Below are 61,019 nucleotides of genomic sequence, written 5' to 3'. Positions count from 1 at the left end.
GTACTTAAAATCTGGATACAGCACTTCCTAAAAGCAGTCTAGGTGGGAGCACTAATGCAATAGTGGAGACTTCTGATTTCCTGTAGAGTTTAAATGTTTTATTTGTGTAACCAAATGTGCCACCTTGTACCCATTACTACTGGCTCCAGGGCTGCACTGCACTCGCCATAGTACGTCAGTCGTTCATAACTCTGTGCTCATGCTTTATAGTGTCACGCTGGACATGTTACTGTTCTCCAGTATTTCACGATACTGACTGAAGAATAATAAAAAGCTTTTTTCTGCTAACCTGAGTAATTCCACTTGATCTGCTCCAGCGCCTGCCCATGGAAATAAAATACCTTCTCACATCTGACCGATGAGAACTTTGGAAGGGATATTATACCAAAAAAGTCTTTAAAAAGGAAAAATGGTAAAGTTATTACCTGAGACCCTGTTTCAGAGTATTTAGGAAATGATATACTGCCTTTACAAATCACAAAATCTTTCTTTTATTAACAAATGAATCACAAAATGACTTGGAGAGTAGTCCAGTTTTACTGAACATATGACAGGTCTGAAGCCTGGTCTCTTTGAATCTAGCAAAAAAGAAAAATTGAACGAAGTTGTCTTTATAAAAGTAAAATGAATAGTAATAATCCACCCTGAAATCCGGATTGTCTGCCTTTAGCATGGCCAGCTAAACAGTTTGTGACACTTCAGGTAGAAGTGAAATCAAAGATAATTGTTTCTGGGTAAATATAGAGATGCCATTGTACCCTTGATGTGTGTTGTGCATGTCTAACAGGTGTAGGAACCGTAACAGAGTGGAGCAGGGCTTAGGTTTCTGTCTCTTTATATACACATATATAAAAAAAATTCATCTTTCACTGTCAAGAAACCAAATACATTCTCATCTTAGCTGAAAGTTATAACCTTAGTCCCGCCACGCATTTTCCTCTTATTTTTGTTTGCTATGTGCATTTGTTTACCAATGGAAGTGTTGATCATGGGGTCCTCAGCTTTTATATGATATATCTGAATGTTATTGAGCATTGTTATTTAATTCTTGTCTCCACTGTATGTATATATTCAAAATAAGAAGAGGTGCATATATGAATCATTAAGATCCAACTATGGTACTGTATCACCGACAACGTGATGAGAATTGAGATACTTTTGTTCAATAAAATTTTTTGAAGAATACTAAATTATGTGTGATTACTTTGAAAGGTTAATGCCAGCATGGTGTAGCCGTTCTGCTCTGAGAGAGAGAGGCTTTCTCATTTTCTAATGCGATCAAATTAACGGTGATATGAGACTCCTGTTAAATTCCTTCTCTGCTGATTTCATTGCTGTCTGATTAATTATCAGACAGCAATGAAATCAAGGCCCTGAGGTTTCAGAGCATTTGCAAATAATTTCCCCACCGTGCTTCATAGCTTGGCTGAGTTCAACTTTTGTCTCAGTATTGTCCTGGAATTGTTTTGGTGTTTAAATTATATGAAAGCAGCTTTAAGCAAGATGTGGAGAAGATGAAGATTTTAAAGATGTTTTTTCTATCATCCTTGGGTCTTAAAACCACTTCAGGATTGTACTTTATGCTCCTCTGTGTTCTTTTTAACACGTCTGCTTTTAATAAACCTGACTGCACCGGTCTGAAAAATGAAAATCACTTCAGGATTATTCTAATTCTTTAAAAAAAAAAAAAAAAAATGAGCGTTTCCTTTTTTATTTCACACATTTCTTTAAGGGAATCTAACGGGGTTTACCACTGTATACAAGCCCATTCAGCCATTTAAAGTCCCCCCCAGGCCTCTTGAATCCTGTCTGGCAAATAGCTAACCCCTACAAACGTCAGCTGGTGTAACCAGAATCGTTCTGATGATTGAGGTCACCCTCGCAGGGTGTTTGTGTCTGAGTCAGTCACAATTAAACCGCCATCTGCCTCAGCTTTGACAGGACCAAGCTGCCAGTTGGGATTTCATATCTTTATGTGAGAGTGATGACTACAGCATGTCAACGTACCTTAAACTGCACTGGGGTTTAAATGGATTGGCTCTCTAGTCTCACATTTTTAATGGAGATCGAGTACACCGTCTTTTGGGCCAGCTGTTATTTACAAAGCAGTGTCCAAGTGGAAAGATGAGACAGAGCTGTAAAAGTTATTTTATTATTATTAATAATAATAATGACTGAAAACGTCGGAAAAAATGTGGGCCGCAGTATGCAGAATTCCCCACATGGTGGCAGTATTGGGCTTATTCGATTGTCACCTGAACTGTTCACCTGAGCAGCAGGATTATGTGTTTGGTTGTTCTGGCAACTCACACTGCCTGGAGTCTTTAATCTGAATGAATTAAACTAAAGCTGAATGTCAGCAATTTCATTGATTTTCATTCAGCCTCTTTCAAAATTCGTCTTCAATAATAATGCAGGGTTAACTGGCCAAAGAATAAACTGGTGAACAGGGGAGCACACGTGAATGGTTATCTAAAATTAGTGTACTTGATTTAAAAGGAAAGTGAGCTCAAAGCAACCAAAGGCTCAGCAGAGAGAGGCATCATTACTGACTGACTGCTGTAGTTTAGAGTAATTCAAATCGAATTGTCACAGTCACTTATTTTGGTATTGTTCTTATTTTGTAGTGTTCGTAGCAGCTGAGTCGACTCCCCGTCTCTAGTGGAAAAACAGAAACATTAAATTAATGAAGACGTTTGTGTTTCTTAGCTCCACAGCATGTTTATACCCCACTGACACAAAGACAATCAGAGTTGTTGTTTGAAAGCAGAGTTGTGGCCATCAGTGTGCGGCACCGACAACTGAGAGAAGGGGCCACAACACAAACGGGGGATCACTAAATATGTGATTAAACAATATTTCAATATTGAGGTACAGCTTATCCAGCAGAGAGCACAAATGCATTTCTCCATTTCCTGATTTATTGTTTTCTTATTCGTCTCACATGTTTCAGTTCATCAAACCAACTCTAATATTTGACAAAGCTAAGCTGAGAAGATACAAAATGCAGTTTTTAGATCATGATTTATTATTAAGGGGAAATGCTTATCCAAACTTACCTGGCGCTGTGAAAAAGTAATTGCCTCCTAAACCTTTTAACTGATTGTGCCACCCTTGGCTGAAAGCATTTTGGATAACTGGAGTCTTTCCTGTCACTGTTGAGGAATTTTGGCCCACAGAATTGTTTGAATTCAGCTATGCTGGAGGGTTTTGAAGCGTGGCCTGTATGACGTCATCCCAAAGCATCTCAATGTAAATCCAGACTTTGACCAGGCCTCTGCACAAACTTTATTTTGTGTTTTGAGCCATTCAGAAGTGGACTTGGTGGTGTGTCCTGGATCATCGTCCCAATGTAGAACCCAAGTCCAGCAACGCAGCCTCAGACCATCACACAACCACCATCATGCTTGATTGTTGGCGTGATCTTTTATTATTTGCTATGTTAGTTTTACAGCAAATGTAATGAGACTCAAACCTTCCGAAAAGTTCTGCTTTTGTATCGGCAGTCCACAAAGTATTTTCCTAAAAGTCATCAAGATGGGTTTTTTTGGCAAATGTGAGACAAGCCTTTGTGTTCCTCTTGGCCAGCAGTGGTTTTCTCCTTGAACTCTCTCATGGATGCCATTTTTACCCAGTCTCTTTCTTATTGTTGAATCATGAAATCTGTCCTTAACTGCGACATGAGAGACCTGCAGCTCCTTAGATGTTGTTTTAGGGTCTTTTGTGACCTCCTGGATGAGTCATTGATGTGCTTTTGGAGTCATTTTGATAGACCAGTCCCCTGTGGGAAGGTTCACCACTGTTCCCACTTTCCTCCATTTATAGATAATGGCTCTCACTGTGGCTCTCAAAGCCTTAGTGATGACTGTGTAATGCTTTCCAGATTAATCGGTGTCAGTGACTTTGTCAGCTTTTTCTTTAGTTTGTGCTATGTGTTGATTTTTAAGATCGTTTAGCCTCCTTCACTTTGTCAGGTTTCATTTAAGTGATATGTTGTGCCAATGAAACTGAACTCAGCTTTGTGAAAAAATGTTGTTAATCACCTCAATGACATCAATCAATTCATAATTTAACAAGGGGTAATTACTTTTTCACACAGGCGAGATGGGTATGAAAGCTGTTCTCCTTTAAGAACTGAAATCATTTAAAAATTGCGTTTTGTGTTTACTCAGGTTGTCTTTGACACAGGCGCAAAAATTTAAGCGATCCAGAAGGACACAAATGCTTTTTCATAGCACTGCGTTCACACCAATCCTATCTACCCTGCCCTCCCCTTCCTCATGATCTTTGATGTCAAAGTCTATAATCTGCCTCATGCTTATCCACACCTCTCTTGATGTTGTTTTGCTTTAATTTATTTGCCAGCTCGTCTGTGGGAGTCCTTGCACTCCCCGTGTCTCACCTTAAGGTCAAACTGTACCCTTTTCAGCTTGTTCTTGTCACCAAACCTCTCCTCTTATTTATTTATTTATTTATTTATTTATTTATTTATCCATCCATCAGCAGATACTTGTCTGTAGGTCATTTTCTTTTAGAAAAACAGCCATCCTGGTTGTGACAGTGGTATCCTCTTAAAAACTGTCACGCACTCAATAATGTTATTTATATCACCCCCATGTGGCCTGCACAACTAAATCTGTTGTTTCAAAATAGGCCACCTGGTCGACCTCTTCAAGATGAAGCCGAAGTTTAATTTAACATTGGTAGACAAATGATCCAGTGATCTGCTTTCCCACATAGTGCTGTCAACATGCTGGGGGAGGAAACCAAAACAACACATGGCGTTTTATACTGTAAAGTAAATACACTAGAATATAGAAAGAAACCTCCATAATCATATGACACCCATGAGCAAGCACTTGGCGACAGTAGGAAGTAAAAATTTCCCTTTAACAGGAAGAAACCTCCAGCAGAACCAGGCTCAGGGTGGAATGGCTGCCCGCCATGAGCAGATGTGGAGAGTGGTGATGCATAAACACAGAGAGAGTGAAAAGAGATGAGTGAAGAAGAAACCCTCAATTCATTATGGAAAGCCTCAAAGCAGTCAGAGTATATCAGTGTAAAATAAGATTTATCAAATCGTAAAAGTGGAGAGGATGTCTGTTTAACAGAGAAAGAAGTACTCTGTTGGGATTATATGCTACTGTGAGATCTTTAAAATATGACAGGGTCTGATTATTCAAGACTTTTTATGTGAGGAGAAGGATTTTAAATTCAATTCTGGATTTAAAGGGAGCCAATGAAGAGAAGCCAGTGTGGGAGAAATGTTCTCTCTTTCTAGTCCCTGTCGGTACGCTCGCTGCAGGGGTTTGGATCAGCTGAAGGCTTCTCAGTGAAAATGCTTTAACTGGTTTTTCAACATCAATCTGAGACGGGATATTTACAGTTTTAAAGATATCGTGCATATTAATGAAGGTAATCTCATGTATGTGTTTATTATTCACAGTGAAGGAAACATCCTGGTCAAAACCAACCAAGATTTCTCACAGTGTTACTGAAGGTCAAGATAATGTCATGCAGAGTTCAATAACCTCAGTTTTGTCTGAATATATTAGTTTAAAATGAGAGATAATCAATGCATTTATCATCATAAAGACGTACAAGTAGGTTAACTTAACTGGCTGTATTATCTGGCCTCATATGTAAATATAGTTGAACAACTAAGTATCAATATCGTTCAGTTCAGTATTTAGCCCAAACAATTGTGTTAAATTAAAATATACCTCAGGCATGTATTATTAAAATTGAACTTTTTTGTGTTGACTGTTACATTCAGATTTTGTTTTACAACCTGTAGCACGTTTAAACAACAGAAGCTGACCCAAAGTGCTTTAAAGCTGGGCACATTTATATCCCAGCTCTCCAAAAACAATAAAAACCCAGTTTCAAAATACATGAAAAACTAAAATGTGTATTTTCTAATGACTCATTATTGAGGAAAGTAAAAGTCACATGATTTAGCATTAAAATGTGTTGAGAATTTGCAGTTTAACGATGATCCATTGGCTCATCAGCCCTGCACATAACTGTGATTATAAACATTCCTTTCAGTCAAATTCAGCCTATTTAAACCCCCCAAAATGTCAAAAAGTTTTCACGTAAACAGAAACCTTAAAATACAAACAAAAAGTTTTTTAAAGAGATAAGCTATGGTGTTTTGCCAGGAGAGCAAGCAGTGTGAACCAACTCAATCTGTCCAGATTCCAACAAGGAGAAAGATTTCTCTTATCAAAAACTAGAGCTCAAAATGTTTGCTTTGTTCGGATCCTGGATAAGCCCCACAGTTGTTACCACCTGGTTAAAAACTGGAAACAAAAATGCGAAGTGACACAAGGGTATGTTGGTGCGGTAAAAGTTTGCAGTTCCCATGGAGTGATAGTGTGGAGTAATGAATGCTGGGTAACACAAAAAGACAAATGAGACGGCTGTAGGAGAAAAAAAATAGGTCTTTTACACTTGTGGAAGCACAGATGTTGCAGGTAGGAAAACAGATTAATCCAGTGTTAAAAATAATAAATATAAGAAATATTTAAAAAGAGGATGCGTGATGCTGTCAGAGTTTCAAAATTAAGAAAAACCTGCTTGGAGTCAATTTTTACAATTCAGAAATGAAAAATGATACATAGAATCTGTTCAACACTTTTTCCTGTGTCCCCAAAGAAAAGGCTTCAGAATCATTTCTATAGACCAGGGTGTTCACAACACAACAAACAAAGTAGTGGGCAAAGATCACACCAAGAGCTGAGACTGTCAGAGGTGAGAAAGAACCCAAGGGCAACCCACAAAACACCTGTTACAGTGGATAAAAACATGCAACATGACTCATCTGTTTCTCCCCTCTGTATTTTTGTAGGGTCTTTACCATATAAAGCACCTTGAGGCGACTGTTGTTGTGATTTGGTGCTATATAAATAAAATGTAATCGAACTGAATCTGGTTGGATTCTCATTATATTGTCATATAAAAGTTGCTGAGCAATTATATCATCCTGCAGCAGCAACTATGTCACTATTTGTGGGGAAATTTCTGTTTAAAAAATCTCAGATTTTGTCGTTACTTTGAATATAATTAGGTTACAAGCCGCCATCTAGCTGGCTTATTTCTGTGTAGAGTTCGCATGTTTGCCTCGTGTCTGCATGCTTCCTCTCACAGTCCAAAGACGTGCAGTTAGCGAGATTAGGGAAGCTGGAGTGATGGATGGATGGCAGCAGGTTCACAGTTTCTGTCTTTTATCACAGTTAATCGAGACAGCATCCCAATCAGATTACATGCAATTGCCAGCTCGGCTGCATTCAGCTCCTGTCGTTGATTTTGTGTCATCTTGATTCACCAAAGTCGTTTTAAAGATGCCGACTGACTTCAAGTCTTCAAACTCGTCTTTGCTTTTAAAATAATTGCTTGGAAGACAATGAGACTGCAAACTCGTTGCACGTTTTCACAATAATTTTATAATCCAACCAAGTGTGACTGCAGAAAAAAGCTTTATTAAAGGTTGCTCATAATAAACCTTCAGTTTCTAACAGAAATTTAATTAAGCTTGTGGTAATTACAATTTACTGCTCCGCTCGCTGTCATTTTTTTAAATTTAGTGGTGTTTCCGTGGTTAAACAAAGGTTAGATAAAACCATTATTCATTCAGGCTTTCATCCTTTGGGGATTAACTGAGCCTGTTTAAAAAGTAAAACTACATGCCTGAGGTACCTTTAAAGATTTAAGTCTTCAGCTGGAGCCGGGGGCAGAAAGGAGAGGTGCAGGGAAGTCAGAAAGTTTCGAGAGCTATTGTTTGTTTTGGTCTTTTCACCGGATTTGCTCTCAGTAAGTCAATAACATTCACTCATCCTCTAAAGATCACTTGAAGTTTTGTGCAGCGTCTTCTCTATCAGAGCGCTGCTCCTCTGATCCACGGCGTGGATTCAGTCATGAATGAATGAAGCAGATTTCACAGGGGAGAAGAAGACTTGAGGGTGCAAAACCTGCCAACTGACTTTATGCCCTTTGGCTCAATGCTGGTGTAGACTGTCTGAATAGCAGGTGTGAAAACCACCTGGTGTGTGTGTGTATGTCTTTTTTTAATGTGCTTTCATTCCTCTCCTCTCGCTGCTTTTCTCACTTCTTTTTGACTTGAAAGAAAATCAAGGCCACAGATGTCACACTTAACTGCTGATGGTTGTGACAGTCTGGTTATATTACAGTCATTCATTCTTTAATCGGCTCCATCAGATATTAGAACATCCTCATCCAAATCTATAATTGCTAATGTTTTCTTGACAGTCCCGTTTACACAGGAATCTTTTACCCATCTGACATTAGAGGATTTTGGCAAAGGACCATGAGAGGTAAGAAGGGAGGCAAAATGTGAAAAGCAAACATGTCCGCCTTTTTCTCACCTTTAAACCGAGATGCAGTCATCGTGCTCAGATCAGTCTGAGGAAGAAGGACAGAGGACAGGACTAAAGCTGAATTCTCTGCTGGTCAGGTAAGACAACATGGATCCACACACGACAACATTTCTCTTCTTTATAGACACGCGCAGTCGGCTGTGATGTGAATATTTCTTAAACAATATGCAATAATCCCGTGGAAATTGTACCTGCTTTTGAGATGGCATTCATGAGACGTCTTTTGTGTTTTGTCTCTCAGCATGCATGCTCCGTACGTGTCAGTGCTGCTCTTTCTTCTGCTGCTGAGCTTCCTGCCTCCTGCAGGTGTGTCTGCAGCTCGTATAATGCATTACACATCAGTGGACCTGCTATTGTGACTCGTAGATATTCTGAGATGAGAGACGAGGTGTGAAATGTGCGCTCACACTGCCGTCTGCTTTCAGAGGGGAGCGAGGCGGCTGGCAGGAGGGAGGAGAGGGAGAAGCGAAGCGTGCCGTACTGGGGCCTGTGGTCATCTGACTTTTTCGGATGGTTGGAGGAGCTGCGAGCCCAGGCGGCCGATAATGGGATGCTGGACTTGGCTCGCACCTTCTGGGCTCACTTCCCCATCAGCAGCGAGCTGGGCTATGACCGTCCCGAGCCTGAGACTGAGGCTGAGGAGTGAGATGAAGGGTACAGATGGAAAACTGAAAGATGTTAGTACAGGAAGAAGTTACCTGTATTACCTGTTTAGATGTTTACTGGAAAAAATCATCACATATGATGATAATCATTGTTATTAGAGTTTCTTACATGCTTTAAACATTGCAAAAAAACCAAAACAATGTCAATATGCATTTTATCTAAACATGTTTACAGCAGGGAGATATAATGTGGAATTATATAAGTAGATATAAACTTGGAGCATCGTACTTTAGCTTCTTTACTCTGTCTGTATTACACTGGCACATGGTCGAGGTTATCCCACCTCTTGCTCACTGACACCTGGGATACGCTGCAGTCATTAAAAATAAAGCACAAAGAGTGAAATAAATTTAGAGCAAATTGCAGCAGCACAGCTTTGTTTGTGCTTCCTTCTCTTCCCATTTGTGCCGTGGAGTAAATCACTCAAACTGTATGTAAAGTACCTGAAAACCAAATCACTCCAATAACATCACATTATCAGTCACAGGAACTATTTTAGTGCTAAATGAGCACTTTTACTTTTTGCTGGTTTGAGTATATTTTGTACGTGCTGACAGTTTAGCTCAGTAGATGCAAAAACACAGTGAGAGGTGGAGACTGCTGACTGTGCAGTTGCTTCACTCCAACAGAGCACTTCTGGGGTGTCGTGGAACAGGAGACTCACACTGTGGAAGTGTAAGGATGTGACGCTGTCATGAGATCAAAGTCTCCGAGGAAAGTTTCCAGCACCTTGCTCTGTGTTTTGAATCTGTGCCATGAAGAATCATGAAGGCAAAATGGATGCAAGTCCTGCGAAAACCTAAATATGCTCCATAATTCAGTAGCTTGCAGAACCAGCTTTAGCAACAGTAATTTGAAGTAACTATTTCCTCTGTGAGTTTATCAGTCTCTCACATTGCTGAGGAATTTTGGCCCAGTTTTCTTTAAAAGGTTCATTGAGGTTTGCAGGCATTCATTTATCCACAGCTCTGCTAAGTCCTACCGCAGCACATCAGTCATGTAGAGGTCTGTGCTTTGGCTTGGCCATTGAAACATGTTGATCCTTTTCTTTTTCTGCCATTCTTTTGTAGATTTGCTCCTGTTTCATGGTTGAGTCAATGACTGCAAGGTGCCCAGGTCCTGTGCCTGCAAAACATGTAACAATCACCACAGTAACCACCGCTGTGGTACCAAATTCAGCAGGTGGCTGCATTTGCCATACTTGTTCAATCTGTTTCTAATCGCACCGTCTGAACTTCACTCTAGCTGAGACCTGTAGAGTCTGACACGTCGCTCTCTCTTCTCTTCTTTAAGATCATTGCTCACGTTTTTCCTCTTTGGTGTTGTGTTCATGCACACCTGAAGGCTCACAACCAACAAACTGCCAGAACCTCTGCTTTTACAGAGGCACTCACGCTCACTGATGGTACATGAATCAAGCGCATTTGACAGGCAGCACCTGGCTGATATTTACCACTCATAATTCCCATGGAAATAGGAAGGGTTTACTTATTTTTTTCAACAGCAGATCTTCATTTTAGCTTTGTTGTTTTTTTTTTAGATAAATAGTGATGTGATGTAATATGGCACGCTTTGTGGTTGATCTGAGGTTGTATCTAGAGAGAGAGAGAGAATCTTACGAATGTATATATAAAATTAAAAAATAAGGAAAAGCATTATAGCACTTTCAGAGGGTCAAAGAAAGGGAAAGCGTTCTCTGAAATAAGGTGTGTTTTGTATAAAAGGGCCTTTCAGTTTAGTCTGATATTTACTTTGGCACCTCTTTTTTTTTTTTTTTTCCAGTGACCGGTTTGTGTTACCTTTCAGAGACATTTTGGATGTCTGTGTCAGCCTCGGGTCATAACACACAGACTGTCAAATCAAGTGTGAGAAGGGGTGAGGAGGGAGCAAAGACAAGTGCGGAGGGCAAGAGTGAAGGACCGACAAGAGGAAATTGTGTTTCAGTCCAAAGTTCAGTGTATTTTTCAGATCTTATGATGCTCCTGCTCCTAATTTCCTGAACTACCAGCAGGCACTTTGGCATATACAGTATGAGAGGATTACCTCTTTGACTTTATCTTTTCCCAGTTATGCTCTGATGCAGAGATGCTCATTTCAAGGTTCTGTGAGCAAATGCAAGTTTTGTGTCAAGTTTTTTTTGAAAGCTTTGTGTCTGAATTGGAGTCCCTGTGCCAGTCATATCCCAAACCTTTGCTGTTCTTTAACTGGGCAGGATCAAACAGATGCCAGATGAAGGTTTCGTGGCTGTGAAGTTCTTCATTCTGTCAGAAACATAATTTCAGCCCTTCATCTTTTTCCACTTTTCTGTTTTTCCTCCCTTGTTCCAGTGTGTCAGAGTTACAGTGGTCCACAGAGCAAAATATAACACAAAGGCTCTAAAATAGGTTTCAAACATAAGGCCCAAGGGCCTGAATCAAGTCGAATCCGGCCCACTGGACTTGTGAGGGAGTGCATAGATTTACATTTTTTGTGCATTTTGTGCATTTTCATAGGTTTTAGAGCTTTTCCTATTGTAATTAACTAACAAATTAACAATTAAATGACAGATTGCACGATTAATAAATCTGCAGTTCACACAAAACACTTTCATAATTACAGGACAGTCTGTGCAACAACTATGTAAACATTTTCTGCAGGATTCTCTCCTTCTCAGACCTTCATATCTCACAGTCTTACTGCCTTTACTGTGAACATTTTATGTGCAGAGTTTAAAACTGTAACTGTTTCACATTGTTCTCAGAGACGAGGTGCTTTCAGACAAAACTATTTTGAAGCTCAGGTACAGAAAGAACTTCACAAGCATCTTTATTTGGTTTTGTTTTCCTTCCTGCCCAAGGACTCGGTGCATGAAGTGATTAAGACAGACTCCTGTGCAATCATTTCTATAGACAAGCCTCAATTGAGAGTGGAGGCATTTCTCTTTCACTGAGGTTCACAGCGTCCAGCTATTCACCCGGCCGGTCGAGATCAGAAGGAACAACTTCTTGCTCTTTTTTTTTTTTTTTTTTTGTTGGTCTGATCAGCAAGGAGCTGAATTGTGTCTGTGTCTGAAGAGCACACAGCTGCAGCAGTGCTTGTTTTATAAAGCCATTTCTGTAAGAGCTTGAGTGAAGAAAATACAAAAAACCCTTTCTGAACATATTCATACTCACGCTTTTCCTCCGTTTTAATAATTTTTTGACCTTCCGTATCTCGCCTCTTTCTGTCTTTTGTTTACTCGAGTCTTATCCGTTCTTTTCAAACCTCACGGCGAAAGCTGCACAGTCATCAGCCAGCTTCTGGTTTCCTGCATTCCAGCTCTACCCTTGAGAGACGCGAAGGCTGTTTGTTGTTCCAAACCAAACACAGTCCCACACACGTTCATTATATGACAAACCGAAGCCAAGTCAAATTTGAATTTCTAAATGAGTCTTCTAAAAGTGTTTGTTTGTTTTCATTCTGGTGACAAACACAGTGACAACTGCCACGAGTTACTTATCTGAGACTTTTTAATTTCTATTAATCACACTCTTCTCCTTACACGTGAAAGCTTGAATGCATAGGAGATGAACTGCTCCATTGTAAACACTTATTCTAACTGCTGTGATGACTATCACCGGCTTCTATTAGTAAATAAGTGTTAATCATTAGCTGCACACTGTGCTGCCATTCAGGGTTACTGCAGACCAGCAGTATGAATGCAGACCTCTGTGAACAGGCTGGCAGGTCACCTCCCACTGCAAACAAGCTTTGACGTCATTTTACTTTCATACATGCAGTTTTCTGGGCTGCACATCCTTACAATACACAGTTTACATGCACTCATGGTCATGGATGTCATGGCAATTTTAGACTTTAAATGATGTCTGTGAGCTGTTTTCAAGCTTTTTCCAAGGACTAGAAAGAAAAAAGAATTTGGTGCATAAGTTTTGGATTTTCTATAATTCACACGCTCCCTTGTGTAAATCTAAAATTCTCCTTCTTACATTTGCACTGAGTTCTTCAGACTTTCCTGTTTTTCGAGTTTTGATCAATGAGTCCTTTTTATGCTGGCAAAGACAAACTACCAGTTGTAGTCAGTCATGACCACAAACAAAAAGTTAATAGGCCTTGGACCTGGAGAACCCTCAGCACCATTTATTAAAAGATTTGAGCTCACATATACACAAGCCTTGACCCTGTGTTCAGTTAGAAAATTATACCACATAACATGCTCACTCAGTTCTTATTTCTTAAAGTCATTAAAGATGTCTGCTGTACAATCATTCCACCCTGGAAAATGAACCGTTCAAAGAAGTAATTAAAAGCCCCCAAACTACCATGACTTTCATGCCAGTGATGAGTTGACACAAGCATCTGACCACAACTGTAAATCTGCTGTGTGGAGCACGGAGGCAGCAGCAGAAACAGTAATGTGCATGTTCAGTCAGCCGCGTGACAAACAAACACAAAAGCTAGAAAACCTGTATTACAACCACTCCAGGTAATTCACACAACAACAGATGAACTAAAGCCCCTGAGGTAGGCGAATAACAACAGTGACTCCAGCAGCTGAAGGTTTTTAAAGACTCCATATTTTTATTCTTGGACTTTACAGAGAAGCTTTGCGGGATCCAGACTACAAATCCATCATATTTGCCTTATACTGAGGCTTGGCACAGCCAACTTTAGCTTTAGGTAACAGTCTCCTGATTGGCTACTTTTTTCAATCTGAAGTTTTGAATAACAGGTGAGCGGGGCTTCTGTACTCAGACTTCTGTATACCATGTTCTCAATGAACCCAAAAAACTCATTAATATCAAAGCTGAATGTTTTTGGAAGTAGTTTTTAGTTTGTTTTTAGTTTTAGCTATTTTAGGGGGATATCTGTGTGTGCAGGTGACTATTACTGTGCATAATTATTAGGCAACTTAACAAAAAACAAATATATACCCATTTCAATTATTGATTTTTACCAGTGACACCAATATAACATCTCCACATTCACAAATATACATTTCTGACATTCAAAACAAAACAAAAACAAATCAGCGACCAATATAGCCACCTTTCTTTGCAAGGACACTCAAAAGCCTGCCATCCATGGATTCTGTCAGTGTTTTGATCTGTTCACCATCAACATTGTGTGCAGCAGCAACCACAGCCTCCCAGACACTGTTCAGAGAGGTGTACTGTTTTCCCTCCTTGTAAATCTCACATTTGATGATGGACCACAGGTTCTCAATGGGGTTCAGATCAGGTGAACAAGGAGGCCATGTCATTAGTTTTTCTTCTTTTATACCCTTTCTTGCCAGCCACACTGTGGAGTACTTGGACGCGTGTGATGGAGCATTGTCCTGCATGAAAATCATGTTTTTCTTGAAGGATGCAGACTTCTTCCTGTACCACTGCTTGAAGAAGGTGTCTTCCAGAAACTGGCAGTAGGACTGGGAGTTGAGCTTGACTCCATCCTCAACCCGAAAAGGCCCCACAAGCTCATCTTTGATGATACCAGCCCAAACCAGTACTCCACCTCCACCTTGCTGGCGTCTGAGTCGGACTGGAGCTCTCTGCCCTTTACCAATCCAGCCACGGGCCCATCCATCTGGCCCATCAAGACTCACTCTCATTTCATCAGTCCATAAAACCTTAGAAAAACCAGTCTTGAGATATTTCTTGGCCCAGTCTTGACGTTTCAGCTTGTGTGTCTTGTTCAGTGGTGGTCGTCTTTCAGCCGTTCTTACCTTGGCCATGTCTCTGAGTATTGCACACCTTGTGCTTTTGGGCACTCCAGTGATGTTGCAGCTCTGAAATATGGCCAAACTGGTGGCAAGTGGCATCTTGGCAGCTGCACGCTTGACTTTTCTCACTTCATGGGCAGTTATTTTGCGCCTTGGTTTTTCCACACGCTTCTTGCGACCCTGTTGACTATTTTGAATGAAACGCTTGATTGTTCGATGATCACGCTTCAGAAGCTTTGCAATTTTGAGACTGCTGCATCCCTCTGCAAGATATCTCACTATTTTTGACTTTTCTGAGCCTGTCAAGTCCTTCTTTTGACCCATTTTGCCAAAGGAAAGGACGTTGCCTAATAATTATGCACACCTGATATAGGGTGTTGATGTCATTAGACCACACCCCTTCTCATTACAGAGATGCACATCACCTAATATGCTTCATTGGTAGTAGGCTTTCGAGCCTATACAGCTTGGAGTAAGACAACATGCATGAAGAGGATGATGTGGACAAAATACTCATTTGCCTAATAATTCTGCACTCCCTGTAGAATTAAATAGAATTCATTAACATGCAAATATGTTTCACATCAAAAAGGTTTTATAGAGTAAGATACCGCTTGGCTGAAAGGTGCCAGTATATGTGTAAACTGATTAGATGTAATGTGGCTGTATTGAAAGTCTCCACTTTCAGCTGGTGAATTTAAAATATGGAAGAGGGAAGATAATTCAAGCTGCAGCCACTCAGTCATTTCACCTTCTCTTCACTTGAATGTTGCTTTTTATACATTCTTGAGACTCACAGCGTCACTCTGTCCTTCAGGTAGTTGCAAAAGATTAGAAGGTTTACACAAGAGCAAAGAGATTCTCACTGCTGGTCACAGACTTGTTGCCGAAATAAAACTCAAGCAGCTCTCTCCACTTTCTGGGTTCCTGCTCAGGTATTTTAGTGCATTTTTGAAGGGAAATTGCTGCTAGAAATATGCATTAAAAATGCAGAAAGATTTAAAGCTGCACAGTTTGAATCCCTTTAGAAAGTGTAGCAACATTTCTTGTTAAATAAAAACATATCGGTGCAGCTGAAGTTAACCAACTTCACTTTGCAAAGGCTCAAAATCTGGAATGTTTTTTTCCACAGAATAAACCCACATGACAAACTGCATTCCCACAAACCCCGCTGCTCACACACTGAGCTGGAGATGGAAAAGTATCTGGTACACACATGAAAATTCACTTAAGGGGGAGAAAAAAACCCTCCCAGGTGCAGTCGTGTTTCTGAAGGCAAGGAGGCGAAACCATTCCACAGGCCAGTTTCCACTTGGAAAGTCGGGGTTTCCGCCCATTCTTATGGTTGTGCAAATGCTTTTGCACAGTTGCTGCCTTTAAGGAGATCTGGAAAGAGTGAGTGGGTACAACATGGCATCCCAGCATTTCTATTTGAGGGTAATGGGGTTGGCTGTACTGCTGACATTATTAGCTCTTAGAGGTAAGCAAAATCTTTTGTTTTTCTTTGGCTTCTTCTAAGTTTACATCTTTTACTGACTCGAGTGTTTCCAATACCATTAGGTCTTATTTCTGCAGCTGCTTTTTTTTCTTTTTAACTGCACTGGCACTAGTTAAAAAGATGCATTTCTTTACATTTGTTAAGAAAAAAAGGATCATTTTACTATATTCCACAAACTTAAAGTGCAATTGATCCCTTCTGAAATGCATTTTAGAAACCTGCAAAGTCGTCTTTGTTTTCAGTTCATTCTATTTTGTAAGAAGGTTCCACATAGACAGGATTTAAAGTCACTTTAAATGAAAAATCCATCTGAGCAAACTCACATGTGCTTCACATCTGCTTCAATAATCTTCTGTTGAAAAGCCTACAAACACATGCCTCATAAAGAGCTTTTCTTTAAATAAAACAAGAGTGAAACAATCCCTGCATCTTTGAATCTGAAAAGGATCTTTTTTAAAATTAAAGTTTGTTTAAGTCTGAAGAATAAGACAAAGTTAACTAATACGCAGTGATCTAACAAGATATCCAACACTTAAATGGCCCTAACTATGATATGAAACAGTAATGTGAAGGTAAATAGCTGAGGAAAACACTATTAAAGTCATTCTGAAAAAAAGGGAATGTGCTTCTGCTTATTTATGGTTTTCCTCAAACTTCATGGTCTGAAGCACCAGCCTGCAAACCATGTGGTTTCTACAGCAAACGATGTTTCCGGACATGCATCACGCATAGTTTTAGGACTGATGGGTTTTAGCATCCTGCTGTACAGCCACCATGCCCTGGTATCACACAATCAGACTTTTAAAAACTGATCAACGTATTCAACAGATAGCTTTGCTTACAGAGGCTCATGCAAGCAGCTCTGTGAGGTTGCTAGGTACAGTGCAATGCTAATTTTTTCATGCTAAAATACACTTCATTCACAGATCACACGGTTGCTGCAGATTTGTCAGGTGTGCATCCATGACAGGAATCGCCTGTTCCGGCACACCCCAAAGGTGCTCTGTTGGATTAAGGTCTGGTGACTGTGGAGGTCATTTGAGTACAGTGAACTCATTGCCATGTTCAAGAAACCAGTTCGAGATGATTTGTGTGTTATTCCATAGCCATCATAAGATGGTAAACTGTGGTCACACACATGGACATTGTCAGCAAGGCATATTTTAATCAGACCACCCCAGTGTCACAGCAGAAATAGAGACTCGTGAGACCAGGAAACATTTTTTCAGTCTTCCACTGTCTAGTCTTGATGAGCCTGTACAAACTGTAGCCTCAGTTTCCTGTTCTTAGCTGACAGGAGTGGTATTTGAAGTAAGCTTTTACTGCTGTACACCATCTGCTTCAAGGTTCAACAGCATTCAGAGACGCTCTCAGTCATGCCTTTGTTGTAATTGGTTATTTTAGTTACCATTATATTCCTACCAAGTTGAAGCAGTTTGCCCATTCCTCTCTGAGAATGAATCACAGTTTATCATGTTAGCATGATAACATCTGCAAGGCAAAAAGGTTAAACCAAGGATGAAGTTGCTGTCAGGACTCTTGTAGGTACTCAAACAACCAAAGCTGGATTTTGATCATTTGATTAGTTGCTGGAACTACAGAGTAGGTCAGTAAATGAGCCAGTAGGATAAATCATCTAGGGACCTTGAACGTCAGCAGATTGATGCACTATTAAAGATGTCAGGAAGTGGACACATTTCTAATGATGATGGTTAGAGAAAAGAATAATTACACCACTGCAGAGCTGTGGAAATAATGACTAATAATGACTAATAGTACATTATGAAGGCCAAGCTGCTGCAGTACTGAGAACATTCTGAATAAATCTACTTCTCTCCAACTTTATCTCGAATTATGCCACTGAAATGCCTGTACGGCTGTATTTCTGTGCATCTTCCGGTGTTGAGCTCAGTTTTCTGTTTAAATGTTCCGAAACAAACAAAAGACTAAGTTACAGAAACATCACCCAAATGCACGGGGCTCAATACAGTGCAGTAAAACGTCATCTGACTAGATTGGTTTGGTGAACTCTTGGACACGAGTGCTCCAAACATTGGGTCAACAGTGTGCCAGAAGAGATCTAGGAAGTGACCGCAGCACATTTATTTACATGCAAATTTGCCAGAAGCTGCCTTCTTTGGCAACTTGCCGGCTGAGTAAGCACAAGTGAAGGGTGTAAAACTACTGATGCCAACCAGAAAAACTGCTGCACTGCAAACAACATAAAGAAATGCGGACAGATGCTCACCAGCCACTTTGTCAGGCACGCATGTTCAACTGCTTGCTAACTCAAATATCTAATCAGCCAATCACATTGCAGCAACTCAGTATATTTAGACAAGTAGATGCGGTCAAGACGATCTGCTGAAGTTCAAACTGTGCATCACAATGAGGAAGAAAGTGATGTGAGTGACTTTGAATGCAGAGCAGTTGTTAGTGACTGATAGTCTGGTCTAAGTGTTACTGCTGATCGGCATCTGTACGATTTACAGAGAATGAACAAAGAAAAGATACATTATCTAGTTACCAGCAGTTCTCTGCATGAAAATGTCTCGTTGAGGTCAGCAGCCAGAGAATGGCCAGACTGCTTCAAGCTGCTAGGAAAGCAACAGCAACAAGTAACCACTTAAAATAACCATGCTCTTCTGTATGTTTGAGTTCACTGCACTCAAATGGTCTCTACACTCACCAGATCTCAATTTAATAGAGAATCTTTGGGATGTGGTGGAGCGGGATCATGGCTATGTAGCTGGCAAATTTGCAGCAACTGTGTCATTCGGTCATGTCAAAAAATTAGGAATGTTTTTGAATCTGTGTCATTAAGAATGAAGGCTGTTATGAAGGCAAAGTTTGGTGTAGCTAACAAATCATCCAGTGAGTGTGTATAAATGAATAGTATTTATAATTTTGTGAAGATGGCATCAGAAAGAAACAGACACCTTAAGCTGACTGGTTAAAATGTGTGGCTGTTTTAAAGATTAATTATATCTGAGTTAGTTGTTTTTATTATTTATCACCAGTCTAACATACCTGCCACGAAGAAAAGCATTTGTACTGCAGCTCATTATGTCTCTGTTGACTCTCCTTTACAGTATCCAGCGACGGCCACTTACACAAGATCTTGAAGCGAGATGGTAACATCCTTAAACACGTACCTAACATTGTCTTTGTGCGGCTGATAGAAAACTCAACAACATTAAGTATTTTTCAAAATACCATGCCTTTCTTACCCCCCACCCCCTGTTGTGCCTCCATCCAGTGGCAGGAACTGGTACTGCAGCATCACGGTCCTCAGTTGCAGTTCCTTCTTCCAAAGCCAAAGAGTTCCTGGCAAAACTGAGCAGAACCAAGAGGAACCTTTGGGATCGCAGCAGACCGGACGTACAGCAGTGGATCATGCAGTTTATGTACATGGGATATGATGAGCAGGTGAGTTATGTTTCTTCTGAGAGAGGTCAACTTTAAGACTAACTTTATGTTATAGTAAAATACCATTACAACTATTCAGTAATGTCGGATTAGGCGAGTAAAACCAAGAGGAACACTTAAAAATAACTGTATGAGAGTAACACAAACACATACACAGAGAGTACAAAAAGTTGAGACCTTTCATTCATCTCATTTGTTTTTAAGACAAACATTTTCGGTTAAACACTGGTCTGATGGCTGAACGATGCTTGAAACATTCCTCAAAAGGCCAAATCATGAACAGATAAGTACAGGTGCAGGGCTGAACACGCGACAACATGAATTTCCTCTCTCTCACGCACAAGCAGAAACCCACTTACAGCGCCAGATTCAGCTTTCTTCCAGGTCAGCGGCTCTCGTGTAGAACTCACCGGGGACCCTAAGGAGCGAAGGGAACGCAGAAAAAGGAGAGCCGAGTGCACAAAGTAGCTCCCCGCTGCCATTTCTGACAGCTGACAGCATGTGTTTCACCCCGCTACAGCAGTATTTCTCCAACAGCGCCATGTTGACACCTTGTGCTAATGCCATTTGCTGTTGCTTCCTTTAAAAGGCCAAAGCTGTCATAGCATCGGCCTTTTCAGCGTTTGCCTTTCATGCAGGTCTGTTTGCCACAGCTATGCCTGCTGGCAGTCTTGGTGGTCATCTTATCAGCACCCTGTGCGTCTGCTGGCTTCAGACTTCTATTGAGTTTATTAACAAGTGACATCCGTGGTGTTTTTGTCTCACCAGAGGCTGGAGGCCGACATGGCGTACTGGAGGGACCACGCGCGTGCCAACGACCCCGGCCGTCAGCACCACTATGATGAAAACGCTCCCATTGCCCCGCAAGATCCTTCTTCTTACAGACACGGCGCTAATGTTAACTACGACTACTATTAACCACAGACACGCACACATCTGGGTGCATATCAGTCCCATCAGAGTGTGGTACATTAAGCAGCATTCATTCCCAGGAGACATACCCTCACTCCAACTTTAAATTAGGTGTACTAAAAGGAATCATTTGCATTATGAGCAGATTTATGCACTCACTGCATTGAGAATACAAGCACCAAAGGTTTTGGATCTTTCAGTTAGTCGCCTTCTATCTCTTTAGTCTCACACCTGTTCAAGTACTTCACAGGTATTCTGTCTTTTGTGTAGTGTAGCCCCTTGAAAATCATCCTTTGACCCCCTTCTTTATATATTTCTCATGATAATTTTCTCTCTTTCTACATACTAATTCTAAAATAATTTTTATTCATAGACATCCACCTGCCCGACAACTACAGCTGGTTTCCTCTCTGCCTTTACCTGTAAATAAAGACGTAGCTCTGTACTTCTTTGGCTCTGCCATGTTTTTTTTCTTAAATCTGACTCAACAGTAGGTGAGTGTCTTTAACCATCAACATCAAACGCAAAGTATTGGAAATATTTTATTAAAATAGCATCTTCACCCGAAATAATTAATCAACAAACACGGAAGATGTTGTGAAAAGCAAATCTGTAACAGTCTTTCTAGGTTTATCCCAGCCCTGCGGTGCGCTGCATGGACAGCCAACAGGGTGCCGGCACGCCACTGATCGAAGGACAAAACATCCAGTGAAAAAAACCAAATTCAGATAGCTTGTTTCTACAGACAAAACACAAAGTAAACACAAAGCACAGATGCACAGTGCAAGCTGTTTGCAGAATTCTCATGTCGGCGATTTAAATAGCAAAAGCATAAATTCACAAAAGAAAGTAGATTGAGGCAAGTTTCTTGCCTTCAGTTTGTTGCCTCTGATTCTGGCTCGTCTGTCACACAAGCTGCAGTAAGGCGGCCTTACTGACACTAAAATCGTAGGTCCAGTGCAGGCCAACAGTCTGTAAAATACGTTTTAAGAGTAGGATGTCTCTGCTTGTCAAAAAAAAAAAAAGACTCCATTTCCCAGAGTGCAGCAATCAGCAGTGTATTTCACAAAGCTGCACTTTAAGGAGTCTTAAGATCTTTGTGTTGAGGTGGAACAGTAAGGCTCAGTTGTGTCTGGGTCTTCCTTTCTTCATGCGGGCAGCTTTAGGTTTGGGGATGTACTGGTTGTTAGCCTGGTGCTCCAGCTCTCTGCTGAAGTACTGAATTGTTTTGTTTAAGCCTTCCTCCAGGGGCACCTGTCAACACAAGACAACACATCAAACGCTGACATACTACCAGGAGGAACAGGAGGTATTCGACACCTCGGAGTCGAATACCTTCCCTTAACCGATCATTTAGCATCTCACATCACTGACAGTCCGGCTAATACAGCCCCCTGTCATATATATTCACAGCCTGCACTTCTCTTTCCGAGTTAAGGTGTTGAATTCATAGGAATAATTGTAAATATTATGAAGTCACGGTGTGACTGGTCTTTGATGTTTTGGATGAATTCATTTATTTTTCCCTCAGGAGGTTAAAGAGGTAACAGTGAGATTGATACTGGATGATATTGAATGTAGCTATCATCTATAAGCTCTTTTTTTCCTGTTTCAAACTGTGCTGCCTTTAACTTTAATATTCCCTCCCTTCACCCCCAACCGGTTGCGACAGATGGCCGCCTCTCCCTGAGCCCAATTCTGCTGGAGGTTTCTTCCCGTTAAAGAGTTTTTCCTTCCCATTGTTACCTAGGTATGTGCTCATAGGGGGTTTTCTCTGATTTTTATGTATTATTGTGGGTCTTTACCTTACAATATCAAACACCTGGAGGTAGCTGTTGTTGTGTTTTGGCGATATATAAATAAAACTGAATTGAACTGAACATGCTAACTGAGACCTGTTAACTCTAGAGTCTGAAATGTGCCAAACTGATGGGAGGAATAGCTGCTTGGCTAAGCTCATCACTGATTTTTTCCCCGTGGCATAACTCCCCAAACTTCTGCTTTTATAAAGATTAGCAGCATCCAGCTGGTATTTACCCTGCTAATTCCTATCGACACAGTACTTTGTTTTCACAGGACTGCAAAGAGTTTCTTTTACACTTAATCGCAAGTCTATGTATAACAGTCTCATGTGTAAATAAACTTTAAATTATGTAACATTTTTAACACTCAGCTCAGTCACTATTAAAAACTTCAGGACATCAAGTATACTGATGGTGGAAGACAGCATGTGTGCACTACAAATATCTCAGAATAATCTCGGCGTGCGTCACACGTACCACCGGTTCCCAGCCAAGCATCATCTTGGCTTTGCGGATGTCGGGTCTTCTCCTCTGTGGGTCATCCTGGGCCTCAGGAAGAAACTGGATCTGGCTTCGGCTCACTGCGTGTGTGTACATGGTAGTGTTTTAAAGGACAGCAGGGAGGAGGATGTTATTATTCTTCACAGAGCCAACTGAAGGGACTGTTTTACTTTTAGGGAACTACATTCAGTGCCAGGTTTGGCCCTGGCTGTTTACTATGAAAGTAAGTCAGAGACTGCAATATGATGTCACACTATAGTGACTGGTAATGTAAGACACTATACCAGTAAAACATACCAACCAAACAAACAAACATGCATCTCTTTGCAGAGACCACAAAGACAAAAAAAGAAATTCCACCTTAAATAACCCTTGACACCCCCGAGGTTACGCCTGGTTTTGATAGTGCTGGACCAATCACAACTATTCATTCAATACAGAGTGTGTTTCACATGATGACAAACATTTCACACTGTGGTCTGTTTTTCCATCACTCAGAGATTTGGTGGCTGCAACTGAGTTTACACTTTTCCAATATCATCAAAAAACTAAAATGAAACTTCTAGACTTATTTGTTTACCACTGCAAAACAATGAAACACCTCCTTCTTGGTGTTTCTGCAGTGCAGGATTTAAATTTAAAGTGTGTACTTAAGGAGTCATCCCTCCTCCTATGTGAGAACTCGATAACACAACCGTCTTTTTCACTCTGCTGGGCACCACAATTTACAAAATTTAATTTAAAATCCATAAACAGTTTACTGAGGTAATAAAGCAGACATCAACACTCCTTTTCACATTTTTTTAATATATCTATTTTCAACATATAGATAGATTTTTTTGGTGCCAACAAAGGAAATGCCCCCTGTTGGTCACAGGAAAGAGTGCAGGTTTAGGGCACTTCCACCTCACTATTCAGACCCCAAAGGTTCATCTTTTATCATACACTCTGTGGGCATAAGATGCTGCCAGACTTCCCAAGACACACTTTTAAACAAACCTTCCTTGCACGTATACACACGTTTAAAAAAAGAAAAGAAACCAGCAGGTATAACTCTCATGACTTATCGTTGTCTTAGAACTGCTCTGCAGACTGGAGCCTCTACTACCACAAATAAGTAACACTGAATGTTTCTCCCACTGAAAAACGCTACGTCCAGATGAACACTGAGTAACACTGATCAACACATGATATACACAACACTGTATCATCTGACATATTGTCACTTCTTTTGGTTATTTTGTCACATGAGGTCACTTTTTGCAGCCCATTTAAAGCTTGTGAACCTTCACCTGTCACCAATCCACTGGAATACACCTTACATCCATCAACTTATCACATTCTTGGATTCTGGTTATGACCGAGCAATCTTTCATGGTTCTCTGCCTCAGGCATGTTCTCATTAGCATACTTCATGCTGAGGCCCGCTGACATCCCCATTGCAGCTGACGCTATTTTGGTTGCATTTATGGTTAGCTGTGATTTGCTCCAAACAAGAAAGTGATCCTGCTTTTAAATGTCCTGCCGACTTCCTCCCTGTGAGGGCGACCTTATACCACCAGGATAAAACGATGACGAGGCATGAGCTGGTACAGGCCGCACAAGACTTACCAACAAGACTTTTAATGAGGCGAGCAAACTCCAATATAGTGTGCTCTTCTGGGTTTCCCTGAAAAACAAATTAATCCATTACATCAGAGTCAGCAAGTGTCAGACACACAGAATCAATTTGCCTTTCAATTTATGAAACGCTGCCACATATTATGAACTCACCAGATTGACTGGACTGCTGATGTTGCTGTTCATCAGCAAGACAAGGCCATTCACCAGATCACTGGAAAACACAGACAGGAGCACGCTCTATTTTTAATATGAAGGACACTTTATGAACATGCACAGATTTCTTTAATCAGAACACCGTGTATACTCCACGTGGCATCTATGCAAGTGTATCAGCATACCCTGACTGACACTTGTTTCACTCTCACTCTCCCTAACACACACACACACACACACACACACACACACACACACACACACACGTGCACACTGAGATAAGACTGTCCAACTCTGGAAAAGTTAATTTAGAATTTAGCAGGTTAACAATCTGATATCAAAAATAAACACAGGGACAGTTAAGGGAACTTAATTGTGATTTTTGTTTCTATTACATTTAATAATATGTTATATTTAATTAACTCTGATGGAGCAGCTGTGTGATGGCCGTATTCAGGATGTACCCTGCCTCTTAAACAGCTGAGCTGGATAAGCAGTTAAGAAAATCTACGATGAAATAGACAAAGCAGCATGTTTGAACCTCACCCCAGATCTCAACTTATTCTAACGAGATACACAAAGTTTATTTGTCCACTTCCCGAACTGAGGCACAATTCATACCAACAGCCAAAGAGGAGTCCTAGACCTGCGCCGGCAGAAACTTGATGTGAACTTCTTCACACCAATGAATCTTTTAGTGCTGCTCCCCAAATTGTTCATTATTTATTACATTATTTATAAATAATTCTGCAAATTTTCTTTATAACTTCAACCATATTTATTACGGCTTTTCACCCAATGTTTCTTCCTTTGAAAAATCTAAAACTTGAGTTCATTCCTTTTCTCATCATATTACTTTATTTATTGACACAGTTACCGTTTACATAAACACTTTATGGTACATTTGCTGTTAATTTCCAAGGATTTACTTTCACTTAGAAATCCAACTATTTGTTTTCCTTTTGATCACTCACAAAGAAACTTCAATGCAAAATTGAATGCATGAATGAATGCTGTTTGTAAATTCTGTAAAAACTTTTAATAAAACATTTTAGAACTGAAATCATGAAATTCTCCAGTGTGCATCTTTAATTGCTTGGTGTGAAAGTTTAGATCTGATTAGCTTTAGGTGTTAGTTATGAAATACATTTTTTTCTGGAGGGTCAACTTCAAGAAAAGCTACCCAAAGACTGTTTACACAACACGAAAGTCATACAGGGCATCAGGTAAATGCTACGATCAGATACGAGAGCTTCAAATGCTCTGTGCTTCTGATCCCTGTTGCTCAGTCTGACGAAATGAAACCAGTAAATACTCTTTGAACTTACACCACGCTTCTTTACTTTATATTAAAATCTACAAAAGTGTAAAACTCTACCCACAAACATATCTTTCATACAGTTTAATGCCACCATGAACAAAAGCCTCACTCTGGTTTACATTGGCATATGTGTGTGTACAGAGACTGCTTAATATTTCATATTAAAAGTTATTTGTCATTATTAGTATTTTTTTGTTATAGTATTTGAAACAGGTGACACACAATACTGTGCAAAAGTCTTGAGCCACACCTCATTTCATTTATAAAGAAATGTTCAGTAAAGAATAACCAAATATAAATGGAAATAGAGTAGATAAGGTAAAAAAACAAAAAAAACAAAACAGGGTTTTTACATTACTAACAAGTCATAATATTTGGTATTAACTAATTAATTTAACATAGTCTAAACTCTCTTTGATGGCTTTCTTTAATTTCTTTATGTAGTCTTCAGGAATAGTTCTCCAGGCAGCTTCAAGGACATTCAAAGCTCTTCTTTGAATGTTGGCTGCCTTTTGCTCTGTTCTCCGCTTCAATAATGTCGAGGTTGGATCTTTGGGGAGGCTAATCCACGACTGACAGCCTTGGGCTACCCTGGCGAGATTTGAAAACGGGGTTTTCGTCTGAAAATGCTTTTACTGCATTATCAGTGTGTTTCGAGTCATGCTGAAAAATGAAGGTGTTGCCAATCAGCAGCTTTTTAGGTGGTATGAATGGTGTCTCAAAATCTGACTGTACTTCTCAGACTTCAAACACCACTGGCTGAAATGAGTCTCCACTGTGTTTTACAGATGGCTGTACACACTCACTGTTGACCTCTTCCAAACATACACAAGATTTACAGTGGCAACGATCGTGTGTCAGGCCTCTGCTAGACTTTTTCTGGTCTCTTAAAAACTTGACTTTCAGATACTGTTCGTTTGTTGTAGATAGTTTACTTTAGGCCTGCCACTTGACATATTTCGACAAGCAGTGTATTCGTAATATATTTGAGGAAACTGAATAAGTTTTCAGCTAAAAGCTCTTGTAAAAATACTATTTTATGAATGTCAAACTATGTTATCTTTATTATTATTTTTCGTAGACTCAACTAAAGAAATGCAAATTATGTGACCATAACAAAGTGCTTCAATATGCAATTTAAAATTATTTTTCTGCTAAGACACAGGATCATCCTTTGAATCAGGTGCCTTGTTATACATGATTGATTCATAGGTCAGTGCTGAGCGTCTTACTAAATAAAGCTGAAAATACAAGAACTGGACTGAAAACGAGTGAAAAAGCAACAAATGTCTAAAAAAAAAAACTTTGTATGATCTTCAGAAAGCCTTGAGAGCTATTGCTCAAGATTACTTCAAAAAATGGAAGGAAAGTTTGGCTCTTTGGAAGCAAAATAAAAATAAAAGGGGGTGTGGCTTAAGAGTTGTTTAAGATAATGAGACAATGGAGATCGATGAGAAAAATTGTGCATTTCAGGGATGAATATAATGGGTTTAATTTAGTAAACTTACCTTACATACTGAAAGGCTCTTGTCTGGGAGCCGGTACCGTAAACCTAGAAGAAGAAATAAAATAAACAGGCTATCCTTGAGTGATGAGCAAGCTGACATTGTAAAATGTCAAAGTCAAGGCCAAGGTTAGCATGTGTTACCCTGTGTAAATACCCTCAGAAGCAGAGTCCCCTTTGGACCTCTGGATGCATGTTATTCCCCTGCTCCCATTCCTTACATTTCTCTCTACTGCATCCATATTTGGTTTCAATGTAATGCTTTTAAACCACTTTTACGATGTCAAAGAAATTATGTTAAATAGGTCAGGATCTAGATTTGAAATAATAAAACCCCATCCTTTAATTTTCAGTTAAAGAAAATTATATGTAATATGAATATTAAACCATCTTCCATGTGGGACTAATCCAATGTGCTTTAAAATGATCCCGATGTGCCTCGATACTTGCAGCACATACAAATGAGGTGAAAGCCGAGCAAGTAAAAAACTTAAAATGCATACAGTGAGAGGTTCTCCTTGAAGAGCCTGAAGGATGAAGTTACTGACAACCCGTCCGTCGTTCATGTGCATACGGGAGCCGAACGTGTTGAAGATTCTTGCCACTCTCACCTCTACACCCTCCTGTAAGCAAAGGAGAACCGAGAACTTGTTAACTCTGAGGTGTCTGAATACTTTTTAAGGATCTCAATACTCAATCCTCACATACATAATCACCTCCACTTGTCAAAAATCAGTAAATAATCGAGGCCAAGTAGAGGATAGATACTCTGCTTGATCCCAGAGTGAGAAAGTTCTTCCTTATTTTAAATCCATGGACCTTCTTAAGTCACTCTCATGCACCACCACAAACTACTTCAGATGCTACGTGGAATCGTCTTTGGTCGTGTAATATGAATAAAAACATGAAAATTATGGAAATTGCTCTCTTGAAAATGTGGAACATGAAATTCAACAGGCACATCCTGCAAATATATTCAGTGTGGTGAGGATCAAGGACACAATGAGGACAACATGATGAAGAGGTCTCGAAAGGGCTGTGCGTGTGTGCTCATGTAACCCCGTCCCGTAAATAATGGTAAACTTCTACACACTCAGCAGGGTTACTTTTCCTCCACTACTCTCAGTCCATGCACCTCACCGAAGATGTTGGTGAAAACAGTCTAAGAGGAAATTAGTACACTTACGACAATAGACAATAAATAAGAACCATGAACAGAGTTGACAGGACTCTCAGGAATATGCCATTTTTAAGAAACGGTAGCCCTGGATATCTGTGATTCTATGTTCTGATCATGAGCCAGACTGACTAAATTTAAATTACTTGCAGCTACATTACCTGTGGGATACCTTTAGGAACACCACCCATAATATAACTTCTTGGATAAAAAGAAGAAAAAAATAAATATGAATAAATAAATATGAATCAAAGCACAGGATGCAATTCTAAAAACATAATAATTAGAGATTTATAAATATGTACCAATACGTGCCGAATTGCAGATGAAACACTGAATACTTGCCCCGTAGGATAAATCATTAGTGCCAGGATGAGGCTGTTCCACCATTAAACAGAGTGAAAAATGACTCCAGTGTACAGACGAAGAAGACTGACAAGTTCAGACAAAATACCTGGAACCTCTAAACTCTGACGTTGAAAAACCTGCAAATTAGCATTAAGCTAATGCGGTCTTAGACACACTGTGACTGCATAACTGCAAATATTGAAAGATCACTTAACCAGTGAACACAAAAGTCTTAATGTAAGCATTGGTATGCATGTAAGCTACAACTATATACATATACATCTATATAATCACCCTCTTCTATATAAATAAAAGAGTGTGATCAAAAAGTTCTGGGAATGGGGCCTATAAAAATGAAAAACACCTGATTTTAATTTGCCTAATCTCTGCAGATGAAAGAAAACATCAACTTGGGTTTCAAACTGACCTACATTTAGTAATGGATCATGACTGGTGTTAAGAGCTGGATCTCCAAGCTAAATCAAAGACACTTGAAAAGGTCAGAGTGTTCAAACCTAAAGGCGGTTCAAGCCCAGTGTCAAGCTGTTAATGCAGAGTTTTGTTTGGCCCCCTGAGGTGTCAGAGTAAGAAAATTCACAGAACTGTGCTGAGTGCCAGTGAGCCTGGAGACTATTTTCGGCACACCAACATAATTTTCTCTCTCAACCTGGACTGATCCAGATGAGACTCCATGCAAATTTGCCCACTTCATGAAAAAAGAAAATTTGATTAAGGGATTGCCATTTTTACACACCACAGGAGACCCAGCTTCAGGGGACATAGCTACATTTTTAGAGTGAACATAAAAAATATTTAAAAAAAAAAAAAAAAAATCAGACGCACTGAAAAGAGCCTGAGGTGCATGACAACATGATGCTAAACAGGAAACCCGCCAAATCTAAATTCGGCACAGTTTTCCATGTTTAAAAGGTCCATTTCCAGAACCTTTTAATCCCCCACTCCTCATGTTTCATTCATATTTCATGCTGAACATTTTCTACAGGTTGTACACACTGCTTAGCCAGTCACTCAAAACTGGCAGGTTTCTACCTTCAAAAATATTTCAAGTGAAGCTCCAGCTGAATAATTTTATTCACTTTCATATGTTGAAGCATAAATCTGATAATATTGGGGAGGAGGACATATTGCACTCCATCATTTCTAACAGTCTCCAACTTTTCAGCATGATTTCAGATACTAATGAAGAAACAGGAAGTTGTGCTCCACTACAGGCTGTACAGTAGTATACAGTACTGTGCAAAAGTCTTGAGTCACACCTCATTTCTTTATATTTTGCTTCCAGGAAGTCAGAGTTTTGTTTCTTTTTTTTTTTTTAATTGGTCTTGAGGTTTTGCAAAGTTTTTCTTTGGACACTGGCTGCTTTTTCACTCAATTTCAGTCCAGTTCTTGCACCTGACCATTTTCAGAGGAATTTCGTCTGTTAACCCTTAACCAAGGCATGAAGCAGTGTTGTCTATACACAACAGAGTACTCAGCAAAGAAAAAAATCAAATTGTATGTTTAGCCACTTTGTTACTAACAGCATGTTGCCTAAACCACACAAGGTGTTTCCTAAAGAACTATTAGCTGAAAACTTATCTCAACATGGTGTGCAGTGTGCCCTTAAAAATTTGATGAAACTGGACAAATTGAGGACAAAAGAAGAAGTGACACGCCCCAAATATAGCTGCAATGGATTAAAAGAAATTCATGTCCTAATAAACTGGGGAAAAATTTGCATCTGTCCCTTCAGTTAATCTGTAAAGCTGTAAAGACACCAAGGATAACTGAGAGAAAATGCTGAGATTACACAAGAACTGGACTAAAAATCTGTGTTTCTGTGACAAATCCAGATTTTTAGGTTTTTATTCAAATCACTGTCAATATGTACCAGAGGTCGTGAGGAGCGAGGTACAACAGTGACACTTCCTTAGACTTCCAACAGTGAGTATCTAACATGGTGGAGACTCTGTCATTCTGCAATTCATCCAGTGGAGTTTAAGTTTTTATCACACCTGATGGAAGTATGAACGCAGGAAAGTTTGGATTTTAATCCAATATCATCTGGAAAGCTTCTGATTGGCTGGGGTTGTTTTTTTAAGCATCACAACGATCCCAAACACCCTGCTGCTGGAGTAAAAACATAGTTGGATAGAAAAATCAGCCAGTGGAGCACAATCATAGTCTGACCTCCCCAGAACCCAGACTCCAACATTACTGAAGTAGTGTGGGATCATTTTGGCAGAGAACTGAACCAAAGCCAGAGAACTGAACCAAAGCCAGCCAACATCCAAAAAAGAGTGTTGAATGTCCTTAAAAAAAACTATTCTTCTAGAACATTCGAACTATTCCTGAAGACTACTTAAAGAAATTATCAGAAAATCTGCCTAAGAGAGTGTGTTAAAGAATAAATGTGGTCACACCAAATATTGACTTCCGTGTACTCCCTGCTGTTGAAAATCTGTGATGACACTTTAGCTTCTTTTTCTCCTCACAGGTATTACAATGTAACACAGTTATGCATATGATCATTAATATAACAACCAAGTAAAGAGACATTTTAAGCATAATTTCATATTGTCCAATCAAATAACTTGATTGGAAAAAACTGTTCTGTAATTTTTGTACACACGCACCCTTTAATATTTCTTTATGGCGACAGGCAGGTAAGACATGCCTTTTCATCTGCTGCATAACCCACATTCATCACTTTTTAAATGTTAATGAGTTTTGATTACATGACCGGGCAATAGATGTTATGTGCGATATTCTCGTCCCGCAGCATAAACAGCTGACATTTGATTCTGAAAGCCAGCCGTTTCCAAGAATTCTCTCAGTAAGTGCGAAAAAAAAATAATGAGGCTCTGAGGGGGGCGCGGGTGACGAGGCAGATAAATAAATAACACCTGCCTGAAGGAAAGGCAAGAGAAGTCAATCATATCTGATCATCAAAGGCTGTTGTCAATCAAGTCAATACCAATCCGTCTTAACATAACTGAAATCATGAAGACCTTTGCTGAATTTTTCATCATAAAACACAAGTCTCAACAAAAGGTCGACATGCCTGATGGGAAGCTATCGCCTTAAAAACAGCCTCATAGCAAGACATGAAAAAAATATATTGCTAGAAACCTGTTTATCTTAGAAACCCTTTCACCACTTGCATGGATAGTTATTTCTAGTCCTCTCATCCAGAAAGTATTAAGTGTCTGTTTAAGTAGAAACATTCAATTATTGTACAGATTTTCATTTGTATTTAAATGTTTTTTAGACAATTGTAGGGTTTATTTTATAATAATTATCAAGAATAGATAATGTTATTGCACAGTAAATGTTAAATGATGAGGATACCTGCTTCATGTAGGCATAACACATAGTTTCCGCTACACGCTTCCCTTCATCGTAGCACGCTCGAGGACCAATCGGGTTCACGTGACCCCAGTAATCCTCATTTTGGGGGTGTACCTCTGGATCTGAAACAAAATTATTTCAGGAACAGATCAAGCAGTTTTCACATAATTTCAGCTCAGCTTTCTCCACACAGAAAAAATTGCTTGTTCACTGGTGCACACACAGACACGTCCATGTCTGCCTAGAAGATACAGCTGGATTTTACCACTTAGATGATAAGATGAAACATTTGCAATAAATAATTAAGGCCTGTAAGAACAGGCTGAATGACATACCTTCATTAGCATTCAGGGTAAAGCTCTCATTTGCCATTTCTGAATCTCACAGTAAACATGGTACAATACTTCAGCCTCACAATAAGCACAAATTTTAAGAAATCATTTGGATTTTTTAAACCTCTTCATCAATTATGACTCTCAAAATCTGATTAACTGTAGTTGCCGTGTGTGAATGAATATAACAGCGCACACATAAGCTAACACCCAGGTTTGTTCAATCTTGAGCTCTTGCTGTGATTGAAACCCAAACTGCGTTTTAGTGAAAGATGCAGGATGGATCATAGGAATGAGCAGTAAATAACATCAGGTGTGCGAAAGGCTCACAATGGCAGTGGAAAACAAAACCGGCTTCAGAAATCTTTCTTACCTCCATAAACCTCAGAGGTAGAAGCCAGCAGGAGTCTTGCGCCCACACGCTTGGCCAGGCCTAGGACACAAACAAAACAACAGTGTTATGGTAGGTTGAGCAGGTAACACTCTGAACCTCTGGGCAACCACTTTAGATCGTGAGGTGGCTGCACAAGTGATCTGGTGGGAGGCAACCTGTCTTCAAACAATGACAATACAACTGGAGAGTGTCTGGAATCATTCTCATAGAGCAGTACATTGGTCCTTTTTGTTATATTGGTATCCACGTATCATTTAATTTTCTGAGTTTGGGGATGACAAAGTTTCTTAGCCTTTTTAAAAATAATAATAATAGAATAGATTTCCATAACAATAACAAAGATGACTCTTGACTTGTTCAACAATGGTTTCTATTATATAAATGTTTCATGGTGGCTCCTTCAAAAATGACAGGACTATTAAGGATATACCTGCTATTCTGACTCAGTACTTATTATCTGACCAGCAGGAAAATGAAAAGGAAAAGTTATTTGGTTCTCTCAGAGCTGTACCACTGATGGAGTTTCAAAATGCATTTTACATCTGAAAGCTTAATCACTATTGTTAGCACACAAAAAAAGCCTCACCAGACTTCTCATGAAGGATCGAATAGGTCGCAGAATCATATATCCTTAAGTAATGAACCTAAGTTTGAATATTCTGACAGCACCCAGACAAAATAATATGACAGGCATTTTTTTCTGGAGCAGCTGGATAAAAAGCTGACAATTTAATGAGTGAGACTAATGGATCCTATTTCTTTCCCTTTACTTCTTCAGTCTGACTTGACAACAAAGACATTTTTTATACAGGTTTAACTGAAGACTGAAGAATATTTTACAATATTTTATTGTTAAACGGATGGAGAAATAAAAGAAAAAAAGGCTGCATCAATTCTGATTTACAGGCGATGCAATTAGTGAATCTTTTTAACCCTATCCTTGAGTTATCCTTGAGTACTGAGTTTACTTACCAAGCATGTTAAGTGTGCCAATGGTGTTGGTCTTCAGTGTTTTGATGGGATTGTACATGTAGTTAGGAGGAGAGGCTGGAGATGCCAGGTGATAGATCTGGTCCACTGTGAAGAGCAGGGGAAACAATAATCAATAAATCAATCCTGTTTTCATAAAATCTGTATATGAGGATTTTTTCCTTACTTTTAAAGCCTTTATTGATAATCAATTTAGGAAGCTTAGGCTTTAAAAGAGCAGGAGAGGAGACTAAACTCAAAAAGCAAAAAACTCCTACATCACTTTGTCCTTGAGTTATCGCATTCACAAACTTGGGTGTCTGTGGGTGACTACAATAGCCCTTTAACCTTTTACGGCTGAGAGGTAAAAAGCTGTAATAATGCAGCAGATTCAAGCTGAAGGGCTTAAGAGTAACAGATATATGTGCTATATCATATTAGAACAATGGACTACAAACAACTATCTATACTTTGGGAGCTGCAGGTAAGTCTGAACTCCAAATACAACAAGTTTTAGCTCTGAAGAAATGCTTGGTTTAAAACAGTACTACTGCAAACCAGAACAGTTGTTCTTTGAGGCTTTCAAGGTTGAGTTGCAAATCTATATGTGTCAAACATTTTAAATGGAAGAAAACTGATTTTTAAAAGCGTTTAGAACAATATAAATAACATACGTAATCAGAAATTAGTAGGTCATGTTATTTGAGTTATTTCTATTATTTTTACCCCAAACTGCAAACGGCCAATGGGTAAACCAATATGTGGGATACTTCCATATTCACTGAGTCCCCCATGGCTTTCCCGGGAATCTTTGATTATACAAAGGCTTTGAGAATAAACCCCAGAGTCAGAGTCCTAAAAGCTGCACATTGGTTTTAAATGGAAACTCCTGGCACCAAACTGTAGCAACCTTTTCCTCCTTTGGATCCATCATTTGTGTGGAGAGAACACCTTGTTCTCCATATCCTTTCTTTAACTACACTAATTCAAATGTGTCAAATTAAAACTTTTCATAAAATGACAATGATCCTCAAAGTTATTTAATAAGCAATAAAAAAAAACAACTTGAAATGCATTATGTGTACTTAGTCTGATCTTTGTGGTTATCCTTGTAAGTAGTCCTTACTGCCCTATAAGTCTTGAACAGGTACTTATCTGTCTCGTTCCCAGTCTCTAGCACTCCACAGCATTTTCCTGTTTTGTAGGCCACTCAAATCATTTCTTTTCAAGGCAAAGCCTATCAGCCACTGAAAGCGTGACCTCCTCTTCCATGCCTTACTTTCAAAGCTTATTCCATCCCATCACTCAGTATTTTTAAGTCCATTGCAGTACCTTGTGTTCCTCTCAAAATTCCAAAGACACTGACGTCAGATCAGACTATTGCAAGCAACAGGAGATCTCTTTTGCTGTGCACATTTATTTTTAGAATACATTTTCAAGACTGTATATTAGCAATAACATTAAATGTCAATCAGACACGTTTGGTTGATCTCTTCCATATGAAATGTGTTCATCATTAGCACTCTCCATGCGTATGGTACTTTAATGGGGAAATTTTTTCACACCAAACTGCAGTGATGTCTTTAAGACATTATCAGGCAGAAAAACCAATTGCTATGCTGGAACAAAATACTAAGTATGTCCTTTCTGCAGCAGACACGTTGGCTGCTATTACCTCAGCCGTCAATCCTCCCTGCCGTTAACAATCCCACCTCTGCCCATTCTCGTCCACCTATGTAGACATCAAGTCTAACAGAGTGTTAGGCTGCTTTTGACAGATGGTATACCAAAGCAAACAAACGATGTCAACACACTTGGATTGACTGAGAATATCAAGGCACTCAGCACCCTGGAACAATTCTAAGCATGTACTGGGAATTTAAAGATAGACTGGAAGAAAAAGTGATAAATAGAGAAACTCAAATACTCTGGCATCAAAACAGAAAACCAAAGCTCTTTCCATCCTGACAGGCACCTACAAATCTTGACCACTCTGATAGAAAGTGCATCAAACATGCCGTACCGCTACTGATCACGCCAATCCGTGCAGATAGCTTCTATTGATAACTATTGATGGACGCTTTTGTTTTTGTATCCCATTTTCAATTCACATAACCCCTAAAATGCCATTCTTAAAAATAACCACATCCAGGAAATGCTAACCTGATAGTTTGTATATTTTTGTATGACACTACAAAGCATGAATGTTTTGAGTTACATAGGTTTAATTGAGCTTCTCCAGCATTAAACTTTTAAAATGTAAATGCAGTTAGAATTACAACACTGTCGGACGACACTGTGATAAGTCATCACCGTGGACACCAAAGTACTGTATGTTTCTTAAAATTACTCTTTTTTTTTTTTTTATCCTTTTGGGTGTTGGAGTGGTGTAACCTCTACTCAGAACAGCATTAAAGATGACCTATTTTTGTAGCTTCCAGCTCTACATTCTTATTCTGGGACTCCGGTAGAGTAGTTTTGCATGTCAACTGTTATACTGGCCCTCTGTGCAACACCATCAGTTTATGCTCCATCTGAAACAAGCCCTTTTAGCCCCCCTGTCTCTTTTGCCCTCCTCCATGCAAGCTGACTTTCTTATTTCTGGCTCGCTCAGGTTGGACTTCAGCCACCACCTAACTAAAAAACGAATTTAAAAAAACATGTTCCTCATTCTAAAGCTTCATATTTTGAGGCAAACACAGCCACTTCAATACTCTTTCCACCTGCAGGTAGAACCCGAACTTTTAGCATTTCTTAAAAAATAAACAACTTGACTGTCTAACAGAAAAAGCATTTTGTGATCAACCAGCAAAGCGTGCAGAGTTTTAATAAGCATGCTCATGATGTCCACGTCAAAGTGGGCATGAGCAGGTGGATGACTGTGTTAAAATCATGTTAAAATCCTAGCTTTTAGCTCAGGATGAAGTCTGAGTTTTTAACTTAGAGTGTACGTAAGCCTGCATCATCATTTGAATGGCTGGCTTCATCAAGCACTGTGCTACTTTATGCTGAAGACATAGAGCACTTATATCTCAGTGAGCTGTTCACAAGGCAGTGATGTAATATTCGTTTTCTAAGGGGTGTTATTCAATACGGCTTTAGTAAACAGAGCGTATTTTCTTATTTCAGATATACTGAGTGGAATCAAACACATTTGACTAAATGGAAAATAACTTGAGATAGCAGCATTGTGGATTATACCTCTTGTTTCAACCAACAGGCAGACAGTAGAAATAAGTAGAAAAGGTCATTACCTACCACTTTCACTTTTTCACTCACCTTCAATGTAGAGAGGCTCTACCACATCGTGATTGATGAGTTCAAAGTTTTCATGACCAATCCAGTGCTCCACGTTCCTCTTTCTTCCTGTGAAAAAGTTGTCCACCACAGTCACCTCATGGCCATCCATCATCAATTTGTCAGTCAGATGGGAACCCACAAAACCAGCTCCTCCAGTTATCTAATAGCAAACACACAGTGGTGGATATGTTTGCAATGTCAGGGTATGCGGAGTCTTCTTAAGTGTATATTACGTTACAAAGCAATGAAATGCAGCCTGTGAGCAAACAGTACCTTCAACATAGCATGCATGCAAATCCACAGCTGTATTACACTAGCTACAAGTGCTCCACCGTTTTAAAATACAATTAAATATGCTACGCAAGCCAGCAGGATTCATTATCTCCCATTAAATGAATATTGCCAGTCTTACACAAATCTGTGGAGAGGTTTTGTGCCATTGTTTCACAGATTATTGTGATATTGTATCATAATATAATAGGCTAATATTTTGTTGCTTTACTTTCTACTATTACCTCTTAACATCCACCAAACAAACAACTTAGGGGTTAGGGTTACTAGAAGACACTACAGGGAGTGCAGAATTATTAGGCAAATGAGTATTTTGTCCACATCATCCTCTTCATGCATGTTGTCTTACTCCAAGCTGTATAGGCTCGAAAGCCTACTACCAATTAAGCATATTAGGTGATGTGCATCTCTGTAATGAGAAGGGGTGTGGTCTAATGACATCAACACCCTATATCAGGTGTGCATAATTATTAGGCAACGTCCTTTCCTTTGGCAAAATGGGTCAAAAGAAGGACTTGACAGGCTCAGAAAAGTCAAAAATAGTGAGATATCTTGCAGAGGGATGCAGCAGTCTCAAAATTGCAAAGCTTCTGAAGCGTGATCATCGAACAATCAAGCGTTTCATTCAAAATAGTCAACAGGGTCGCAAGAAGCGTGTGGAAAAACCAAGGAGCAAAATAACTGCCCATGAACTGAGAAAAGTCAAGCGTGCAGCTGCCAAGATGCCACTTGCCACCAGTTTGGCCATATTTCAGAGCTGCAACATCACTGGAGTGCCCAAAAGCACAAGGTGTGCAATACTCAGAGACATGGCCAAGGTAAGAAAGGCTGAAAGACGACCACCACTGAACAAGACACACAAGCTGAAACGTCAAGACTGGGCCAAGAAACATCTCAAGACTGATTTTTCTAAGGTTTTATGGACTGATGAAATGAGAGTGAGTCTTGATGGGCCAGATGGATGGGCCCGTGGCTGGATTGGTAAAGGGCAGAGAGCTCCAGTCCGACTCAGACGCCAGCAAGGTGGAGGTGGAGTACTGGTTTGGGCTGGTATCATCAAAGATGAGCTTGTGGGGCCTTTTCGGGTTGAGGATGGAGTCAAGCTCAACTCCCAGTCCTACTGCCAGTTTCTGGAAGACACCTTCTTCAAGCAGTGGTACAGGAAGAAGTCTGCATCCTTCAAGAAAAACATGATTTTCATGCAGGACAATGCTCCATCACACGCGTCCAAGTACTCCACAGCGTGGCTGGCAAGAAAGGGTATAAAAGAAGAAAAACTAATGACATGGCCTCCTTGTTCACCTGATCTGAACCCCATTGAGAACCTGTGGTCCATCATCAAATGTGAGATTTACAAGGAGGGAAAACAGTACACCTCTCTGAACAGTGTCTGGGAGGCTGTGGTTGCTGCTGCACGCAATGTTGATGGTGAACAGATCAAAACACTGACAGAATCCATGGATGGCAGGCTTTTGAGTGTCCTTGCAAAGAAAGGTGGCTATATTGGTCGCTGATTTGTTTTTGTTTTGTTTTTGAATGTCAGAAATGTATATTTGTGAATGTGGAGATGTTATATTGGTTTCACTGGTAAAAATCAATAATTGAAATGGGTATATATTTGTTTTTTGTTAAGTTGCCTAATAATTATGCACAGTAATAGTCACCTGCACACACAGATATCCCCCTAAAATAGCTAAAACTAAAAACAAACTAAAAACTACTTCCAAAAACATTCAGCTTTGATATTAATGAGTTTTTTGGGTTCATTGAGAACATGGTTGTTGTTCAATAATAAAATTATTCCTCAAAAATACAACTTGCCTAATAATTCTGCACTCCCTGTAGAAGAAAAAACTAGAAGACGTTAACTTTAAAACCAAGTCGTTTGCATGCATTCCTGTGCAATCAATCAATAGTTGCGTATACAAACTTGAATATATATATATATATATAGTGCCATCCATAAATGTCACTCGTCACCCATATCCAGCTTTAATATAAAGGCACCCACCTCCATGTTTCACGGCCAACACTTTGCAGTTGCTGGTGTCCCCAAGCTGTTTAATCTCTTTCACTTTTTCCTTCTTACTCATAATACATAGAGGCTGATATCTTTCAGTGTGTTTCACACCTTGTATGCAGTCACTAAAGTAACTGCCGCACAGTTAATACTCGTGCGAAGTCAGACACACGATCATCCATTTTCCAACAGTACGCCTCTTAATCAATGCAGCATTTGTGTTTCAACTCATGTTCATTGCACTACTTATACTCTTGTGACCTCTTCAATCTTTATGAAAGCTTACTTTCTGTTTTTTATGCTTGCAGTGTCTTTCTAACCTTTCTAACACTTTATCTGCTAAATCATTAATGATTCTACTACACTGAATAAAATACTAAAGGGTTAACTTATTGATTCTTTACTCCACTCCAAGTATGGTCGTTTACTGCTGCTGCTGTCTATTATATCACACAAACAGTAATAGTATATAATTTTTACTTAGGAGTGGATCAGAATGGGAAGCCTCGGCTCCATCATTGATAGCTTTATGATTCCACTCTGCCCATAAACACTCAAGAGTTTCCACCTCAGGATAAGTGGGCTCAGAGTTAAGGGTTACATTCAGAGCTGGTCATTCATTTATAATGAAGACTATATTGTTGTTATCTACCTCACATTTTTATCAGATTGCACAGGGATATTCTCAGCAGGTTAACTGAATGCATGACCTGAATTATTGCCCGTTGTTGGAATAAGATGCATGTTGTGTTTCATTTTCTCATTACCAGTAGGCTCACATAATCCCTTAAAATGTTTATTTTGCACTGATGATATGTACATTTTTAAATTTGAAGTAACTATGCCATGTAGCCATGGCAGTAGACAATGCTTTGTATTCGTACATATTCATTTAGAAAATTAATGAAATTAAACTAATCTCAAATTTGGCCTCAATCTTGAGAAACTGGTTTTAGAACAACTGCTAGCGGTATTTAGTTACAACAGCAAGCTACACAGCACCAAAACTGCTTTTCTAAAGGTTACAAATAACTTATTCATGTCTTCAGACCAGGACAGACACATCTACGTCCTGGTGCTGCTTGACCTCAGTGCAGCTCCGACCAATATGGATTCAGTTGAACTGTTGATCACAATATAAACACATTTTTTTTATTTTAGTTTTGTGAAATCGTTTTTTGTCTGACTCACTTATTTTTATGTGTGTATGTCCAATCCAAGTATTTTGAGGCCACTGTTGTTAACATCTTTTATGTACAGTTACTAAAGTTACCAAATGGTTTTCATTGACCGTAAGAAAATAACAGAACTCTTCACTAACCCCCCCCCCCCCCAACAAAAAAAAAAAAAACTGTGCCCACGTCACAACTTCCTGTTTGTTCCACTGCAGGATGGTGAGTAATTCAGAAGGTCCTTGGTTGCTACATTACTGCTCACAGTCTGACTCAAAGGAGGGCTAAAGAGCTAGATAATTAAGTACAGACTTCTTTTGAGAATATCTCGAGATGTTTCTGTGGTACACTGCCAACATTAATACTAGAGCTTATCCTTTTTTATCATATAAAGAATATAAAATTAAGCATAACGTAAAAATGAAAACTATGAATTAGCTTAAAGTTAATTTTTCATAATTGCTTGTGTGGTATCTGTATGTTTCAATGGTTTTCTGTCTGATGTTGTGTAGTTATAAATAAGCTGTATTTAGTTCGCACCATGTCACACAACACTACTGACCTTCTACTTCAGCACTAGGTCCAGCTCCACCCATTTGGCCCAATAGTGAGCACCACTTCAAGAATTAGGGTGGGCTATAGCTGCTGTAAAACTGCTATAAAGCAAGTGTTTTATAGGAAGCACTGATGGCCTTCGATCCAGGTCTGCTCTCTCAGACAGCACCTTAAGATTAGGGATGGGTACCGGTTCTGACATAAACGGTAGTAACCAGACTGAAAAGCAGCGCACATTTCGGTGCTTTTTTTTTTTTTTTTCCTGAGATGTCATACACTTTGGATTCTAGCCAATCATTTTACTTTTCCAAGGATAGTAGGCGGGCCCAGGTACACATGTTCTTTTAGAGCAGAGCTACAGATTAAAAGTGCCCAAGGCAAAGCGGTGAAAAGTCTGGCTGTACTTCACAGCAAAAGATGCAAACTCAGCAGCCTGCAACAAGTACTTTAAGGTGATACTGTCAAAGGAGGTAACACCTCGAATCTGATGAAACACCTGGCGACACATAGCGTTTTTTTAAAAGCCGAGAAATGCACCGTATTTGATAGCTTGCTGCAAGACCTCACACCAAGCACATCTACTGGGTGTGGTAGATCTCCATTAGCAAGTTAGCACAGATCGCCCCGTGCGTGGGGCTGGACGGTGCTTATCATTTTGCAGAAAAAAAGAGACTGCTAAAAATAAAAACATAAGAGGTTTTTGGACAAAGTTTGTGTTCTCCATTCTTTAAGCACCAGTAGAGCACCGTTTAAGCACCGGCACCATTTCAAAAGTACCGATTTGGCACCGGTATCGGATAAAACTTGAACGATACCCATCCCTACTTAAGATACACATTTCTGCAAGTTCTACTTCCCTCAGTTTGCTGTTAACATGGAGATAAGTCAGGCTTTGAGGAAAGCTTGTGCTTCTGTTGGCCGTTGCTTATGAAAGCTCAGGGTTATGTCATGGTTACTGAAAATACGATTTGCACTTGGATGTGTTACATACCAAAATTCTTTTACGATCCTTTTCTGACAGGAATTTCACCGGTGGGTATTTCTGAGAAAAACTGTAAGAGAGAACACAAAAACCTTTTGTAGAGAACATCTGGAGAAACAATCACATAAGCCCAAAGCAAAACAGAACAATCTAGGATCTTACTCTCAATCCAGGTCCTGTAATCTTATTAATAAACATCAATAAACTATATTTTATGGTTACCTTTGGTGTAGCTACAATTAAAAACAAAGATATGAGCTGGTTAATCATTTAGAGAAGTGTATTTATTTCAAGACTGCTTATGGGAATACAACACTGTTTCAAAAATAACCTCAACTTGATTATTAAAACTGGCCTTTAAATAACCACAACGCTGCACCACTAAGCCTGTGCTGTATGCATGATGAAACAAACGAACATTTTTCACAGAACATTCACATTTTTTGTGGAGGAATTATGCCCCACTCTTCTCCTTCAACAATGCTAAAGTTTATTGAGATTCGCTGGCATTCATTAATGCTCAACTCTTTGAAGGTCGCAGCAAAACATTTCAGTCAGGTTGAGTAAAGGACTTTGACCGGGCCATTGCAGCACCTTGATTCTTCTATTTTTTCATTTTAGCCTTTCTGTTGTAGATTTGCTGCTGTGCTCGGGATCACTTTAGTATCTCTGTAAACACAAGTCTGCGCATAAATTGTGTGTACGAACGTTTCACGCAAAATTCAGTGTTTAATCAATAATTTCACGTGTTTTACAAACACATTTTGTAGCACCTCTGACCAAACATATGAACAAATGAAGGCCTGGCTATCGTAGGAAATTTTAAAATGAATGCGCTGCTACTACTCATAATAATTTTTACTATTGCCTTTTGGTTATTTATGGTTTTCCAAAACATCATGAACCAAAGAATATTTAGAATTACCATAAAAATCAAAAAGTATTCAATATTCCTTATCTATGACATCTTAAACAATCATATATTTCATTACAAAATTAGCTCACTCAAGGGGAAACAATATTCAGTACCTCCATTATTTTAGCTCAAGCTTTTATTCATTGATTTATTTAATTACTTTCTTTTAATACTGTTCACTCACAAGGAAACACTGTGAAAAGCAGCCCCTTTTTTTGGCTTGACAGCTAGTGTAAAGTGTTTGTGCTGATGTGCTGTGTTTGGGTTTTGTCAAACCTTACAGGCAAACATCTCCACTTTGAATTTACCAGAACGTCCACTCTTAGGAACACTGCAGCCTTTTAGTAACACACACCTGAATGCTCCATACCAGCAAACCCTGAGATCTTCTACTTTATAGAGGTGCTCACAGTTGCTGATGATCAAATAACTAAGGCCATTTGATTGGTGACACCTAATTGATATTTTCCCTCTTAAATCCTGTTAAAGCAGTAAGGGAGAACTGTTTTTCACAGGGCTTAGCTTTCAATGATCCACAGTCGCTCTTCAGGAGCACAAGGTAGATATAAAATGTGCTCCATTTAGAGGTTCTTGTTGCCCTCACACATGTTAAACTAGGGATAACGGGCTCATTTAAACACGTACCTTTGTATGTCAGTGTTATTAGCATTAAAGGTACTAAAGACAAATATGTATAATTAACACCTTCAAGCTGGATTACTGTACCCAGAGATGCTACCATAAAAACAATGCAAAATTAGGTTAATTAATTGATAGCCTGTGATGTAGAAATCTTCTTATCACAAGTAACAAATACCACCAGATGCAATTAATTAGCTGCTGTTGCATTCATTCTGTCTTCAACGTCTGTTAAAGAGAGATAAACCTTTTAAATAAGCACAGAATGTTAATCCATGTGCAAGTTATTCAGATGCAGCATTCTCAGTCTATAAGTGCCCTTTCAAATGAAAATTCAACAGTTTAAAGTAGGAAATGAAGGCATATATAACGCTGACCCTTAAACCTACTTATTAGTCCATTAAGCTTTCCTTCACACCGAGCTATGAGCAAATATTTTAAGATCTCAATGGAAACAAAAACAACAAAAAAACCAGATACAAACCTTTGTTCCAGGTCACGAATCTTTTCTTTGAGAGGAGCCACAACCTAAAGTGAGATAAAAAAGGGAGAAATGCATGAGCTGAATTAGCAATGCCCTTAAGTAAATAATAAATTAATCCTCCAGTGGTTCAATTTTACCACCGCAGCATGCTAATGTAAGTTTATCACTAAGTTCATGTTATTTTCATAACATTGATTTAGTCAAGAGATGAAATCATGTGTATTCCTTGCAAAACGTGCAAATTTTTATGTTTACTGAATATTCCTGTCCTTTAGACCCAAACTAGTCCTATACAATACAAACAATTCAAAAAGCATAGTGATCCCTATGGACATTTGAAAATATTTTTCCTTTGGTACAGACAATTCAAAAAAGAAATTACACAAATACAAAAAATGATTAGTGCACAAACTTACACTTTAGAGAATTACAGATTAAAGCAGCAAGAAATGATAGATATTCCCAGAGAGAATTGAGTCAGGGCTGATGGAAACATTTCACTGTAGTTGAAGAGAAATGTGAGTCGAATTTCAAGATTAAAAGGATGGAAAAAGGATGAACTTCACAGACAGCAACTTTGTCAAATGTATCGTATATCCAATGATTTATAATAACCAAATGCTATAAACACGCTCGCTGCGGATTGTTTTAATATAATTGCCTATTTCACTGCAGGATTCTTCTCAAAAAACCTGACCTGTCAAATGTCAGAAATAGATTTTTTTTATTTTAGTTTATATCTAACAATTTTAAAGGACAGAAAACCAACATGACTATATTAACACTGCCTGTTTTGTCTGACCAACACTCTGAACCAGCAATTACAACTTCACTGTATGCACTGAACTCGAGAGAAACCAGAACAAAACTAATTTATAGTACCGTTGCATTAAAAATAACTATTCAATGAAGTCTTTGCCTATTACTCAAAACTCCCTGCAGCTACCTGCAGTGACAGTGTTTTCTACAGGTATAACTATATGACTGAACTAGAATCTACCCCTTGCATTTCTATGCCAACCACTCAACCTGTGGTTTGCATCCATTTGTGTGTTTAAATAAATACATGGAGTAAAGACTTTCAAAGTATTTAATAGTTGGGAACCACAGACCTTTTAAAAGGTCAAAAGATATTTTTGGGGCATTTACCAATTGGAAGGTCAGTGGTTCAATTCCCAGCCCTTCCAGGCAGCATGTTAAAGTGTCCCTGAGCAAAATACTAAACCCTAAACTGTCCCTGATGAATCACAGAAGCTTGTGTGTGACAGTTAGAATCTGCTTAAAAGGCACAGAACAGAGTATGTGTGCTTATGTGGTCAGGTGAAATGGCATGTAGTCTAAAATGCAACAGCCCATATTATAAAATACCCTCACCTTATTGTTTTATCCCATTAACACTGGTTTGTAATATTACCATAAGAGCAAATAAATCCTCAAGTCATCAACAAAACCACGTGTTGTGTGATCACAGTGACCTTGGCCAATGGCAAAAAAAGAAATCTAATCAGCCGCACCAAATGTAATCAATTTCCCGCCATATGTTCCTGCAATATCATTCCCACGAATGGGCCAAACATGAGCTCACAGTGACATCTGATCGTCAAATAAAAAGTATTCACTTTTGACTTCAACTATGAAAATAAAATCCCCTGCTTTCAAGAGCAGTCATGTTAATGAGAGTGTGACGGTTGGACGAAGGTACAAACGGACAAGCCAAAAAAAAAAAACGCAGCACCTCTGGGCACAGCTGTCGTGGCACTGAGGCATAAACAGGACTGAAGAGGTTTCAGGATGCACAAAGTGCAACAATCCTATTTTTAGCTAACAGGAGTAAAATCTCCTCACAATCTTTTATTGAATTCATTTAAGTGCTTTATGGCAGCAAGTCATTTCCCAGGTTCAGTGTATAAATAACAAGTCTGCTTGCACCTCATGTTATAATCACAGTGTGGATTTATACTTCAAACTTCAAACTGATTAAAAGGTTACCAGTAATATGATGGCTTTCACGGGATCGAAAACTCTAAGGTCAACATCATAACAGACTGCAATTATTTCAGTGACCATCTGCAATCTGTGAAAAGCACTCACTTTTAGTCAGTGTTAAGGGAATTATAATTGCTTTTACGAAGCTGGCTTTAAACAGTGTGTGTCCTCGTGTGCATCAAATTCAGTTTCGATTCAATTTGCTGGATGGAGCCAACAAAAATGAACTCCAAATAACTGTTTTCCTGAATAAAAACACAGATTTACATTCAAAAACTCTGAGTGATATACAGCAACTGAAAATTTCAATGCATGCAATGCTACACCAGCTTTATCATGTGACTCTATGATTAGTTCATTACCAGCCCCCTGGAGAACTTCAGGACATGTTGAGGAGGTAATTTAGCCATTTGAATCAGCTGTGTTTGATCAAGGACACATCTAAAACCTGCAGGACACCAGCACTCGAGGCCTGGAGTTGCTCCCCCCTGGATTAATGTAAATCGACAAATCTTCATTAACGGATATGTTACAGCAGATTTGCAGACTATCAACCAAACAACAATTATTTTACCTCTAATAATCTTGCCCTGATCTAAGTAACTATTGTGTACCAGACTGTGTCACAAAGTGAATACTCACATTAAACCTTAATGTAAAAGTAACAAAAAAATAACAAAAACAACTTTTTTCTAAGAGTCAAAACTCAGGAAATGTTTCATTACTTTAACAAGAAACAAAGAGCATCTATCTAGCTTTTTTATACTGAAATAGTAAAGAAAACTCTATACACATACTGCACGCAATAACCACCAAGTTGAAATGGTAAGCGTTTAATTATTATTTTGACGGGGGGTTATAAGTTAGTGCAGTATATTTAAGACCAAAGTCAAAACCAACAACTCAACCATTAAAAAAAAAACCTTAAAAAAGCTTCTAGTCTTTATTTAACATTTTTTTCAGACCTGTCACAGAATGATGAGGCGTAGACAAATGTAAACAGCAAAAATTAGCTGGTGAGTGTTTTTTTGTTCCACGCATCTACGATCCTATTCGTCACCACTTGTACAAATATTTAAATCCATTTTCACTTTATGAAAAATCCCCTGCAGTTGGTCACACTTAACTATCCACCTGTGCTGCCTGTTCTAAATCCTAGAATTAGGAGTCAGCTCACAATTTGTCGCTCGCCTGAGAATAATAATTTCCCTCGGCTACAGAGCTTATTGCGCAGTAACTGCTGCAGCTGTTACTGATGACGACACTGTTAATTCACTCAACAAGAAGCAACCCTGCTGTGCACTATTTGTAGATCTGTCCAAGGCTTTTGATACTGTCAGCAACAGTCTTGTCACAGAATTTGCTCTTTGTGGGTTTTGATGTTTAATGCCTTAACAGATTTGAAATATATCTCCCAGGATTACGTCTAACAATAGTTTCACCCAAGTCACAAGAGGGCAGATAAAGATGTGCATGCAGATTTACTACTATTTACTCTTTACCAAAATTCAATACTTCAGAAAATAATTTATGATTAATGTTTCCAGTCTTATGCATGTACTAAATTACATTCAACAAAAACTGCAGTTACATGCTCTTCTCCACATCATTTACATTGCTTGGGCGACCCTTCCAGCCTTATAGAAAAACTGTCCTCGAAAGATAACACTGAATATTTTAACTGTGGCTATCTGCAAAAGTGCTGCTGGACGAGATCATTATAACACTTTTTATGGAGTTATATTGAAAGCTTTGATGATCCTTGCTGACAGAAGGCACCCTCATTTATATAACTTTATCACTTGCTCTAATAATAAAAAAAATAAATAAATAAAATTTAAAAAAAACAGGTCACAGAAAAACTAGAGCAAGAAACATAAACAATACAATCGTTGAACTAGGAACAGCTGGTTTCCAATAGCAATTTCCTGACAATAATTTGACAGCAAGCAGTACAAAAAGGCTGGAAAGTATGTGTCAATATATTATTCAGTCAACAGTTGTTCAGTTTTTAGCAGAGTATTGATAAGCTTCAAACAAAGAAATGTCATCCTAGAGGTTAAAAAACAAACAAACAAACAAACAAAGAAAAAACCAACCATCCACTTTACTCTTAAATTCATGGTAATCTGTGAGTCAAGAAAAAAAAAGTGAGTCAAAAAACAAATAAAATTCTAAAGACTACGTTGAAAAGAAACTAACTGTTATAGGTCTTCCAAACTAAATAAAAAAATTCTAAACTTACAGTTTGATAACAGAAAAAACTACAATACATGGTCAATGAAAAGTATATAAACAAATAATAAGAAAAGTGACTCCAACCATATGAAAAGCAGATTATTGAACAATTTTGACAAAAAGGTGACCTAATTTGGGGTGGTGGGTGTGTTTTTCAACAAAAAAACAAAACAAATCTCGGTCAGATTAATAAGGAAAGAAGTAAAAGCATGGATTGTCCCAACACGTACACCTTTGTGAGGGCGTATTCTAGTAAATTATTAATACAAATGTCAAATATGTCTGTGAAAAAGTGAAACAGTAGCTGATAACACAGAGCAGAGCTCCTTGGACCTGTGAATATAAAACAGATCAGTGTGGTGAGAACTGCTTTTTTGTTTCAAACTCACGTCTTCAATTTGTTGCTTGATCTTCATTTCTCCGATTTCTTGTATTGATCTATGAAGAGAGAGAGATACAAAGAAAAGGCCAAAGGACTTAATCAAGGACAAGGATATAACTACAAGTTTAAGCATGCTGTGACCTATAGGCAGCAACACACAACACATCACCTGTCTGTTCATTCAACCCTCTACATTCATTGTTTCTGCTTACTGTTAACTGATAGCGAAGCAGAACAGGGATGAGTGTTTCCGGCTAGCTCAAGAAGGTAATCAATTATAATAATGATTAAAAGGCAAGGGAAAAGTCCAGCTAAATGCAACTGATTAATACAATACAGAAATGTCTTACATGCTTTACCCAAATCACAGTAAATATTTTGTATAGCTTTATTTCATTACATGCACCTAAGTAGCTTAATGTTTTTATCAATTACCTTCTAAACTTAATTTGAATTTATTTGCATGTCTAGTAGTGACATGGCTTGTTTAACCCTTCATATTTACAGATCGACACAACAAACATTCAAATATTGATTTCAAATATTGCGATCAAATATATCGATGCATAAATAATCCCAGTGAGCCAAAAGCTCCGGCTTGAGACTGCTCTAAAAGCTCAGTTTCCAACATTTTTTCTACTTTTGCGTTGTGCTGATGTCAACTGAAGGGAAGTAGTATGCAAGTATTTTCTGTTTTGGTTGACACCACAACAACAGCCAAAAGGCAAAATGTTTGTTCTCACAACATCACAGATGACTAAACAACACAGCCCAATTTGAAGCCGGATTTTGGGCTAGGCTAATGCTCTCAGAGGGGGGAGTCCCATCTGTAAATTACACTGCTGAAGAGCCAGAACCGCTAGATGTAAATAACATTATATCAATGAAATGTTTGTCTTGTATGGATAATCAGATCAAACAGCTTATGACTATAGTCTGCTAGTAAGATTACAGAGAGCAGCTTTATAAGTCGTTTAAGCTGTTTTACAACAGCTAAAAAAATGTATGTAGAAAAGCAGTTAAAAGCAACAATGAGAGAGATGCAACACAGTCACTATTTTATGCACTTCTATATTTCTTGAGTGCAGAAGGCTTCCACTTCTGTTTGCATTTCAGACCATTTCTCTCAGGTATCTTTTAACAGGAATACAAATATTTTTTTCTGAACAGCAAGCACAATCCAGGAATAAAATACAGAGCTGGAAGCGAGCATAGCTGACTTCAAAGTCAGCCAGCATACCCACCATCTTTGAACAGGATTAACACATCTTACTACGCGCTGCTTTTTCACCATCGCTACCACACTGCAGCTGTTTCATTACAATTCAATCTACTCCTGACAGCTAAGTCTCCTCAGAACGCCAGGAGTAGAATGCCTTTTTTATATTACTCCTTTTATTTCATATCATACAAGGCGGTAGATTCATAACCGTAAATTCCTGTTGTTGTGCAGCAATAAGCATCTGTCATTATGGAGTAATGACACATTGTAGACTGATCTCCACAGACACTTGTCAGGACTGGTTAATTAAACAGATAAAACAGCACAAAACAGAAGAGCAGAATGGTCGTCTTCATGAGACGCCCTACTTCTGGCAAAAAATGAGACATTATAGAGATGAGTAAACATTATGCCAGCATTCGGGGAATGCTATCAATTCTGATTAGTGTTAAGTGCATCGTTGGAGACTTACATCGGCTATATTTTTTCCCACCCATTTGAAGTACAACAATTTGGCCACAACTACTAATACAAAAGCTTCCTCGGCATGTTTACAATTTGAAACAGAAAAAAGCTGGTATTTATGTTTATGAGTTTATTAAACACATCTACATAAATGTCTTGATGTCTCGCAGATTTTCTGCATTTTATGCTTCAAGCCCTTCATAGGGCTTGTTGAAATCAATCACATCTGTCAATAGCCTAATCACATTTAAAGTGTTGATAAAATTCTGGTGTGGCAAACCATGCAAAACATTGTACAGATAATCAAGTTAATGTGCCGAGTGAGGCTAATGTTAACAGTGCTACTGACAGCAGTCTTCTATCACTGAAGGTTAATTTTCACACAGCTGTGCAGCATGTGTTTACACATCAGTCCCATCGAGTGGTTACATGCCAGTTTACTCTGACTCAGTTTACATTCACCCATTCATTTTCTAAAACAACACAAAAGAAGGCTAGCTATACAACTTCCCATAACTGAGGGAGCACTGCTGACATCAGCGGAGACAAGGAAAAAAATCTAATTGTGTCTAAATGTGAATTCTCCTCACTTTAATTTGATCCAAATGGAAGAAAAGTATTAGTATTGAGTAGGGCTGCAACAAACGATTATTTTGATAGCTTACAGCTTGAAGTGTTTAAGGTATTTGCTAACTAAAAATAAAGACAAGATGATTGTTTATTAAACTTTTAATGAAATTTGCAGATGTCTCAGTGGAGTTTAATAAACTTGGCCGTCTGTTCTATGTAAAATATAACAGGACACTGGAGTAAATTCTCTACCATTTCACACTTCTGTTTAATCAGTTCTGTTTGACATTTATTCAGCTGTGTAAAAACGATAACTTTAATCTCAGCCAAACCAATTTACTGAGGAACAAATAAAACACTGAAAAAAGCCAAACAATAACATTTTTAAATTAGCTGACTTATATATCATGTTTAACCTGAGTAACGAAAGACCACGGGGGTTTGAAAATTATAGGCTGGGAGTCCGGTGTTCTCACCAGCTCTAGTAAGCCTTGAACCCCGGCTAGCTATCGAGCTGGTGGGTAACAGACGTCTCCGAAAACATTGGAGCGCTTTTGAAAATATGTGGTGTCTTGATAAACTGAGCAGATATTTTAAGTTTACACAGCTACATTCTCGCCTGAAAATATGTTAACAGTTTATTTTGTGAACCAGAAAGAATAAGAGTAATATTAAAACTAAGTAGCTGCCGCCATTGTTGGAAACTGGAATTGGCAAGGCCGCGTCACTGTAACGTAATTGGCCTACAAATGCGGCCTCCGAAGGATGGAGGTCACTGCTTCTTCTTATTCTTCGGGGGTTTAACGGCAGCTGGCATCCCTGGACATGCAGTGCTACCATCTTCTGATTCAGCCCGTTATTACACTCTTAGATCCTACTACTTATTCCTGCGTCTTTCGGGATCTTACAAAGCTTCAAACAACGCGTCGACTATTAAATTAGTCGTCGACGATTTTAATAGTCGACGTAATCGTGACTATTAGACTAATCGTGGCTGCCCTAGTATTGAGCTTTTCCCCACAGTAGCTACTCAAACTGAAAGAGTGTGTGTGTGTGTGTGTGTGTGTGTGTGTGTGTGTGTGTGTGTGTGTGTGTGTGTGTGTGTGTGTTTGTGTGTGTTTTTAAACACATTCATAGAGTACTTCATGCTGTGAACTTGAATGCTTTATATTCATTGGATCCACAACTACAACCATTTCAGAATCACTAATGTCTCTGGACTGCGGGTGGAAGTTAAGGCACCCACAAGGAGAACATGCAAACTCCACAGAAAGGCCTTGGCCAACAAGAAGAGTCAATCCAGACCATTTTTCCTGTAAGGCGACAGTGCTAACCACTGTACCGCCCAAGTATGGCAATTAACTAAGACCAAGCATAACTTTTATGAATGTTTATCATACTTTTCCGTTCTCATTCATTTGCTGTTTGCTAAACCGTGTATGCAGTATAAAATCCCCACTGACTGCTCTTAAACAGCTATTAATTTAATCTAAAACATTGCAATGATGACATTAACAAGCAAAATGCCAATCACTGCAGTGACTGTTGTGCACTTTTTCAGAGTCAGTAATGAACTATGGTGTAAAACAAAGGTTTCAATTAATAAAGCAGTTCTGCTTTATTAAGACAAAACATAAGGCTCCTATGGCTGTGTGAATATGGGAGAACAACAAGTTTCAATTTTACTTGGCTGATGTTTTTTGCTCTAATAACTATAATTAACAGTACACAAGTATTTTTTTTTATCTTTTCATTAATGGAAATTTCATTTTGTATATGTATAATAAAACACTGACCTTTTAATGGCTCTACACCTGCTGCAACAGGTTACAGATACTATTGTTCACTTTACCTCAAGTCTCAATGTAAATGCTTAAAGTTATTGTACTTTTGTACAAATATAATCAAACTAAAAATGAAAAGCAGTATGTTATAATTCATCTTATGTTTTACATGTTTGTGACACTGTAGTGACACATCCAAAACCATTTTAGATGGCAATAATGCTACTGTATCTGTCTCAGGTTCTTTGAGCACTTTAAATAATGCTGACAGCTGAGTGGGTCATGTTGGAGCTAATGAGGACTGAACAACAGTTCAGTATCTCAGTATAGTTTCTCTCTGAAATTACATAAATGCACGAATAAAGGAAAAAGCAGATTGTTACCCTCTCAGATTACCAACTACTACATTACCATTATGAGACAGACAGAGTTGTCCTGGCCAGTAAATTAGTGACGCATTAGGTACAATACTATATTCACACACAGCACACGGGCAAATTGGTCATGGGTTAATCAGCTGCCATTCCCATTATGGAGGCTTGGGACCAGCACTATGAGTAAACCAGCTTTTGATCCCCAGACGCAGAGTTTGTGTCTCCTCTCGGCCTCAAACCAGGTTTACTTGTTAGTTAAGTTGGGCAGCAGCGACTGGTGGAAAAACTTGTAACGCGAGTATCTACAAAAGCTGCCAGATGGCTGAGAATCCAAGCTTCCAAACCTGTTATGAAGACAAACGGCAGGTGCATTTCCTTTTCCCCCCCATTTAGAATTGTGTTATTTTACAGTTCTAATACTTTACCTATTATTCTACAACATAGAAATAATAGAAATAAATGTATCAATATTTCCCCCCAAAGTTTTGGGCCTACAAGCAGTCAGAGCAGTTTGTGTCAGAATTAGAAGCAAAACAAAGGAAATAAAACGTGTATTTTTTAAACAGACTATCATCAATCATACAGTCATATTGATAAGAAAATCCACAGGATGCTGCGCAGTCCTCTGCAAAACAAAGTACACCCTTACTTCTAGGAATTAAGAGAGTAAGTAGAAGCCGTACATTGATCTGGAGGAGTCAGGCGTGTGTTAACATAATGCTATGATCTTCCTGGGAGTGAACATACCAGCAAATTCCCCCCGAGGTCAGACCATTTAATACTCAGAGACATTAAAAAAAAAAAATCAACATCCTTTGGACAAACAAGAAGAAAGTGGAGATGTTTGCCCATAATGCACAGCACCACATTTGGAGAAAACCAAACACAGCCTATCAGCACAAACATGTAATACCAACAATCAGGCATGTTGGTCGAGGGCTGATGATTAGGGTTTGTTTTGCAGCACAGGACCTGTGCACCTTGCAGTTATTGAGTCGACCATGAACTCCTCTGTATGCCAAAGTATTTTAAAGTCAAATATGAGACCATCTGCCTGACAGATAAAGCCTTGCTGAAACTGGGTGAAGCAGTTGGTCCATGAACCCTAGAACAGCACCAAATCGACAGCAGAATAACTTGGACATTAGGGTGGAGCAAGGGGTGTTGTGTTCCAACCACCCAGACAAAGTCCAGACCTAAACCTGAGTGAAATGCTTTATTGCAACCTTAAGAGAGCTTTGCATAAACAAATGCTCCCAGCCGTGAATGAAGTGAAGCAATGTCGTAAAGAAGAGTGGGACCACAATTCCTTCACATTGATATGAGAGACTGATAAAGTCACACAGAAAGCCATTACTTCAATTGTTGCTGTTAAAGCTGGTTTTACAAGCTACTGAATCATGGGGTGTGTAGTGTACTCAGTTCTCCCAAAGGAATGCACAGAGTTCTGTGAAAACTCTCTTTTATATGATTATACATGATTTCAAGCAGAAGATAAATGAATTACTATACCTCATGTTGGTGTATGTTCCCCAAACAGCTAAAAGAGAGAAAGAGAACACATAATAATGGCATCATCATGAATGCAATACGAATAAACAGAGCAGTGCCACATTGAGGCAGCTAGACTTTCAATGATAAACACAAAAACCGCTGAAGACAAACAAGTAATGAAAACTGATCCAATTGTTTTTTCAACTACTGCTGTACAGTTTCACAAGTGGATCTGAAATCACTGAGCAATGAACTTACTATAGCAGTTAGTGTCGTTATTAGAACTGTCACATTTTGACTGTGTCCAATCTCTGAACACTTGCAACAAATGTTTATTCTCAGTATTAATTAGCCTGCTCATTACTTTGTCAATTTTTCAGATTAATTCCTAAAATATCCTTTAAATTTCCCAAAGGCATTAGAAACAATTATATGAAATCAAAAACATCCAGAGGGGGCGACTTGTAGGCAGTCTACCCTTTGAAAGGTGCACTCTGGAGGACTAGAGGACTGGGGGGCTTGGCCACCCAACAGTTGGTTGTTGTCACACGAGTACAGTTTGTCATGAGTGAAAATAAACTGTAGAGATGGCAACTTGGCGACAAGAATAAAAGATTTTTTAAAAATCGTACGCTTACAGGCAATATAGGCGATCAAAGCGAGGGCAAAAAGCAGCTTCATGATTCTTCTGTTTAAGCTTGATATCATCCAGATGATCCGCTTCATCATCCGCTCAATGCAGCAGGACCAGGAAACAAGCGAACCGCACGTTCAGGTCCAGCTATAGCATTTTGTTTTACAGCGGTTCATGTCCTCGGTGTGTCTCGGTTTTACTGGGCGGACAGGCTGGCGATGGCACCACAAATTCACAGAAAGTGTAGCCTGGCGGGGCAGGCAAGGGACAGATGCTACGTCCTGCTACGTCAACACCGAGCGGGAGCAGTTTACGTGGCTAGCAGCGCACGCACAGGTAGCACACAAAAAGGTGGCAATCTAAACCGTGGAGTGTCAACGTTCACAACTACGCCTAAACTTATTCGCTGACCCCATTTATACCCACACGGAGAAGGTGGTCATATTAGCTGCAGTACATGGCTACTTCTTTCGTACGCGGATGTGACTATCACACAGCTTCAAACTACTGTAACGCATTGATAACACTACGGACAGTTAGCCGTTAGCTTCACATTAAGCTACGCCTGTATAACAAGATTCTAAACTAAATATAACTGTCATTGAAACAATAGCAGAAATAAGCCGTGGCTAACGTTCATATTCGAATAAGCACCGCGAGAATAAATAAGTCGCTAATTTTAACCCCACTGAAATGTCGAAGTTTGCTCCTCTCGCCTGGGCCAAGGAATAACAGATGAGCGACTGCTCGGTGCTCGATTAAGCAGCCTGATTTTCTTGCAGCCTCTGTGACGTTCGTGAAATGTTGTGTGTGTACATATATACAATTTTATTTTTTAATTTTAGACATATCTTCCCCAAATTGTTGTTATTTGTAGTATTTTTTTTAATTCCATTCTTTAAGAAGGCGTAGCTTTCAAGTTCCAAACTCATTTCTTTTCATAACACACAATGGCTCATTCATTGCGCTACTTTCCAGTCTGAAGTGAACCTTGTTGAGTTTCCCATTTAAACCACTGTATCCCATTTTCCGCTTACTTGTTCTTGTTTATATACTACTGGGCGTAGTGTACCTGGAATCGAGTATTTTAACCGATGCATGAAACCACACATTTATAGACATAGGTTTTAACGGCTGCCGTTTTCTTTGTGAGTAGTCATCTTCAAGTCAAGTCATCTTTATTTATATAGCACATTTAAAAGACATCAAGTGTCGGCCAAAGTGCTGAACAAAGGGAGAATATAATGAAAGAATGAAAGTAGAAAGAAAACATTTTAAAAAAGAATTGTAAGACATGTAAGAGTATATAGCGTACATGCAAATATGCACATACATATACAAAACTGTACACATTCACGCACAACTACACATATGTGAACATAACATATATGCACATACAACATCATCCAATAAGATAAGAGACCAAATAGACAGAATAAAAAAGGATATCAAAGAGACCCGAAAGCCTTGGAAAATAGGTAGGTCTTGAGATTCGATTTAAAGACTTCCAAGGATGAAGAGGATTTTATGAAGGGGAGAAGACTATTCCAGAGTCTCGGGGCAGCAATGGAGAAAGCCCTGTCACCTCTAGATTTGAGCTGGGAGCGTGGAACTGATAAAACCATCTGACTGGAGGAGCGCAGAGATCAAGTGGGTAAGTGCAGGCTAAGAAGATCTGAAATGGAACCTGGAGCCATTTATTACACAGCGTGCTGCGGGATAAGCCTGTTCTAACGTTTGAGTCTAAGGTTTATTTTTTAGCACCTGAGGCTCTTTTTTGCTTTTCTTCCGTAAATACTCTGCGTCTTCCACGTGATTCAGTTTATTTTGAAAAGTCTCAACAGGATCTTGAGCTTTATTGTGAAAGGTTTATGTGGAAAATAAACGAGCAGACACGCGGTGATTTTACCGTCGTTGTGATTAGGTGCTTGTCCATCTGTAGTGTGGTAATATTAAATATAAGAGAAAGGGAGAACTTTAAGAAATTAATATAGCCACTACAGTGACCATCAAAACGATGAAAAAATATTGCCGTAAACAGTTTATTTTGCGACACCACGGAACAAACGATAATGTAAAATGAAACATAGACGTTTTTCGCAGCCCTAATATATATATATATATATATATATATATATATATATATATAAACACCCAGCACGCCCCTGCGGGCGGTTTATCCTTCAAGCTCGGGTGGCCTGGGAGCTTGAGGGTCCTGCGCAGTATCTTAGCTGTTCCCAGGACTGCGCTCTTCTGGACAGAGATCTCCGATGTTGTTCCCGGGATCTGCTGGAGCCACTCGCCTAGCTTGGGAGTCACCGCACCTAGTGCTCCGATTACCACGGGGACCACCGTTACCTTCACATATATATATATATATATATATATATATATAAAAAAAAAAAAAACACCCAGCACGCCCCTGCGGGCGGTTTATCCTTCAAGCTCGGGTCCTCTACCAGAGGCCTGGGAGCTTGAGGGTCCTGCGCAGTATCTTAGCTGTTCCCAGGACTGCGCTCTTCTGGACAGAGATCTCCGATGTTATTCCCGGGATCTGCTGGAGCCACTCGCCTAGCTTGGGAGTCACCGCGCCTAGTGCTCCGATTACCACGGGGACCACCGTTACCTTCACCCTCCACATCCTCTCGAGCTCTTCTCTGAGCCCTTGGTATTTCTCCAGCTTCTCGTGTTCCTTTTTCCTGATATTGCTGTCATTCGGAACCGCTACATCGATCACTACGGCCGTCTTCTTCTGTTTGTCTACCACCACTATGTCCGGTTGGTTAGCCACCACCATTTTGTCCGTCTGTATCTGGAAGTCCCACAGGATCTTAGCTCGGTCATTCTCCACCACCCTTGGGGGCATCTCCCATTTTGACCTCGGGACTTCCAGGTTATACTCGGCACAGATGTTCCTGTACACTATGCCGGCCACTTGGTTATGGCGTTCCATGTATGCCTTGCCTGCTAGCATCTTGCACCCTGCTGTTATGTGCTGGATTGTCTCTGGGGCATCTTTACACAGCCTGCACCTGGGGTCTTGCCTGGTGTGATAGACCCCAGCCTCTATGGATCTTGTACTCAGAGCTTGTTCTTGTGCTGCCATGATTAGTGCCTCTGTGCTGTCTTTCAGTCCAGCTTTGTCCAGCCACTGGTAGGATTTCTGGATATCAGCCACCTCCTCTATCTGCCGGTGGTACATACCGTGCAGGGGCCTGTCCTTCCATGATGGTTCCTCGTCTCCCTCCTCTTTCTTGGGTTTCTGCTGCCTGAGGTATTCACTGAGCACTCGGTCAGTTGGGGCCATCTTCCCAATGTATTCTTGGATGTTCCTTGTCTCATCCTGGACTGTGGTGCTGACACTCACCAGTCCCCGGCCCCCTTCCTTCCGCTTAGCGTACAGCCTCAGGGTGCTGGACTTGGGGTGAAACCCTCCATGCATGGTCAGGAGCTTTCTTGTCTTTATGTCAGTGGCTTCTATCTCCTCCTTTGGCCAGCCTATTACCCCAGCAGGGTACCTGATCACGGGCAGGGCGTATGTGTTGATGGCCCGGATCTTGTTCTTACCATTCAGCTGACTCCTCAGGACTTGCCTGATCCTCTGCAGGTACTTGGTGGTTGCAGCCTTTCTAGCGGCCTCTTCATGGTTCCCATTTGCCTGCGGGATTGATGGTAACTTGTGCTATGGGCTTGGAGTTGGCCTCTAGTGTTGTACGCCACATCCCCATTGAGTTCCTGATGAAGGCTCTTAGGGTCCCATTGATCTTGTACAATTCTAGGCATTCCAGTATCCAGCTGTGGGGCATTGAGTCATAGGCCTTCTTGTAATCAATCCAGGCAGTGCACAGGTTGGTCAGTCTGGTCTTGCAGTCTCGGCTGATTGTTCTGTCTACCAGTAGCTGGTGTTTTGCACCTCTGGTATTCTTGCCAATTCCTTTCTGTGTCCCGCTCATGTATTGACCCATGTGCCTGTTCATCTTAGCCGATATGATGCCTGACAGGAGCTTCCATGTAGTACTGAGGCAGGTTATTGGTCGGTAGTTGGAGGGGACCGGTCCCTTCTTGGGGTCCTTGGGGATCAGGACCGTCCGGCCTTCAGTTAGCCATTCCGGGTGTCTCTCGTTAACTAGCAGCTGGTTCATTTGTGCTGCCAGACGCTCGTGGAGTGCAGTCAGCTTCTTCAGCCAGTAGGCGTGAACCATGTCGGGCCCTGGTGCTGTCCAACTCTTCATACTGGAGACCCTTTCTTGGATATCTGCCACTGTGATGGTTACTGGACCCTGTTCAGGGAGGTCGCTGTGGTCTGCCCTCAGATCCACTAGCCACTGAGCATTGCCGTTATGGGTTGCATCCTTCTCCCATATGCTCTTCCAGTATTGCTCCGTCTCCAGCCTTGGTGGTGCTGTTCTCTTATTGTTCCCTTGCCACTGAGAGTACACCTTTGCTGTTCTGTGGAGAACAGCTGGTTTATTCTCCTGCCTTCTATCTCTCTGGTGTACCTCCTCAAGCGGCTGGCCAAGGCTGTGAGTCTTTGCTTGGCAGTTTCCAAGGCCTCAGGTATGGACAGCTTGCTGTATTTCTTAGGCACCTTATTTGTCGCACCTTTCTGCAACTCTGTTAGTTGGCTAACCTCCCTCCGTGCTACTTTGATCTTGCCCTCTAGCCTCCTTCTCCATGGAGGGTACTGCCCCTTGTGGCTGTTCAACTTGTAGCCAAGCATCTCACTGATCACTGCTGCCGTATTGTAGATCAGCTTGTTAGTGTCGGTAATCGTGGTTGTAGGTATTGCCCGTAGTGCTGTATTAACATCATCTAGCAGACCTTCTGAGGGTACTTCACGTAATCTTGGTAACCGGCTACGCGGGATCCAGGTTTCAAGCTTGGCCATGATCCTATTTTTCAGGTCAGTTCCTCTCGCACTCAACGATCCTTCTCCTATCGCACTTGGGGCTATGTACCCAATCTCGGGTGGGGGTGATGATATCTCCCCCCTGACCTGGCGTCCTGACTCCTCCTTGCCGTAGCATTTGTGTTGTACCTCGTCAATCTCTAGCTGTGAGAGCAGTCCCTTCTTTCGAATGTTGGAACACTGAGCTACTAGTTGTTTCGCCGTCATTGTGGATGTTGGGTATCGAAGAATCCATAGGTCCCTCATCCTATTCATGTAGCCCCTTCCGCCGGGGTTACTTGCGTAGTAGCATTCCAACAACGCCCTGTTTTCGTCCCTTGCCCACTGATGCCTTCTTGTTCCAGTAGCCCACTTTTCGTCAGGGTGCCCTGGTTCCTCAACACCTGACGCGGACCTTGTTGATCCGGGCGACGTCCGAGCCGGCATGCCTTCATATTTATCTGTCTCGCTCATGTCTGCGGTAGGCTTGCTTAGCATAGGGGGTCTAGCCTTAGGACCCTTACTGGATACAGACGCCCCAGGCAG

At 39.7% G+C, this 61,019-nt stretch overlaps 3 protein-coding genes across 4 annotated transcripts; 2 read left to right on the top strand and 1 right to left on the bottom strand.

Moving 5' to 3' along the window:
- The first annotated feature begins 8,399 nt into the window (after positions 1-8,399).
- otos2 (otospiralin 2) lies at positions 8,400-9,045 on the top strand. The gene is made up of 3 exons (XM_085373964.1): positions 8,400-8,476; positions 8,641-8,705; positions 8,825-9,045. Exons 1-3 carry the CDS (start codon positions 8,400-8,402, stop codon positions 9,043-9,045), a joined length of 363 nt encoding a protein of 120 aa, XP_085230090.1.
- A 7,058-nt stretch (positions 9,046-16,103) lies between these two features.
- ecrg4a (ECRG4 augurin precursor a) lies at positions 16,104-21,057 on the top strand. Its single transcript, XM_085373991.1, has 4 exons — positions 16,104-16,243; positions 19,354-19,395; positions 19,521-19,690; positions 20,459-21,057. The coding sequence occupies exons 1-4, from the start codon at positions 16,174-16,176 to the stop codon at positions 20,606-20,608; spliced, it is 432 nt and encodes a 143-aa protein (XP_085230117.1). The 5' UTR covers positions 16,104-16,173; the 3' UTR covers positions 20,609-21,057.
- Positions 20,997-56,314, bottom strand: uxs1 (UDP-glucuronate decarboxylase 1). 2 transcript variants are annotated; one of them, XM_085373989.1, is made up of 15 exons: positions 55,590-56,314; positions 54,970-54,997; positions 49,050-49,098; positions 44,437-44,480; positions 42,407-42,467; positions 37,357-37,537; positions 34,081-34,185; positions 33,088-33,147; positions 32,383-32,504; positions 28,010-28,129; positions 27,511-27,554; positions 24,679-24,739; positions 24,517-24,574; positions 22,882-22,985; positions 20,998-21,856 (listed from the first exon to the last, which is right to left on the bottom strand). In XM_085373989.1, the coding sequence occupies exons 1-15, from the start codon at positions 55,678-55,680 to the stop codon at positions 21,725-21,727; spliced, it is 1,260 nt and encodes a 419-aa protein (XP_085230115.1). In that variant the 5' UTR covers positions 55,681-56,314; the 3' UTR covers positions 20,998-21,724. The 2 variants fall into 2 exon arrangements, with proteins under 2 accessions (XP_085230116.1, XP_085230115.1); XM_085373990.1 differs by lacking the exons at positions 49,050-49,098; positions 54,970-54,997; positions 55,590-56,314 and adding an exon at positions 46,785-47,057 and having other exon boundaries at positions 20,997-21,856.
- Positions 56,315-61,019: the final 4,705 nt, after the last annotated feature.

Source organism: Diplotaxodon limnothrissa, linkage group LG16, assembly GCF_057381915.1.
Source record: "Diplotaxodon limnothrissa isolate DT_005_m linkage group LG16, D_limnothrissa_male_GT1.1, whole genome shotgun sequence".
NCBI classification, from domain to species: Eukaryota; Metazoa; Chordata; class Actinopteri; order Cichliformes; family Cichlidae; genus Diplotaxodon; species Diplotaxodon limnothrissa.
Note: the sequence above shows the minus strand (reverse complement) of the source record. Positions and strands in the feature narration are given on the sequence as shown.

Excerpts from the sequence above, each read along its gene's own strand:
- uxs1 (XM_085373989.1), bottom strand. The coding sequence starts at position 55,680 with ATGATGAAGCGGATCATCTGGATGATATCAAGCTTAAACAGAAGAATC. Across the intron at positions 24,575-24,678 it reads TCAGCAGTCCAGTCAATCTG|GGAAACCCAGAAGAGCACAC; the intron begins GTGAGTTCATAA and ends TTTGTTTTTCAG. Across the intron at positions 22,986-24,516 it reads CCTCATTAAAAGTCTTGTTG|TGAGCCGAAGCCAGATCCAG; the intron begins GTAAGTCTTGTG and ends ACACACACGCAG.
- ecrg4a (XM_085373991.1), top strand. The coding sequence starts at position 16,174 with ATGGCATCCCAGCATTTCTATTTGAGGGTAATGGGGTTGGCTGTACTG. Across the intron at positions 16,244-19,353 it reads GACATTATTAGCTCTTAGAG|TATCCAGCGACGGCCACTTA; the intron begins GTAAGCAAAATC and ends TCTCCTTTACAG. Across the intron at positions 19,691-20,458 it reads ACATGGGATATGATGAGCAG|AGGCTGGAGGCCGACATGGC; the intron begins GTGAGTTATGTT and ends TTGTCTCACCAG.
- otos2 (XM_085373964.1), top strand. The coding sequence starts at position 8,400 with ATGCAGTCATCGTGCTCAGATCAGTCTGAGGAAGAAGGACAGAGGACA. Across the intron at positions 8,477-8,640 it reads CTGAATTCTCTGCTGGTCAG|CATGCATGCTCCGTACGTGT; the intron begins GTAAGACAACAT and ends TTTGTCTCTCAG. Across the intron at positions 8,706-8,824 it reads GAGCTTCCTGCCTCCTGCAG|AGGGGAGCGAGGCGGCTGGC; the intron begins GTGTGTCTGCAG and ends GTCTGCTTTCAG.